The sequence below is a fragment of the Saccostrea echinata genome, unplaced genomic scaffold, assembly GCF_033153115.1.
Source record: "Saccostrea echinata isolate AGI-Se365-2 ecotype Australia unplaced genomic scaffold, CSIRO_AGI_Sech_v1 ptg000043l, whole genome shotgun sequence".
Lineage (NCBI taxonomy): Eukaryota > Metazoa > Mollusca > Bivalvia > Ostreida > Ostreidae > Saccostrea > Saccostrea echinata.
In genome coordinates, this window is record NW_026889792.1 from 276371 (window position 1) to 337509 (window position 61139).

Here is a 61139-nt window from a genome sequence, read left to right on the forward strand (position 1 = left end):
GAGATGTTAATTAGCACTTTGACATCCTAGACAAATATTTCATCGATAAAAATGGAAAAAGTGAAAAAAACATATAACTGATCATAGTACATGTATTTTGTTAAAAGCCATTCTAATTATACATACAAGTACTCCGAAATTGATATTAAAAAGATGCTTGAGTTTCTCATTGACAATATATATGTAAGTTTTGAGGACCAGGTCTTCCGACAAGCTGTTGGAATTCCACTGTGTACTTATGGCGCCTTGGTATTAACAGACTTGTTTTTTTTTAAATATTCACACAAAGTATGATTTATTTAAAAAATAATAAAAAAGAAATAAATAAATAAAAAAAACATGGAATGAAGTTTTTTTTCTGTGGCCTTAAATTCGATATTTAGATATTCGACAATGTTTTGTAAATTAGCAATATTCATTTTCATTCATATGTTGATTGAATATATCCCTATGAACTCGAAATAAAATACACCACCGAGTCTTACATATGTGTTTCATATCTTGATAAGAGTCACCATTTCGGAAATTCTATCTTTGATACATTGACTTTGTTTTTAAATCCAATCTATTGCTAAGCCGAATGTTGACTGACATCTATCATACATTGTTAGGCTATTTTTTACTGCACCCGCCTCTGTTTTCAGAGGAAAGTGTTCGCTCTGCTAATAATGTGTATTATTGGAGAACGGCTACCGTTCGTTATCTTCAAATTTCATTAAATGTCCCTGAAAGTTTGTAAGTTTTGAAGAAGCTGAAGCACGTCCATATTTGGATCCAACAACAGCAGAATACGAACTGGTGTTTGTTATTATGGATGTTGTCCTGCGAAGGCTCTTAAAGCTGCCACCTGTGATGGAATATAATAGTTCCAAACCAACTTGTCGGTTCTTAGATATAGATACCATAAACTTTATAATTAGTGACATTCTTTATCATAAAATGTTTAGTCTTAAGTTGAAGACAACACCCTACATTTACTCCATTTATTTCAGATAATCCCCTCGTTGATTCCTTTTTTCATTGATATGAATAACCTAACAGTACCTAAACATTGAAAATCTAAAACAATATCCTCCTCAGTGCTCTCACTCTTCTTCCACTGAACACGTTATTAGATGTAAATATAGTTGAAAACAAAGATCTGAAAGCAATCATTTTAAAATGTCCTTAACAAAGGTCGCCACATTTTTTTAAATGGCGGAAGAACTTCAAATATATTGTGAACTTTGTGAAAGAAGAGCCCTTGAAACTTTTTAAAAATGAAACAAGTTTTTTTAAAACATATATCTAAAAATGTTTTAAGGAGGCTGGGGGGGGGGGGGGGGTCAACAGATTAACCATCAGATATAACTTATTTTTTAGATATGATATCTTAAGCTGTCAACTATCATTTGGCAAAGAAAAAATTCATACATTTTAGTTTTAAAATTTGATCATTTTTGTATATCTTTATACGGACCTTTTCTTCTAAACGAGATCAATATAGTCTAAAAATGGCCACGACCACCCAGCCCTCTTAACAAATTTAAAAAGCCAATGTAAACAATCTATCATTCCATTTTCTGTAAATCGAAATTGATGAAATGATTACAAATGAAAATACGTTATGCTTCTAGCTGACAAGGCTAAGTTTGTAAAACTAATTGCAGTAACTGTATTTTAGAGGAACTTGGTTTGCAGGTTTGGGCAAATGTTCTACCAAGTCTTTATCTTTACTCCTCACAAAGTAATTAATTTCTATGATTTCTGATGGAAAATATGTTATGTAGTATTTAGAGATCAAGTCTTCCAACAATCTTTCCCATTGGTACTAATTGCGCCAGGTATTTACAGACCCATTTTTGTATTCATATGAAGCAGATCTAGAATTTCTTTAAAATAAACTCCTAAATGAAAAACTAAAGTCTCTTGCTGTGGTATACTACACAACATTTAGATATATCGACGACGTTTATCAATTAACAATATTCGTTTTTATTCCTATGTTTTTTTATTCCTTTGAGCTCGAAATAGAAGAAACCTCAGGGCCTGACACATCTGTTTCATATATTTTGACACTTGGATATTTTACTAAAAGACGTTAATGGTAACCGAAAAACAAAACTTTAACAATAAAATGCTTTCTTTGGTTGTTAGTATGGGAATTAATGTCGCAGCCGTTGCAGAAAAAATACATAACCCGCGTAAATCATGTAATATGTATATACAGAGGTAATGAGACGCTCATGAAGCATATAATGAAATCGAAAAAAATATCACCTTTTTTAGTTTCCATTTTACAAATCATAAATATATATGAAACTCACTGTTAATAGCCGGAAAAAATAATAATGAATTGTAAACGCCAACGGATAATATAAGAACCGCATACATTGTTGTACAATAATCATAAATGAGATCATTGACTCCTCCAAATAATAATATTAGACTGTATCATAAAACTCTCTATTATCTGGGTGTAAATGTTAGTAAAATTGAAGGGGATTTGAGGATTTTGCTTCTAGATGGATATGGAATCTTTAATTACGGATGATTTATTTTTCAGACTAAACATAAAAACGCTTTGTCTCAAAAGTAAAATAAATTCCTTACCCAACTACAAAAAGTATTATTCGTTTTATTACATTTTTCTGCTTTTTACTTTCTTTTTGCTAGGGTTCAAGCTAGAGGATTGTAAAAATTTGTAGATAGAATATTATTTATTAATTACATCGGTTGCCATAAGCTTCAAAACTTGACAATTGTAATAGTTAACTTAAAAAATTATGATTGTAACGATTCTTTTACTTTACACGTACATGAAGTTATTTAAAAGAAATAGTTGCATTTATGCAAAAATATTTTTCTTTATATTTCCTTGATAAAAAAAATCTGCATCATTTATCTGTCTTTCCTAATATATGCCAAAATTGTTTTATCATGATTTTATTTTGCTATGAAAAGTAATATATCAATTAATCACCTTTGGATACACAACAACATCGATTTGCACATCATGCAATATCCATTTTTCAGATACGACTTTCAATTAAGCAAAGAAAATGTTGTTTCTTTGTAATTTTATTCATATTAAATAGTATGCTTCTAGCACCTTAAAACCATTTGATTTGTATTGATCTTTTGAGTGTAATTGTATTCAAGAAATAAATAATAAATTCTGTCAATTGATTAACATTTCTGTGCAGCCTTTCCTTTTTTATTATAAAATGTTCATTATATAGTGATATTTATTGCCCTTCAATAAATCAATATGCTTTATTGTGACTGGCAATTTTAAGAGGGTATTGTGACTTTCTTTTTAATCAGAATCAATTAGGACGAATTCCTCATTAGAACATATGGTGTAGGACATGTTTTATTCCATTAAGTAATGTTGCGTCATTCTTTATTTCAAAACTTGTTATTTTTCAAAATTGGGTTTATTTTTTCTCATTTAAAGGAGTTCTATAAGATATCAATATTTGGGCATAAAACTACTGGGCTTAACTGTTAACACTAGTTATAAGTAGCAATCCTGAAGTATAGTACTAGAATACCTTAACAGACCATCTTTTTAGCATGGTTGGGGGGGGGGGGGTTCTCAGCCAGCGAATATACACTAAAAAGTACCTGTAAAAATATTGATTACCGAAAAACCTTTTCCGTAGGTAAGGAGAGTAGTAGGTATTAAATAGTATAACAGTAGTTTGGAAGGAATTTAGTCCACTTCATAATAAAGTGTGTGTTGGGGAGGGGGGAGGCAGTCTATCAGTGTACATTTTCACATTAAAATAACAGGAAATAATTATTCTTGGAAAAAAGGGATAACCATGCCACGTGCTTGTTAGATAACCTGTGAAAATTCTACATGATCAATAGGTATTTATGCAATTATCTTGATCTCAAAGTTACATGATCGTTGTATATCTTTTCTTCGACTGTGCTAACATTTTTTTTACTATAATATTTTATATTTTGATTTTTTTTTTATTACCTTGATCTAGATATGTGGTAATTAAGAGGAAATTCCATTGTTATGTTGCAGTGTCGTCGGCATAATTTGAAAATTGCTTTTGTGAGTTTTCAGGAATTCAATTAGATCAATCAATATCTATTCACAATTGTATTCCAGTTCCATTGGGATTGACAATTCTAAAGGGCAACAAAACTATAAGGAAATGAAGATAATGGACTTGAAGTAATTGGCATTACAAGGAATATCCCTGTATTTCATTTTATTTATGTCGAGTTCATTAAAACATTTTGTTGAATATATAAAATATAAAATTTGATATCATGTTTTTAAGAATGCGTTTATCTTATTATTACTACACTAGACAAAATAAAAAAATTATATAGAAGTAAAAATAAATTTATCAAATATGTTTTTGTGCATTTGATATGTGACCACAGTAAAAAGATAGACATTTAAACTGCACAATATTAATAGTACTGTAAATTTGCGGTGACCAAATCGGTGGTGGATCGGGTATGGATTCCAAATCACTGGTTGACAACAAATCCAGAATAGCTGTGGGTTTATCGTCTGATGTTCTTTTTTATGTCAGTAGGATACGTGAATATTTCAAATACCTTACCTTAATTTTCTTATAATTGAAATCAGTAAGAGCCTTGCATGAATTTACGATCTCGACAATAATTACTCAAAATACATTATATTCAAAAAAGAAAAGAACATTATCGTGCTTATCGAGTCTATAATAAAACTTGCGGAACATTTGTTACAACTTTAATGCAGTAAATTTCTCTATTATAGAACTTAGTTATTACAAAACAATTTCTGTTAAACAGAAAACTACTAAATTCCCTAGCCATTTCCTTCATTTGTCTTTGCTAAAAGGTTATTGGTTATAGAAAATTCCAATAAAGGGATGGTACAGTTAATTAACAGATAAATTGATGTTGCTACCAAAGGCACAAGGTCGTCCCCTAGTAATTTTTATTGGCAATATTTTTATTCGTAGATAAAAATCCAAAATTCATATTTTTAAAGACTTTTTTTCATTCAAACTCTGGGACAAAAATAAAAGGGGTACTTGAGAATACAAATATAATTATTCCAATAAGAGCGCATACATTAGACGCAAAAGACGTTTCTGAATTCATTTTCATGCATTGACCTGACATTGAACAAGCAGTTTGGTGACATAAATGTTATAATTAAATGCTTTGGCTATTCTAAATTTAAAAAATAAAATAAAAACAAATGATTAGCAATATTTCAAAAGTAAATAAAATTTTGAAATACTTAGATGACTAGAATTTTCTTGTGGTCTCGATTTCCGATCTAGAAGTGTTATTATTGACATTTTTGATTAATTTAGAATAAATTGATGAACATATATGTAATAAGAAATTATTAGCATCATTGGAGGTAATCTGCAGGTAATGGTCTCCATAAAGCATGATTTTTGTCATCTATCTCACGGAGACTAAATTTATGCATGTTCAAGTAATCATTGCTCACTATTTTCCGCACATCGATGTACCTAGTATAATCTTGAATACAATCAACTGTATTCATAGACACAAAAGATTATTCTATATTTTGTCTTTAATCAGTAGCAAATAAAATTTAGAAAAAAAATGATTTTGGGGCACTTAGCTAAGTTTTACATCAATTAAAAAAACCTTTTGACATTTTGGATTGATTGATTATTATTTAATTCAGAGTTGGCAGTATATCAGCCATATAAAAAACTCTTTAAGAAAATCAATTTTGCAATAGTGAATTATCTACACTGTCACTGCAGAAATCCATCCTAAGACATTTATGCTCTCTGAAATTAAAATTGAGGAGCTGAATATAAAATTTAAATATATTTATGAAAAATACATGTGCTACTTACTGCTTTTTCTCTTCATGATTTGAATGAAAACAAGATTTATTTGAAGAGTGCCTATTACATATCAAACTGTCCCATCTACTTTTGTGATACTAATTTCCTTTAAAAAAAATCTCATACGTTTAAATTCTGATGTATGCAAAAGGATACATCTCGTTGAATTTCTGATAATGGTTCTTTGTCCAAAATTGCAATATTTAAAACATTGTGAATTTTTTATGGAATAGAAATCATGTTATGAGGAAAAGTACATATATACTTTGTATCTACAAATTATTTACAATCGATATGAGATCAATTAAATGTTTTACATTTTCAAAGAAAAAAAAACATGGACAAAACTGAAATTTGAATACCGTAAATAGATTGATTTCGTGTTGTGTTAAGTATCTTGCGAGAATTTTTCACACATATGAGACATCAACATACACTAATAAAGGGCCTCAAATAAAAACACTTCTCAGCACTCAGGGCAATTGAGCAATGAAGGGTCTTTATTGCACTAAAGCCTACCACGGCACAGCATATGTCTTTAAGACCCTGACTTTCACTGCTAATAGTGAGTGCTTGGCGAAAGAACATGCACTACCTGTGTTAACTTCTTAGGTTTGGCGAGGCACAGGAAACGAGAATCTAACTGGTACCTCCCAATCACGAAGCGAGTGCCTTACTACTAGGCTTCTGCAACTGCTTTACCGTAAATCGATTGTAGTTAAGTTTTGCTGCTTTTGAATGCAAAAAAAAAAAACAAAAACAAAAAAACAAAAACAAAAAAAAAAAAAAACTTTAAAACATCTCATAGTTACATTCTAAATTCTGAAAACAAAATAATAAGCAAAACTAGATGCGTTTCTTGTTGCTAGGGCAACAAGTGGTCTTCCGACCGAACTTTTCTCTAGAACGCTATGCCACCTCACTTCATTTAATACCTTATTGAAGGTATTTTTCGTTTAAGTTCATGTAACACAGTCTTTCAACATAGCTCATAATTATTAAAGGATTTCTGTAGAATCTCTGTAAACAAAGCTTTAAAAAATAAGCAAAAACTATCATACATGTCTTCACGGAGAAAAATATTATTTTCAACTGAAAAAAGAGAGAAACAATCTCCCGCCCCAGCAGGATTCGAACGCGCAACATACGAGAAAGTTTGCATCGGTCATATCTTTGCAATAAATGCATCAATCAAAATGATGAAAACATACATAGAACTCTTAAAAGACTCTCTATTAACCCTGTAAATTTCAAAGAAAAATATTGAAAAACAAAAAAGTTGCAAATTTAACATTTTTGAATTCACTTCCGTTCGCGACCGGAAGTACGAACGAAGAAAAATAAAGGTCGATCACCATATCTCCATTTAATGTTCTATCACGTCCGTGAGTTTCAATTTCATATCTTTAGCCGTTGTTGAGAAAATTAACGGACAAAATTCCATTTAAAAAATACAATTTTCCCCAAAAATCGCGAACAGAAGTGAATTTCAAAAAAGTGAGGGACACCCCTGGAGATATATTCATGATGCATCTTCCCTGAAAAAATCTTTCAAATTGATCCACGCATAGCTGAGATATGGCCTGTACTATGAAAAAAAGAATAACTAGATGCGTTTCTTGTTGCTAGGGCAACAAGTGGTCTTCCGACCGAACTTTTCTCTAGAACGCTATGCCACCTCACTTCATTTAATACCTTATTGAAGGTATTTTTCGTTTAAGTTCATGTAACACAGTCTTTCAACATAGCTCATAATTATTAAAGGATTTCTGTAGAATCTCTGTAAACAAAGCTTTAAAAAATAAGCAAAAACTATCATACATGTCTTCACGGAGAAAAATATTATTTTCAACTGAAAAAAGAGAGAAACAATCTCCCGCCCCAGCAGGATTCGAACGCGCAACATACGAGAAAGTTTGCATCGGTCATATCTTTGCAATAAATGCATCAATCAAAATGATGAAAACATACATAGAACTCTTAAAAGACTCTCTATTAACCCTGTAAATTTCAAAGAAAAATATTGAAAAACAAAAAAGTTGCAAATTTAACATTTTTGAATTCACTTCCGTTCGCGACCGGAAGTACGAACGAAGAAAAATAAAGGTCGATCACCATATCTCCATTTAATGTTCTATCACGTCCGTGAGTTTCAATTTCATATCTTTAGCCGTTGTTGAGAAAATTAACGGACAAAATTCCATTTAAAAAATACAATTTTCCCCAAAAATCGCGAACAGAAGTGAATTTCAAAAAAGTGAGGGACACCCCTGGAGATATATTCATGATGCATCTTCCCTGAAAAAATCTTTCAAATTGATCCACGCATAGCTGAGATATGGCCTGTACTATGAAAAAAAGAATAACTAGATGCGTTTCTTGTTGCTAGGGCAACAAGTGGTCTTCCGACCGAACTTTTCTCTAGAACGCTATGCCACCTCACTTCATTTAATACCTTATTGAAGGTATTTTTCGTTTAAGTTCATGTAACACAGTCTTTCAACATAGCTCATAATTATTAAAGGATTTCTGTAGAATCTCTGAAAACAAAGCTTTAAAAAATAAGCAAAAACTATCATACATGTCTTCACGGAGAAAAATATTATTTTCAACTGAAAAAAGAGAGAAACAATCTCCCGCCCCAGCAGGATTCGAACGCGCAACATACGAGAAAGTTTGCATCGGTCATATCTTTGCAATAAATGCATCAATCAAAATGATGAAAACATACATAGAATTCATAGAAGACTCTCTATTAACCCTGTAAATTTCAAAGAAAAATATTGAAAAACAAAAAAGTTGAAAATTTAACATTTTTGAATTCACTTCCGTTCGCGACCGGAAGTACGAACGAAGAAAAATAAAGGTCGATCACCATATCTCCATTTAATGTTCTATCACGTCCGTGAGTTTCAATTTCATATCTTTAGCCGTTGTTGAGAAAATTAACGGACAAAATTCCATTTAAAAAATACAATTTTCCCCAAAAATCGCGAACAGAAGTGAATTTCAAAAAAGTGAGGGACACCCCTGGAGATATATTCATGATGCATCTTCCCTGAAAAAATCTTTCAAATTGATCCACGCATAGCTGAGATATGGCCTGTACTATGAAAAAAAGAATAACTAGATGCGTTTCTTGTTGCTAGGGCAGTAAGTGGTCTTCCGACCGAACTTTTCTCTAGAACGCTATGCTATCTCACTTCATTTAATACTTTATTGAAGGTATTTTTTTGTTTGCGTTTATGTAACACAGTCTTTCAACATAGCTCATAATTATTAAAGGATTTCTGTAGAATCTCTGTTAACAAAGCTTTTTAAACAATAAGCAAAAACTATCATACATGTCTTCACGGAGAAAAATATTATTTTCAACTGAAAAAAGAGAGAAACAATCTCCCGCCCCAGCAGGATTCGAACGCGCAACATACGAGAAAGTTTGCATCGGTCATATCTTTGCAATAAATGCATCAATCAAAATGATGAAAACATACATAGAATTCATAGAAGACTTTCTATTAACCCTGTAAATTTCAAAGAAAAATATTGAAAAACAAAAAAGTTGCAAATTTAACATTTTTGAATTCACTTCCGTTCGCGACCGGAAGTACGAACGAAGAAAAATAAAGGTCGATCAGCATATCTACATGTGATGTTCTATCATGTCCATGAGTTTCACTTTCATATCTTCAATCGTTTTTGAGAAAATTATGGGACAAAATTCCATTTAAAAAATACAAATTTCCCCAAAAAATGCGAACGGAAGTGATATTCGAAAAAATGAAAAACACGTCTGGAGATATTCTCATGATGCATCTTCCCTGAAAAAATCTTTGAAATCCGTCCACTCACAGCTGAGATATCGGCCGTACTATGAAAAAAGAATAATAATAATAACTAGAAACTCATTGCGAGCAATGAGAGGTCTTCCGTCTGATTCTGAAAATAAAAACGAAAATTCAAGCTGAAAAAGAGATAAAAGAAATTCAGACACTCTGGAAATTTAACCCTGGTCGTCAGCGTGAAAATCCAACTTGCTAACGTTAACCATTCATTTTTTACATCACTTCCGGTCACGACCGGAAGTACCGGAAGTAACGGCGATACAAGATTTTCTCACGATTCATATAACTGATGACTGACCATCAGTCCTGAAAGTTTTAGATTTCAGTCGTTTACTGTTGCCGAGCAATATTGTGAGATCAAATTATAATTTTGAGGACAGGTAAACACGAGAAAGGAAGTGAATTTTATAAAAATCTTTGACTTTTCTCTAGACATTTGCAGTATATACAACATACATAAAGTCATTTCAAGTACTTTATCGATGAGCAATATTTATGAGAAAGTTAAATATCAAAGTAAAGTAGTTTATCTCCTAAAACCGGAAGTTGACGTTTTTGTTTCCCGTGGAATCTAACATATTTCCAAACAGCAAAAGAGATGCAATAAAGTGATGCAAGCATTAATTTAAAAAAGAAAAGTTAATTTTTTTTAGATTTCTTTGATCACTTGCTGTGACAAGCGGAAGTGACGACTGACGCGTTTTACCCAAATGGTTTTGCCTACTCCTCAAGGTCTATTACTCATAAAAGTTTGGTGTTTTAATCTTTTACCTGGTTTTGAGATCTCGCTCAGACAACTTCACATTTTGAGGACAGGAAAACATGCGACCGGAAGTGAATTTTTGAAAGATATTTACGATTACTGTAGACATTTACAGTCTGAATAACATATTTAAAATTCATTTCAAATACTTTTTCTAGAAAAAATATTGATGGAAAAGTAAAATACTCAAATTATGTAGTTTTTCTCTTATAACCGGAAGTTGTCACTTTTGTTTCCGGTTAGACCAACATCTTTCGAATCTGCGAAAAAGATGCAATAAAGTGATGCAATTTTTAATTAAAAAAAGAAAAGTTGAAATTTTCGATTTCTTTGATCACTTCCTGTGACGACCGGGAGTGACGGCTGACGCTCTGAACCCAAATGGTTTTGCCTACATCTTAAGGTCTGTTGCTCATACAAGTTTGGTGTCTTAATCTCTCGCCGTTTCCGAGATCTTGCTCAGAGAACTTCTCATTTTGAGGACAGGAAAACACGCGACCGGAAGTGATATTTACAAAGATATTTGATGTTACTCTAGATATCTGCAGTTTGAATAACATATTTAAAATTTATTTCAAATACTTTATCTACAAAGGATATTAATGGGAAAGAAAAATACTTAAATTATGTAGTTTTTCTCTTATAACCGGAAGTTAACGTTTTTGTTTCCGGTGGGACCAACATATTTCGAAACTACAAAAGAGATGCAATCATGTGATGTAAGTATTGATTTAAAAAGAGAAAGTTGAAATTTTATGATTTCTTTGATCACTTCCGTAAACGACCGGAAGTGCCGACGACGAACGAAAATGCGATTCCACAAATTTAGAAGTCACGATCTATGCTCTCCAATAAGTCTCCAGTTCATATCTTTAGTCATTCTTGAGAACACTCGAGGACAAAATTTCATTTTAAAATCAGGAAATTGCCCGTAACTTGGAACCAAAATGGAATTTTCCAAATTTTCCTTGTGATGAAACAAGTTCATACAATGACTAATTTTTCCTGAAAGATTCACGAAAAACCACTGAATAGTTTTCGAGAAAACGCCAGCACAAAATTTGGTCAAAATAATAATAATGATAATAACTAGAGCAAAGCTCGTTGCAAAGCAACGAGTAGGTCTTCCTTCCCATTTACGATCTTGACTGTGATAGATTTACTCCAAAAAAAAAAAAGAAAAAAAAAAAAGAAGGAAGAACAAGTATAATTGAATAAAATAGGCAATTGAATTATTCAAAATATGTTTAGAAACACATGAAAGAGTGATATCTTTTAATTTCAATCCATTTCCGGTTCTTGTAAATTCACTTCCGGTATGACAAGAAGTGCTCAAAACGACTTACAACTCCACAGTGAGTGTGAACAAATGTTTCCTGAAAGTTTGAATAAAAAATATTCATTTTTTGGACAACTTCCGGTTTAAAAGTACAACTTCCGGTGGAAATGAAATGACTTGAACCACTATATATGTCAATGTTATAAATATTTAAAAATAAAAAAAATAAAAAATTGCATATTTTTGAGCTACTTCCGGTGGACAACGGAAGTAACGCCGGAAAAAACAACGCACCGGAGACAAATGTACAGATCATGATCTATTATCCCAGAAAGTTTCATGACTCCATCTTCAACCGTTTTTGAGAAGAGGCACAGACAAAATTTCAATTTGAAAAAAGAAAATCACGTATAACTCGCGACCTGAAGTGACATCATCAAAATAAAAAAAAATGCCTTAAGTTCATGTAATTTGCCATCATTGCTGAAAGTTTCATGAAAATCCATCGATGCATTTACGAGAAATCGCGTGCACAAAATCGGTAAGAATAATAATAATAACTAGAACCTTGTAGCCATGGCAACAAGAAGGTCTTCCGTCCCTTCTTTGTCATAAGAGAAGTTGCTTTCTCACTAAACAATATTTGTTATGTTTTACATTCCCTTTGACACCTTCACACATAAAATATGATTAAACGTTTATATTGTGAAAATTTATTTTTAGTAACCATATAGCAAAACCGTTCATTGAAATCAAGAACCGATAAGCAGAATTATGTCTCTTTGTGTAGTGTACATATTTGCCAAGTTTTACTGAAATCAGACCAAAACTGTAGGAGGAGTAGCGTTTGAAAGTATTTCACAGAAATTTCTATTTTTAGTAACCATGGCAACATCGTTCATGAAAATCGAAAACCGATAAATAGAATTATGTTTCTTAGTGTAGTCTACTTGTGTGCCAAGTTATACCAAAATCAGAGTAAAACTGTAGGAGTAGTGTTTCGGAAGTATATCACAGAAATTTCTATTTTTCGTCACCATGACGACACCGTTCATCGAAATCAAAAACCGTTACACAGAATTATGTATCTTAGTGTAGTCTACTTTGTGCCAAGTTATATTTAAATCAGACGAAAACTGTAGGAGGAGTAGCATTTTGAAAAATCGTTTAGAGACAGACAGACGGACGGACGACTGACACCTTATTATCGCATATGCTCTTCTGTCTCTCCGAGTCAGCACCACTCACACATAAGAAACTGATTGACAATTCACTGATGTATTTCGTGAAAGCATATTTTTTTCACATAATGTTCGAGTAGTTTTATTTTGTAAATACACTGTTTATCATTAATTGACAATACCTTTTATGCTTAGCCGCTTTGAGCTCTTAATTATGATGGATCTTGCTCTAAACTAAATGTCATTAAGTTCTTTATACCTGTCTGCCTCCACTTAATAAAAACAATCACACCCTTTAAAGAATAAAATAGGTCATTTATTACAATAGATAATAAATGACAGTAAAGAGAACACAATCTAAAATTCTAATATAAGAAAAGGTTACATACATATAAAAGTACAAACAGAGTATTATTACAAATTGCCAAATCACAAAATTTGCCCCTGAGACAATAGGTGTGTCATCTGACGTATTATGACTAGTGAAAATAATTATGGCATATTTGGCATATCAAATGTAGACCAAAAACTTTGTACAACTTGGAAAAATCTGAAAAGAGGGCGTTAAAAGCCCTGCACATAAACAAGAGTAAAACATAATTACAAATATAAAAGATACTGCCAAAAGGTACAGAGGAGGTGGGGAGGGTGGTGGTAGACTCGAAGTTGCCTTTGTTTACGAAGTATTAAATTTAGATTGCGCATGCGCATTCAGTAAATATGTAAATTGGGGTGCTATAAATACCACCCGGAGTCACCGCTAAGTGCATCATGAAAGTAAACAGAAGGCAACATATATAAATGATTTATTTGCATAAATCATTTTTATACCTGTCTGCCTCCACTTAATAAAAACAATCACACCCTTTAAAGAATAAAATAGGTCATTTATTACAATAGATAATAAATGACAGTAAAGAGAACACAATCTAAAATTCTAATATAAGAAAAGGTTACATACATATAAAAGTACAAACAGAGTATTATTACAAATTGCCAAATCACAAAATTTGCCCCTGAGACAATAGGTGTGTCATCTGACGTATTATGACTAGTGAAAATAATTATGGCATATTTGGCATATCAAATGTAGACCAAAAACTTTGTACAACTTGGAAAAAATCTGAAAAGGGGGCGTTAAAAGCCCATGTTAACAAGCCAGGCAATATTTGTAGAAATGAATACACAAGTGTACAAATATTGACTTGCTTGTTAACGCCCCCATCATACAACAGAAAACAGTCCATAACTAAATATCTTAGCAGTGATATGTACAATGTTTAAAGAAAAACCAGTGCTAAAAAACTCTCGGACCCTGATTGAGGGTTAGCATATCCTACAAATGCACTACATAAGCTATCAGCCCCCTGGCTGATCGCAGTGTGTTTAATACTGTTAAAGATGGCTATCAGCCCCTGCCTAATAGCAAGTGTCCTTAAACCACATTTCGTTAGCTATCAGCCCCTGACTAATAGCAAAAGTCCTTAAATTAGGTAACGTATATCAGCCCCTGACTGATAATAAACGCCCTTAACCTATTATATTGGCTATCAGCCCCTGACTGATGGCAGATGATTTACTTAATTTGAGCGCCTAGGTGATTCAGAGCTCTAAGGTAGGAATTCGGATATACTTTTTGAAAGCATTCGACTTCCATCTTCCCATGTTTTGGATTTGGAGTTCAGAATATCCTCGAGCAGCTGCCGTGGTCGCGGCACCAATTCGGAAACTGTGAGTTTGGTAATGGTGGAGGTTAAGGTTGCAGAATGATAGAGCTGAGCGCAGTTGTTGGGTGAAAAATTGTCTTGAAACTGGAGCACCATCCATAAAAGAAAATAGGGGCTCGGATGGTGAATCATGCTTCCTAATATCGAGATATTGCATAAGAGACTGGTGTGGGCAAAGGTTGGGATTCGTTCTATTTCTATGGAGTCGTATTATAGAGGTAGGAGACCTTGCATGTTTAAAGTGGGGAATGCTTACTTCTATGTATTGCTCATGTTGGGCGTCTGATTTTAGTGCTACATTTCGAACTAAAATGTAGTGTTGTGTTGCACCCGAGGTTTTAGTAATTTCTCCTATCCGTAAAAATGCACAGAATGCCACCAGGAACATAGCTCTTAAAAGTAGTTTTGTGAAGAATGATGGTGTTGTGTGTTCTAAAGCCAGGAGAAGAGATTTTAAAATATTGGGAGTTATGGGAAGCCTAGTATCTGATGATGGTTTAATCTTTTGGAACCCCTGTAGCATTTTCTTTACAATGAAATGTTCTGTGATATCTGTAAATCCCCCTAGCTGAAATGTGAAACTTAACGCGGATACTAAGGTGCGTACTGTGGAGGCAGCTGATCCCTTGAGATAGCAATGGGCAACAAAAGCCGAGAGGTGTTGTAGGGATGGGGGGAGAGGGTATTCCGTAGGAAAGGACAGCTCAACAAACTGTTTATATGATTGGAAAATTGACTTGTAAGCTGAAGTCGTGGATTTGCTGAGCGAACCACGCAGTAACAGGTCAGCAGCTTGACTTAGATCCTTACTAGAGAAAGAGGGACTGGTGTCTGTTCTTTGTCCATATGGGGAAACCTGGTTCTGAATTCTGAGACCTGTAACCGAGAAAGTAAATCTGCAGCTACATTGGCTACTCCTTGAATGTGTTTTGCATGGAAATGAATATTATGTGTGAGGGACAGAATCATCAAACGTCTCATTAGTTGCATAAGTTTAGAATCCTTTGATGTATTTTTGTTAATGATTTGAACTACTGCTAAGTTATCTGAGTGAAGCACTACAGTAGAGTCTTTCAATGTAGCCCCCCACATTTCCAAAGCAATTACAATGGGTAAAAACTCACGCACGGAGATGTGGTACTGTAACCAATCAGATGTAAAATGATGAGAGAACCATTTTTTCCCAAATGTACCCCCAAAACCTAAATTGCTAGCATCTGTGAAAAGGTGTAGGGAGGAAGATGAGTGTGTGATGCCAGATGGAAAGAATGCCTTTCCATTGAAATGTTCTAAAAACACCGCCCAAGCTTTAAGATCTGCCCTTGCTTCTGAATTAAGTTTCTTGTGGTGATAGGGCTTTTGGAGGCCAATTGTGAGATTAATAAGCCTTCTTAAGAACGTGCGCCCCGGAGGTACTACGTTGCATGCAAAGTTCAGCATACCAATCAATGATTGGAGCTCCCGAAGCATAGCTGATCTTTTGTTTTGATACTTTTTAATCTCTGACTTGAGTTGGTCTAACTTATCCTGTGGTAATCTGACTTCGTAGCGCAATGTGTCAAACTCGAGACCCAAAAATGTTAATTTAGTAGTAGGGTAAACTGTTTTTTCTTTTTTAATTGGAAGGCCTATATCCCTTGCTAAGACATGGAAAGCCAAGAGTGCACTGTAACACTCGGGTGATTGTGGAGGTCCTATGAAGAGAAAATCGTCTAATATATGGACACAGTAGGAAACTGAAAATTTGGAATTTAAAATCCATTGAAGTGCCGTGCTAAATTTTTCAAATAAATTACATGCATAGCTAAGTCCAAACGGTAAAGTCTTGTCATAATAATAGAGATTGCCCACCATAAAACCCAAGAGTTCAAAATCATCGGGATGTATGGGAATCTGCTTATATGCATTTTCAATATCAGTCTTAGCTAAAAGAGCACCTTTTCCTAATTGTTTTATGATTTCTATAGCTGTTTGGACTGACTGGTATTGCACAGTACAAAATTCTTGTGGGATATGATGGTTAATAGACCCTCCCTCGGGGAAAGACAAATGGTGTATTAATCGGTATTCCCCTGGTGATTTTTTAGGGACTAAGCCTAGTGGAGAGACTTGAATGTTAGGGAAAGGAGGTTCCATAAATGGACCTGCTATGCGAGTATTTTGCAATTCTTGTTGAATTCTCTGTTTCAGGATAGATTCTTTCCCTTGAATAGAAGGCAAATTTGAGGAGAGGCGAAAATGCCTAGGCCCTTGATATGGAATTTTAAAACCATATTTAAAACCTTCAATTAAAAAGTTTGCCAAAGTGCAGTCATACCCTTCCAAGTAGGCAGCTAGAATAGTGTGTTTTATAGGAGTTGTTATTTTACTGTTTATTTGAGGTGGAGGGCTTGAAGGAGTTTGTGTTGTTGTCCCTGGTGATTTGTTTGGGTTTGTTTTGTTTGAATTTTGGGCAGAGTTTGCGACAATGTTTACCTGCACAGATTTGACAAACATGTGGGTGGGGGCATGCAGTATCTTTGGGGCATGTGCCATGATTGTTGTATGCGTAACAGTATCTGTGTTTGAGGGGGGCACGAAAGGGCTGTTGCTTTTTAGATTTTAATTTATAATCCAATCCCAAAGCCAGAGCTTCTTGGTAAAGCTCTGCGTGTTTTTGCTGCCAGGGACACGTAGATGGATCCTTCTGTCTCCAACGACGAAACTTTTCGTCGTACTGGAGAGCAGCCTGATCCCCACATGACTCAGCAATTTTTTGGACTGTCTGAGCATACACCATTAGATTGCCAATTTCCTGAGGGTATTTCTCAGATAATACAGCCACAAAAATTTGGTAGGCTTCAGTCCATTTTGAAATTGTTTTGATGGGATCTTTTTCATTTGATTTGAGAAATATCAATTGCCCATCTTGGTCTACTGAAGTATAACTGTTTTTGGTTGATGAGGTTGAGTCCGAGGGCAATAGAGATGAAAGCTTGATATACTCCCCCGCATGAATTTTGGCCCTTGTTTTATCGTCTACACCCAGAGTAAGTAGTGTTGTAGATGTTTTTTTAGGCTCGGGGGTCTTATTTGATTCTAGTGATGGGACGATACCTGTAATGTCTTGGAGTAGTGACTGGGCAGGCTGTAGTTCACTTCCTTCAGGGTTTGTGTCCCTCACTGGTGTGGGTGTAGTGACGGTGGCACTGGCTACAGAACTAGTGGCTTCGGAAGACACCATGATCTGTTGCGAGATAATTTCTCTGCACGTTTTCTCAATTGTCGGGATGATTGTTGCCATACAAGCTTTCACCATGCTTTCCACGTCTGGAGACTGTGGTTGTGTGGGCCCCTGACTAGTACCAGTTGCTATGACTGCTGGCCTCTCTGTGGGAAGGTCGTTTGACCTTTTCTTCCTCTTAGGTCTAGAAGCCATGCTGAATGGAGGAAAAATAAAAATGAGAATGCATAACATAACGTAAACTGTATAGGTTGGGGAAATGCTTTGAGCTAATAGATATATGCTTTGAGCTAAGAAGGTCCCCAACCTTCTTATTCTTTACCAACAAAGTTGGCAAACATGCTTTGAGCTAATTATGCTCTAAGCTAAAAGCTTGAGCTAGTATAATGCTTTAAGCTAGTAAAATATGCTTTGAGCTAATGAAATTGCTTGAAGCTATAATTGCTGCCATGACTTAGCAGACAAGCATGAAAATTATTGTGTCATAGCTATTGGGTATATGCAGGGCATATCCATTATACTAGCTACATTAAAAAGTTTGTATGCAATGAGCACAATGTATGTGTGCTCAACATAAATAACTGAGTTAGGCATTACCTGTTTCAAGCCAAATATTCAAATAAAGAATGTTCTAGTAGACAACTACAGCACTTTTTGATGATCAAACGCTGAAAGAGAATGTCAGATAATACAGTTAGTATACATGTACCATCATCAAGTTAAATACATTTTGTCTCCTTGTACAATCATAGTTGTTAAGTAATTTTACAACATATTAATGGTATAACATATAGTATATATACAAGTTATTGTCATACATTTATGAAAATTGATAGCACTAACAAATTATAAATCTATGTTAGAAGCCCCTGACTTCTAACCTTAAAATACAGGAATTAACATTGACTTGAACGATGATGAGAAAGGAGAATTCCCCTTAGTTGTCTTATCAGTTTTTGGTAGCCGTAATTGTTTAGGTGAACTCCATCACAAAGAATCTGTTGTTTGCTCTCAGAGAATCCTCTTAGTTTCCAGAAAGTCAGCTGGTGACTTTTACAAAAATCCTGTAACAAACTGTTGGTTTCAATGACTCTTAACCTATAATTCTCAGGCGGAATAGTCCTAGTTCTTTGTCTCGGGAAATAACTCAGAACCGTGACAGTTTTTAATGAAAATCGGTTCCTTAATTGTGTCAAAAATGTGACAAGCTTCGCAACAACACATTCTGTACTCCAGTCCGAATCAGCTACATCCAAATCGTTACCCCCTAGACAAACTATAAGATGGTGTGGCTTATATTGTCTCACAGCAGAAGTAAACAAAGCCAAGTGGCGATCACACGCTATTAATCCTCCGCTAAGGCCAAAGTAATGAACTGAGCTCAGGCCAGCAATATTGAACGCTGACGCACTCGAATGGTGTGCGCCGAGATGGGATTTCAGTCTCTTCACATGCGAATCGCCTATGCACAATGTTGACATTACGAAACAGAGGCTCCAATTACGTAATACGTACAGGTCGCTCTGTTATGAAATTACATACATGTATGGTATCACTAACCTTGTTCTTTCGATCGAATGAGTCTAGCTTATGTATAGTCCAAAGCAAACGGGTAACGAATTTGGAGCAGCCATGCTATCAATACAGATTCTGTACCTGGGTCAATTCGCCATTATTCTCCGCAGTTACACAAGACGGAATTTTCCCAAGTGACGCTATCGAGTTTACTGTGAAAACACACAACAATAGAACACTTTACCTATATCGGACGGTGCACAAATCGTTGTTACATATTTTGTCGATGGAAAGACTTCTCAAATACAGATTGTTTACCAGTTATCTTCGAAACCCTCTTTTAGACTCGAAGTTGCCTTTGTTTACGAAGTATTAAATTTAGATTGCGCATGCGCATTCAGTAAATATGTAAATTGGGGTGCTATAAATACCACCCGGAGTCACCGCTAAGTGCATCATGAAAGTAAACAGAAGGCAACATATATAAATGATTTATTTGCATAAATCATTTTTTTCTCATTTGAAATTGCTTTATGTAATTCTATTAATAATCATCATGAGAAAATAATAAATTCTACAAAAAACAAGTTGGCAAGTCTTCAATTTGTGATACAATTGCATATGTACCTAGCTACATATACATGTGTACCTCATTTATATATATCACAACTGCATATACATGTATGCATTAGTGCAAATGTCAACTGCAAACACTTTATGAAGGACTAAAAAGACACGCCGTTAATGTGACGTCAAACACCGCTGCTCTGATGTCGAAGGACATAGCCCCCCCCCCCCCCATTTAAGAAAAAAATTATATTTTGGGCCCCCGAAAAGTGAGTAAACACTCGGACATCCTGGGGATTGAATCCTGGTCGCCTGCGTGAAAATTCAACGCACTTACCATTACGCTATCGAAGACCATCGCTTAAAATTGAAAAATGATAAATATTTAGAGTCTGGGTTAATCAATTTTTTAACAAATTACATAATTAGCATTCTGGTAAGACTCTCTGTTAAACCTGTAAATATCATAGAAAAATAATGAAAAACAAAAAAGTTCAAAAAATTGCCTTTTTTAAATCACTTCCTGTGACGACCGGAAGTGGCGACGACACACGAAATGTTTCGATCACACATCTAGAAACGACATTCTATCATACCTGAAAGTTTCAGACTCCTACCTTTAACAGTTTCTGAGAACATTCACGGACTAGATTTTTAGTGGAAAAAGTGAAAAATCGTAATAATTCCTGACCGGAAGTAATTTTTTCCAAACTTTTTCAATATTTCAAAATGGCATGAGATAACACCTCATTCCTGAAAATTTGGCTGAAAATGATTGAGTAGTTTTTGAGATATCGCGATTTGAAAAGGTCAGAAAAATAAAAATGAAAAAAAAAAAAATAATAATAATAATAATAATAATAAGAAACAGTAGAATCACTATAAGGTCTTCCGTGAAGACGGAAGACCTTAAAAAAAGTTGAAAAGAAACAACAGAAAAATAAGAAGGTCTTCCGTTGAGACGGAAGACCTTAATAAGAAACAGTAGAATCACTATAAGGTCTTCCGTGAAAACGGAAGACCTTAACTAGATATCTTGTTGCCATGGCAACAAGAATGTCTTCCGTCCCTTCTCTGTCTTCAGAGAAGTTAATTCCTCACTAAACAACAAGTTATATTGTGCATTCTCTGGAACCCCTTCATACAAAAAATAGTTCCTTTGCCATGCGCTGAGCACTTTGAAGTGAAAGTTGCGGGTCTTTTGGATAAGACCTTAAAAACCGAGGCCCCGTGTCATGGCAGACATTGGCACGATAAAGATCCCTCACTGCTCAATGGCCCTGAGTGCAGAGTAAAGGTCTAAATTTGAGGCCCTTCACCGGTATACAGTCACGTCTCTATATGAGTGAAAAATTCTCGAATGGGACGTAAAACAATATGTAATCAATCAATCAATCAATCATACATAAAATATAATTAAACATTTATATTTTGAAAATATTGCGAAACTGGAGCGGAAAAAATACATCATTTTAAGGAAGGGGGGGGGGGGGACTATGTTCCAAAACATCTTTGTGCGAATTTTTTAAACTTTGAGATTCTCACATTTAATTGTACAAAATATGAAATTATGATAAATAAGATTTTTTTATTTAAGACCTATCTACACTGATTCGTTTTATTTTACCTGATTTTATGCATTTCAGGTTACCCCCCCCCCCTCCCTGAGTCAGCACCACACATGCATAACAAAATGATTGACACTTTACTGATGTATTACGTGAAAGCATATTTTTTTCACATAGTGTTTCGAGTATACAGATTTTTATATGTTTTATTGTGTTAATACACTGTATACCATTAATTAACCATACCTTTATCCTCTAAGTCACTTTGAGCTCTTAATTATGACGGATCTTGCTCTGAACTTGCCCTCTCATTTGAAATTGATATTTGTTATTCAATCAAGATGAGAAAATAATAAATTCTACTTTCAAAATATAATTTGACAAATCTCCAATTTGTGATTCAATTGCATAGGTACCTACCTACATTTACATTTTTTACCTTGTTTTGTCATATCTCATATCACACACATAATTTATGTACATTAATTAGTGCAATATTCAACTGCAAACTCTTTATGAAGGAGTAAAAAGACACAATTCCATTGTGAAGTCAAACACCATTGCTCTGACGTTGAACGACGTAGCCCCCCCCCCCCCCTTTTAAAAATAAAATATTAAATTTTAGTCCAAACAAAAGTGTGAAATAATTCGGACATTCTGGGGATTGAATACGAGTCGCCCGCGTGAAAATTCAACACACTAATTGTTACGCTATCAAAGACCATCGCATCAAAGTAGCAAGTAATAATATCTAGAGTACGGGTTAATCAATTTTTTAACAAATTACATATTTAGCATTCTGATAAGACTCTCTATTTAACCTATAAATATCATAGAAAAATAATGAAAAACAAAAAAGTTTTTAAAAAATACCCATTTTAAATCACTTCCTGTACCGACCGGAAGTGGCGACGACACACGAAATGTTTCCATCACACATCAACAAATCACATTCTACCATACCTGAAAGTTTCAGGCTCCTACCTTTAACAGTTTCCGAGAACATTCACGGACTAGATTTTTAGTGGAAAAAGTGAAAAATCGTAATAATTCCTGACCGGAAGTAACTTTTTCCGAACTTTTTAAATATTTCAAAATGGCATAAGATAACACATCACTCCTGAAAATTTGGCTGAAAATGATTGAGTAGTTTTTGAGATATCGCGATTTGAAAAGGTAAAAAAAATAAAAATGAAAAATAATAATAAGAAGAAGAAACAGTAGAATCACTATAAGGTCTTCCGTGAAGACGTAAGACCTTAATAATAATAGAAAACAGACGGAAAACAATAAGGTCTTCCGAAGGAAGTCGAAAGACCTTAATAATAATAATAGAAAACAGACGAAAATAATAAGGTCTTCCGAAGGAAGTCGGAAGACCTTAATAATACATTGCCAAGTATGAAAATCAATCTTTTTTAACGTTTGTTACCCATATGAGTAAGTTGCTTTGGAATGGATAACCTGAAAATCTCTTAGTAGTTTTTAATTTCCAAATATGTTCTTTATGATTCTCTTATTTAAGGAAAATCTTTTAAAATTCCAAGTAGCTCCATGAATCCAGTAATAAATAAGGCATGAACTTTCTTCTAAGTCTTTTAAATATTTTCGTATTAAATTGAACATAAGTAAAAGATGTTTGTAGAAATCATCAAGGAAATTAGTTTTGTGACCTATTGTCGAGACAAATTATGTATTTCACATAATTATACCTGTCAAAGAATATGAGATATTTCAAATTATTTACATTTGCAAATATTTTTCTTAGATGAAAATATGTTCAATTCTGTATGAACTTATTAGGGGGTCAGAGGTCATGGTGTGACCGAATCACACAGCGAGACGATATCTTGTCTACATATTTCTGTCACAGTGACACTGGTTTCGGAACTTCTAAGCCGTTAAAGCGATGAAAAAGATAAAATTATTGAAAGATATATGTTTATTTTCGTTCAACAAGTGATCATTAGTTCTTTCTCCGGTGTGAAGAATGTTTTTAATTAGCCTAAAATCACGCTTACCTTTTTAACCCGAAATTCCTTTGAAGGTATGTAAACTGAAGACGATCTTCATATATAACGAACTCATACAATAATAGAAAAAAATTATTCCCAGTAGCGATCATGTTTTTTTTTTCATTATGAACAGATATTTTCTGAACTGGACTGCTGAACATCAATGTAAGTATTCAAATGTTGGAGCGAGGCGAACTCTCGAGACCAAACAGCTTGTAGGTCATTGCGCGTCACAACATAGCATGAATACGGCGGGCCGTTCGTGTAATAAATGCAGTTCTATTCAGAATATTCGTCTCAAATGTAAATAAAAGTAATAAACAACAATGTTAAAAAGTTCACTGGGAAATGAACTTGGTTGGTACGAGATCAAATCTTCTGAGAAGCCCTTCGGGCTTCACAGGATTTGATCACGTGACCAACCAAGTTCATTTCCCAGAGAACTTTTTAACATTGTTGTTTATTTCTTAAATAATTATAAAAACCATAGCTAACTACTCTAATTTATATAGGCTCAAAATAGGCACATTAGTGTTATTTATATGTGTCTTGATGAGATTTTCTTTCTGAATATATGCGTAATCCTAGTCATATAACAAAACTAAAGGATTTATATTGCATTTTGTTTCACTATTTTTGAATCAAAAAGCATAGTTCAAAGCATTCATAGGTGTGCAAGCATGATATGAATGTTCATCAAATTACAAAAAAAGATCAACGGAGTAAATCAACTTTCATTACCACGGTAAGAGGATGTTCAAGAAATCCTTTTCTCATGAAAATATATCTTGTTTCGCTGAAAACACTAGTAAGAGTTTAATCTGAAATCATTAATAATCCAACAAAAAGTTAAATTACGACTTGACATTTTTCAGAAAACATAACTTTGCATTTTGACATTCAAAATAATACATTGTAAATTGAAACATTCATGTACACCTTCAATATATGATGCCACCCACGACTTGGACAGAAGTTAAGATACTATAGAGCACAAATTAAAGAAATGGTGATAGATGATTTCCATGTAACTCTTTAGAATTTTGAATAATCAAAGCTTATAAATACGATGAAGATAAATTGTTCTCAATGTGCACTGTAACAAGAAAAGTTTTGAACAAGCTTATTTCGTTTTTTTTTTCCTTCCCATAATTAGTCTTGCTAAGATAACATAGTTAGGACTTCAGCTTTAACAAATTGAATGTCTTATTTAAAATTTCGAACCCAATCTGCATAAACTCTACAATACAAAAAGCACTCATCGACAAAGTTAAAAATCATTCTGTATGCTGTCTACGATTTATTTTTGTAATTGATTGTCCACAGAACATTAACCCTTTAACTACCAGAGATTTTGCATTTTTTTCTGTAAAACTGCCTAAAATTTTCAAATTGAAATTTTAACATTTTCTAGTCACTTTTACATAGAGCAACCTATACATTTTCTGAAAGGTAAAATCTTAAAGTATTTAATTATGCAGAGTAAAATGACGTCGTGGTTGCCATGGCAACGAGTGAGACCCATAATTGCCAAAATATGTGTTTTCCACCTTTTTACATCACAGAAATACAAACAAATTTACAAATAATATTTTCATAACAGAGGATTTAGTGATACTATTAAAACAAAGCATACAAACAATTAGTTTTTAGTTATACTTGTCAATTTTATTTGATAGAAAGAGTTTATACAATTACACAATGTCCGTCATCCTTAAAACTTTGGCTTTACAGCTGTCTGATTGTCGTAATTAAAACAATTTACAAATCGTTTTCCCTCCGACAGTTTTTACCTGACTTCAATAAAATTTGGTACATTTTTAGAGTGTACTAAGATAAACAATTGTTTATTTTAGTTTGTTTTTTTTTAATGAACAGTGTTGCCATGGTTACAAAATAGCAATTTTGAGAACGAGACTTCCTTACAAACACGGGTATACTATATTCAGCAATTTTCAAATCGCTTTCCCTCCTACAGTTTTTGCCTGACTTCAATAAAATTTAGTACACATGTAAAGAACACTAAGATACAAAATTCAGTATTTTAGTATTTTTATTCCAATGAACAGTGTTGCCATGGTTGCAAAAATAGCAATTTTAAGAAGGGAACTTTCTAACAAAAGAAAACCATGGGTATACTATATTCAACACCATGGTACACATTAAAATTACAAATATCAACGTTACAAAAATTGACGTATATTAAACGTTGGTCAAAGGGAGAGGAGGAGGGATAATGCTGAACATTGTCTCTAATTCGTTTATTAGAATTCACAACACCCTGATACGTACTCGAACATAAAATATCACAGTTCATCATTAAGTTTTAAAAGAAGGCCATGGGGAGAGTATGGCAAAGAACTACGCACACTAACTCTCGATTCTAGCCTATATTTTACACCCCTTTATTCAATAAAAATGACAATTTTGCCATTATCTTTTTATTATATTGCAAACAAGAGTTCACCAGTGATTGAATTATATTACTGTCATATTGTAATTTTTGAATTTACCGGATGGAAGTAAATATAAAATTACAATATTACAACTTATCGTTTTGTAATTTTTAGCTCACCTGAGCCGAAGGCTCAAGTGAGCTTTTCTGAACAAAGACTGTGTCCGGCGTCCATTTTTAGTCCATAAACTTTTCACATTTTCGACTTCTTCTCAAGAACCACTGGGCCAATTTCAACAAACTTGCCACATAGCATCCTTGGGTGAATTTAAGTTTGTTCACAGAAAGTTCCATGCCCTCTTTAAAGGGGAGACAATTAAGAATTCGTAAAAATTTGGTGGCTTCTTTTAAATATCTTCTTCTCAAGAACAACTGGGCAAGAAAAGATGAAACTTATTTGAAAGCTTCATGACAAACTTCATGATATGAACCCCGGGGGTAGGGCGGGGCCGCAAGAGGGGCTCGAAGTTTTACATAGGAATAAATAGGAAACGTATTTAAAAATCTTCTTCTGTAGAACAGCATGCGCAATGCCATGATTAGTCATATTATAATAGAAGTATCCTCAGGTAGTGTAGATTCAAGTTTGTTCTAATCATGACCCCTGGGAGTAGGGCAGGGCCACAACAGGGGGTCAAAGTTCACTATAGAAATATATTGGAAATATCTTTAAAAATCTTCATCTCAAGAACAGCTAAGCCATTATTAGTCATATTAATATAGAAGTATCCTCAAGTAGTGTAGATTCAAGTTTGTTCAAATCAAGACCCCCACGGATAGGGCAGGGCCACAACAGTGGGTCAGAGATTTTCATAGGAATATTTAGGTGAAATGGTTAAGGGGCATTCGAGTAAAATGCATTGAAGACCTGAAATAATGGAATGACTTAGCAACCCTTGGAATGGACTAGCCAAACAAAAGGGTATATAAGCCAAAGCTTTGGGAAAGTCAGGCATTCAGAAGCTAGCAGAACAAGTTGGATGCTGAATCAGCAATAGAGAAGTTAAGGTATACCATTCCTAATATCAACAGATTCAATAAAATTGAATACACGACAGATATGTAGGTGTTTAATACTCAGTACATAGGCGTCGGAAGCAAATTGAAAGTGCGGGGGCTAATTGAAAGTGGGGGGGGGCTAAACCAACGAAAAAAGGTAAGCCCCAATTTTCAATGCCTATATTATGTCTATCTTTGCAAAAAAAGTGGGGGGGGGGCTAAGCCCCCCCCCCCCCTAGCCCCCCCCCCCCGGTTCTGACGCCTATGCAGTATAGTTAGACATAATTCCCATTTATTACTATTAGCATGTAAGGGTGGGATGTGTCCTAATTTATGACCTTGAGTTTTGGTAAGGGTTATCTCCATCTGTTTTTATTTGAAAAATTCAATTATAAAAAACTTATCTGGTAAAAAAAAAAATCGTTTTCAATTGTCATTCTATTCTTAATGTTTTATGCATCTTTCCACCACAGTATTTATTAATATTCTTTTTATTTGAATATTTATTTTTAAAAGAAAAATCGCTTGTCCCCTTACACAACAATGCAATCTTTGTTAAATAATTACTGCTTAGTTAATTACATTTTTTAAACTTTCTCTTGATAAATCCTTTTCTACTATAAAATGCTTTCACATAGGAAATATCTTTAAAATCTTCTTTTCAAGAACCACAAAGCCATTATTAGTCATATTTATAAAGAAGCAACCTTAGGTATTGTAGAATCAAGTATGTTCAAATCATGGGGACACAACAGAGGATCAATTAAGTTTTGCATAAGAAAAAATATAGGAATCATCTTGAAAAAAATCTCCTCAAGAACAGCAAAGCCATGATTAGTCATATTATTATAGAAGCATCCTTTGGTAGTGTAGATTCAAATTTGTTCAAATTTAGGGTGGGTAGTGTGGGGCCACAATGAGAGATCAGAGTTTTACATAGGAAAACATAGGATTGATTGATTGTTGTTTTACGTTCCGAACAAGAATTTTTCACTCATATAGAGACTTCACCTTATACCTGTGAAGGGCTTCAAATTTATACCTATACTCGGCACTCATGGCCATTGAGCAGTGGGGGATCTTTATCGTGTTTACGCCTGCCGTGACACGGGCCTCGGTCATTAAGGTCTCATCTGAAGGACCCGCAACTCTCACTTCAAAGTGCCGAGCGCTTTGCGGGGGAACAGTTGCTACCTATTTTTCATCGAATTAGGTCAGTTGCGGCCGGGGCTCGAACCCCTTACCTTCCGATCACGGAGCGAGCATTCTACAGAATGAGCTACCATGACGGTGGAAGTCTTTAAAATTCTTCTTTTAAGAACAGCAAAGCCATGATTAGTGATATTGATATGGAAGAATCCTGAGGTAGTTTAAATTAAGGTTTGCCCCCCTCCCCCTTCAATACTGAACTGATTACTGCTTCTTCCTAGCCAATGAGCTCAGGTGAGCGATGTGGCCCAGCCTTTTGTATTTAATACCACCCAGTAAATTAAAAAATTACAGTATAAAATTATTAATACCAGTGTCAAATTGTCCATTGCTCTTAATCACAACTCCTTTTATAAGGGGTCTAGAAGATGTATATCCATTGAAATCAGGCTTTATAACACCAAGAGATTTTGAAATAGTACTCAGATTTTAAAATACTCATAGACATGGATAAATGATCCTTCATTTTTTCCATATGTTTAACTCATGTAATTTATCTGTAAACATACCCCCCACCCCACCCCCAGGAACAACAAGAGTTTTGGTATGAATTTGTTAAATAATAATTCAAAATGCTGTAAAAAGGAGAGGGGGGTGTTTTAAAAATATTTTCCGTTGATTTCTATAGTGAAAAAACACGTTTTTTTTTTTTTTCAAAATCATAGAGCATAGTTTCCGAATACTTCTGATTGTACTTTAATTCATTTTAATTTCTCCACAGCTTTTAAAAAATAGTAAAATGGCGGTTTTTATATTCAATAGCACCTTTTGCTATTTTCGCACGATGTTCTGGCAAATATTTTACATACTTGCTCCGTTTTATTTTTGTTGTAGCAGTAGATTCAGCTTTTCAGTTTCTTCAATACACATACTTGTAACCCCGGCTAATTTGTAAAGGATTAGGCAATGAGGGAGAATTTGTTAGTTTATCCCAAGTTTTCCATTTTATCCAGTTTGATATAGACTTGTTCTTAACTCTGTGAAGACTGAAAAATGAATTTAACACGAACAAAGAAACCTGAGTTTCATGTGTGTTTATTCAGAAATTATTTCTATAAATTTAGCAATCTGATTTCAATCAGCTGTTTGTTTGGCTATGTTTACGACGTACGACGTGGTACTTTTGATATACTTTTTTTCATCTTTTATTAATCATTAAAATAGAATAACTGCGTTATCTATCCTATCGCTTTAATAAAAGTGCAAGTTTCCTTTCAAAATACACCAAGTACTAAAAAAAAGATTTTTTTTTTCATTTTTCAATAATAAATCTGAAGATAAGGAAAATGGCAATGATTGTATTTAATTATTTGATTAATTATTTCTACTACATGTAGGACTGACACAAAATTCGACAGGGATTTCTGATACAATGGGTGCACGCAATCGGGGCGTTGGGTGAAAGACTATTACTGCATGAATATATCTCCCAAAGCTATGGAAAATTCCTTTTATTACATTTTGTTTATGGCTCAAAACGTGTCGTCTATTAACTCTTCTTTACAAATAATTCATTTTTTTTAAATAAATTTGTTCCATATATCAAAAGAGCCAGTTTGTTTTACACTGAGCTCATGAACGGTTTCATTGTGCATGTAAAACGTCAAATGACGTCATAGTGCATTTTGTGTATTTACTCATAAAAAAGTTCCAATATTCAACAACAAATATCTCTGTAAACAGATGCATGTACTTTATAATGTCCGGAATAAAAAATGTAGGGCATATTCCCAGCTTTCAGGTTATGGCATTCATTTTTTATTTTATTGTGTTTGTAATTTAGATAAAGCCAACAGAAGATAGCACAAAATCAGTCATTTATATGGAAAGCCGTAGGGTACCCCCACATTATTATTATTTTTTCCTATATAACTATACCAAAAATAATGATCTCATACAAAAATAAAAATCTTGCTTTTTTACAACATTATTATTTTTCTGCAACAATAATAATTTGGGTACCTCCACATTATTATTATTCCTATATTTTTATAATTGTACCACAAATTAATAAAAAAATAATAATAATAATAAAAAAATAAATTAAAAAAAAAAATAAAAAAAAAATCTTTGCTTTTTTTTTTTTTTACAACATTATTATATTTCCCCGCAAATATTACAATTATCACGTTTCCATACTATACTACCTTATGGAAAGCCGTAGGGTACCCCCACATTATTATTATTTTTTCCTATATAATTATACAAAAAATAATGATCTCATACAAAAACAAAAATCTTGCTTTTTTACAACATTATTATTTTTCTGCAACAATAATAATTTGGGTACCTCCACATTATTATTATTCCTATATATTTATAATTGTACCACAAATTAATAAAAAAAAAAAATAATAATTTTTTTTTTTTTTTTTTTTTTTTTTTTTTTTACAACATATTATTATATTTCCCCGCAAAAATTACAATTATCACGTTTCCATACTATACTACCATAATATGTGTACAAATTATCTTTATTTAGCCCAATAATAATAGTAATTTTATCCTCTGATGTTTTACAACTATAATCTTGCCAACAGCAATAATTATAATCTTGTCGGTCGATGTGTATATTATTTTTTATTTAGCACCTACGGAAAGCCGTAGGGTACCCCCACATTATTATTATTTTTTCCTATATAACTATACCAAAAATAATTATCTCATACAAAAACAAAAATCTTGCTTTTTTACAACATTATTATTTTTCTGCAACAATAATAATTTGGGTACCTCCACATTATTATTATTCCTATATATTTATAATTGTACCACAAATTAATAAAAAAAAAATAATAAAATATATATATATTTTTTTTACAACATATTATTATATTTCCCCGCAAAAATTACAATTATCACGTTTCCATACTATACTACCATAATATGTGTACAAATTATCTTTATTTAGCCCAATAATAATAATAATTTTATCCTCTGATGTTTTACAACTATAATCTTGCCAACAGCAATAATTATAATCTTGTCGGTCGATGTGTACATTATTTTTTATTTAGCACCAAGATTATAGATTCATATTACAGCTGTATTACGTTTACTTCAACGATTTATAAGAATGCATACTTGTAACAACTACTGTTTGAAAATTATTTTAAAAAAAAGCCATTTTCATGGAAATAAAAATGTATGCACGTTAAAAAAAAAAAAAAAAAAACAAACAAACAAAAAAAAAAACACACCATATTTGCAACAATAATAATGTGCGCCTTAATATGTTCGTAGAAACTTTATTTTTATTTCTCATCAGGAAAGATAACTTCTTTTCTAGTGACAGGAACGAAAACTCCCCCTTGTTGAAACAATAATTATGTTGAAACGCTGGGAGACACGATTATTATTGTGACAGACTACACATTATTTGAAGCGTGAAGGAAATATTATCTTGAGCGTGGAGAAATATTATTTCTAGCGTGACGGATACAAGCGTTAATGTGAGAGAGATTTGCACACATTATTTGAAGCGTGAAGGAAATATTATCTTGAGCGTGAAGAAATATTATTTCTAGCGTGACGGATACAAAGCGTCTATTTGAGAGAGATCCTTACATGTGGGTTCAGTTGATTTTACTGTTGAAGTGACAGTCTCATGATCTCAGACTTCGACAACAAAAGTTACAAGCAAGGACAAACACGGTAAGAAGTAAACACCACACCAGCAATGTTTTAAGCTTAAATGTTAAAGTACAGAACTTTCAAACTTAAATGTTAAGGCATACTGGTATAGAACTTTCAAACCTAACTTTCTTCTGCAACGGCCCCTAGTTCGAATTTTCTCGTCAGGGAATGAAACCCTAGCCTAGTTTAGCATGTTAAGTAGTTAGTTATTTAGTACAAGTTCATTATTTAAAGACTAGGTTTTGTATGTATTCGGAATATAACAAAATGAGCTCTGTGTAACTCTTAAGCTGACTATGCAAGAGGGAATATGATTTGATAAATTTTTTATCACACATTATGCAACCTTTTTGTCAAAATCCTGGTGAGTTCCAAATAAGTTGCATGTGTACTGGTATATTTATTCTTTTTCGCGAATTTTTCCTTCGCACTTTTGAAATTCAGACATGTGCGCGTGAATTTCTTTCATGCGGGTGATTTAATTCTCTCACGGTTGCTCCTCACAAAGGTGTTATTGCCCACAAGGTATGACTTTTTACACTTGTCTTTTAAGACTGATATTGCTTGTCTGAAAGTATAGAAGTCATGTAGGATCCTAACTTCACAAGTTTTACTAGCCTGTATTGTTGCTTTGGGGCCCACATTAATGTAACTAAAAGGTTGAAAACAATTATAAAGAAAAGAGAAACAAACTCCTTATGCATACTGCTTTACTTCAAATCAAATTCCATTTTTAATTAATTTCCACAATTTCGATTAGAAAAAGTTTTGGATCCTCTTTTATCATAATCCAAAAAGCTATATGCCCTATTGTTTTTCTGTGGTGTTAGATACCTCTTGTTTGAAATTTCCACTTGGTTTTTGTAATCTAAGATATTTGTAATGATGACACGATTCAGTATGTTTTGAAGTTCCAATAAGATTTTTACTTGCTATGTGGGCAATAATATCCTGAAGAGTTTGAAGCCTTCAGCAGGGGTTGAAATTGGTAGCCAAAGTCTGGGACTAATTGTTTTAAGACTTCAAGGGCTAGCTAATTTAAATGTAAATATAGTCTGCCAGACTAGCAGACCAGAAAATATTCTTGTGACTTTATTTCTGTTTTCTATGTATGTAAACTGGTTTCTTTTGACTGAAAACTAGTTTAATTTGTTTCTGTTACCAAAGCATTTGAAACTTTTACTTTTGTTGTGTTTTAATTTATTTTGCATTAAAAAATTGTTGGGCTAGTTAGTTTGAGGTTTAGGCTAGTTAGTTTGAGGTTTGGGCTAGTTAGTTTGAGGTTTGGGCTAGAAATTTTTAATGATCAGTAACCCTTGTGCTAGTGAATTTTCTAGGAAAATATCAACCCTTACCTTCAGACAAAACACTTAAATTTTGAAAGTGGGCTAATAATTATTTGCAACCCTGAATGACCCTGAGAGTAAAGCATATGGTATAAGGAGTTTTTTATCATTAACATTGTAAACGTATATTTAGTTATATACTGTTGAAGTGAACTGGGTGTTATATGTATTGCATTCCTTATTTGTAGTTTTACAAAGATTATAAGCTGAAGTGAAGATGATTGGGCAAGGTAAGTGACATTTAAAATCAAAGTACTCAGAAGTATAGAGAGCAGAGCTCATTTACAGAATAGTGAACATTGAATTTATCACATGGATCGTTCTGGGGTCTTACACCATGTACAAAAATAAACATTGATGCAGCAAGGACACTGGACAAACGTTTATGCTCAGATGAGTCCTCAGTGGGAAGTTCTGCATCAAAGTGTACCACAGGTCACGTGCTCCCTGCATTAGTGTTATCCTGGTTATGCTACCTTTATTTTTAGTATGTGCTACAGACACTGAGGGGGACCGGATGAAAACCTTTTGCATACATGCAACCATATTAATAAATCGTAGGTACATCATGGCACATGGGAGAAACCAAAGTACATTACCATTAATTTTGTTTGTTAAGAAAATTTATCAGTTTACTTTACTTTGTTTAATTTTAGTGTTGTATTGTCTCAAAAGCGTCTGAGCATATACATACTTTTTTAAAACTTGTAAATTTGATTTGGCAGTGAGGAAGCAGCATATCCAGTTGAACACCCTGACAAAAAGGCAATTATTGCTCTAAGAGTAGAGCAATGAGCCTGGCTCAAAATTACTTTTCTGCTATTGCTTTATCAGAATAAGCTGTTCCTTTTCAGCATTGTCTTTAGTCTGATCAGCAGTGTATATCTTATGAATAATGGACATTTGCAATGTTTTGTTTTGATATACAGTTAAACTTCATTATTCTGGGGAAAATCGGGAAAATCTTCTAGATCATGTTCTTGTATAAGCTGAACTGTAGATTATATAATAAAATGATCAGTACTTTATGCTAAAAGGTTTCTTTTTCTCTTTTAGATATACTTGAAAAGATAAAAGAATTGTTTTATAAGGGTTTTAACTACCGTTTAATCCATTATTTGATCCAGAGAAACCATAACTGTGACATAAGGTATTATAATACAAAATTTAAAAAAATACTTTTGGAAGTCTAGTTATGTATCATGACTTTTAATCAAATACATAAATTGTCATTCGATGATGATGCTTCTATGTGATTAAAATATTTTGCAGTTATAATTGCCTAACAAGGAAAGTTCTACCTAGACTTGGTTTGAAAAGGAGGCTTGCAGACATTGCTTTTGATGAAATATTTGATATTGCACAGGTAATAATTTTATTTCTTAGAAAATTCATAAATATAAAGGTGCACGTGCAGGTTAAATATTTCTGTTCTTTTAACTGCTATTAAGTACCCGGTAATTCTTCAATGAAAGTTTAGAACACAATGATTAACTTATTTGTTGGATGTATATGTATGAAAGATGTGTGGAATTTGACATATTTTAGTGGAATTCATATCCCTGATGTCTTTTCAGCTCTAAATCATCACTGTTGCCAAAATTTAAAATTACATACATTACACATGTACATGTATTTAAGGAGAAAAAGTGTACTATTAAATTCGGAAAATTATGCTAAAACTTGCATATATTAATTAGAATACATATAAAGTTGTATAGAGCAAACCTTATACATGCAATTTACAATATTCTGTAGAGAGAAATACTGAATGGATGTTCAGGTGCTGAAAGTCTAAGAAGAATTATAAAAATGAAACACCAGCTGAATATTACCAGGTAAGTATATAATCAAAGTCAGTCCATTCCTCCATCCATGATTAAATACATCCAAACATGCAAATATTTTGATGTTATACTTTCATGTAAATTAGTTGAATCTGATTCATTGAGAAACATTTGATAAAAAACACTATATTCCAATGACTGATTAAACCATGCCCATCCAATGCAACAGAATGTAGCAACAGTTAGCATTAAAAATGATGAGTCATGTTCCCAAAAATTGCTGACTGCATGGAATCTATAAGCATGTATAATTATATTTCATGAACCATTCAGTAAAATACCCGGGTATAACAAATATTTTGGTCTTTCAGTTGAGAGTTGTATTGAAAAATTTCACCCTTCAAAAACCATTGTTAAGACTGGCTGAGCCTTGGTTGGTAGTGGTTCTCTTGGGCTCAAAAGTCATAATGTTTGCCCTCAAAAATAGACAATAATTGTAAAATTTTAATACATTAAACAAAATAAATGTTTAATGATACAGGTCCATAGCAAGAGATATAGTTCGTCTTTTGGATGAAGATGGGATAAAGAGAAGGAAGCAGAGAAGACTGAGAAGAAGGCAATACTTTAGTAAGGTATAGACCGAAGACTGAAAGAAAAATTATGAAACATTGATCATCTCAGTATTTATTAATGTATTAATTTCATAAATGTGACAAAATTCAACACTTCAAAGCTTGAAAAATAATTATGCAAGAAAAAAAGTGAAATATACCTTGTACATGTACTGTACAGCAGGTTAAAATCGCAATTTTTTAAATTTGTAGTAAATCGGGGTTGTTTGAATTTGCAGAAAGGAAATGTTATTAATTCAGCACTGCAAGTATTTTCCTTGCGTATTATGTCATGTCGTTTCTGAACCCGATTAAATATAACGAAATGTCAGATTAATACCAATTTGATGTCAAAGCGTTGTCACGCATCCTGATGATTTTAATTTTTTCCCTTGTTTTTTTTCCTTTCCCTTCTATTAGTAGTTATGTTGAACTGTTAGTATAACTAAATAAATGTGTAACCTTCGTTTTTACTACGTAAGTGCCTCAATTAAAGGTAATAAGAATAAGTAATAAGCACATGTCAAGGTTAACTCTGTGTGTTTCGTGGATAATTACCTTGCACGTCTTTTGGGTGGCACTATTAAATATAAGTTATAGAATTATATTTATTAATTAATCATTAATTAAATTAAGCTTCAAAATCACGAACAACTACATGTAAGTGATTAAACTGATCCATAAACCTTCATTATTAGCAAGACGGTCTACATCAGTTTCTCCGCTATATTAAATACTGCTTTTATGTTTGCAATGAAACACGGAGAGAATTAAAGAATCTAACCACAGATAATGGTAATATTTCAACTTATCATTATTTTTAAAGAATTATTCACTATATGAAATTGAGGGGTTCTTATTTCTGCAAATATTATTTCCGTGAGCTAATTTCCTGCTGTACAGAATATGAAAGTCAGGGACAATTATTTATACCATATTTGTACAATGTGTATTTATAGGGTCCAAATTTTGTTTGGCATTTGGGTAAGTGTAATATTGCCTTCTTTTGGCTCATGAATGAAGAGTTGAAATCAATCCTGTTATTTATTTATTTATGTAACTTTTACAATTTGATAAGATGAAAAGTAGGTTGTGTAATTTATTTTTAGCTCACCCCGATGATGTCGAGATGAGCTTATGCTATACTGTTGGTGTGGGTGTTAGCGTCACATCCCTGTAAAAGTGTTAGGAGCAAGTCCATTTGGAAACTATAAGCCCTACCTGGACCAAACTTGCAGAAATGATGCATCTAGGGATGGACACTACCACACTTGCTTCAGATGCTGGATTTTACTTACATTTTTCAGATGATTGACCAGGTTAATGTTTTTGAAGCAGCTTCATTCCTATACATGTCCATGTTACTATAAGCCCTACTTGGATCAAACTTGCATGGATGATGCTGGGATGTACACTACCCTTTCTGCTTCAAATGCTGGATTTGCCCTATATTTTCCAGATGAGTGAATTTTAGCCATACTTTAACTAAATTAGCATGGATGATGCTTCTAAGGATGGAGATGGACACTCCAAGGCTTGGTTGAGATTGGGGCATCAGTGTTTTACAAACATATCATTTATTTTATAGTAGATATCTGTCCTAAATGTCAGTAATTTCAAGAAAAGATATTTGAAATAGGTTTGAAATGCTTTAAAATTAAACAAATATATCAAATGTCTAAACTTCTTATGAGACACCTGCAAGCAGAAATTAAACTGTAATTCCAAACATGAAACTGCATTTATAGATGGATATGACAAACTAAAGCCATATGGTATAAGCATTCATGGTTGCATTGATGGGTATGATTTGTTGTTTTGCTTGATTAATTTAAACATTCCACACTAATGATCAATGTATTCAAATACAATATGTTAAGTTATTTTTTTTTTTTTTTTAAAAAGTAATTTCATGTGATTTTCGTAGTTTCATGTCTAAAACTTTTAATATTCTTTTGGACTGTATAATTGTGGACATATTGTTTTTGAAGCATTTTCTTTTCAATTAAAAAGATTTTTTGGCGTGGTTTGATTTTATGTTAGTTCTACATGGATTTCTCATAAAAGTATAATAATTTCTGAAATCAAATATTTTACTTAGATACAAAAGGAAACCATCAAAATTTTAAATATTTTTTTAAAAGCTCAAATGTGGTTTTCTAATTGAATTCTGTCCATCTGTCTGCTTGTCTGTCAGTATGCATTTAGCATTTCATATTTCTCAGAACCCTGGACCAATTTTAACCAGACTTGCCACAAAGCATCCTTGGGTGAGGGTTTTTTTTCTTCCAAATGAAGCATGCTCTTGTACAAGGATCAGTTGAAAATATAGTGAATTAAAAAAAAAACTTCCTCTCAAGAACCACTGGACCAGATGTAAAAGTTTCCTGACATAGTGTATATTCATTTTTTTTTCAATTATTATACCCCCACTCCAAAGGAGAGGGGTATACTGTTTTACCCTTGTGTGTCTGTCCGTCTGTCTGTCTGTCCGTAACAAATTTTGGTCGCAGTTTTCTCAGCAACTACTCATTGCGGATGCTTGAAAATTTAGCACACTCTTTGTTTAGGCATGCCATGTGGTGGGATTCATTTTTATACGAATCTGATGTCAACTTCTTGTTTATCCGTGCGTCTGTCCGTACCATACATAAGAAATTTTGGTCGCAGTTTTCTCAGCAACTACTCATCGCAGATGCTTGAAATTTTAACTCGCTCATTGTTTAGGCATGCTTTATGTTGCGAATCATTTTTGTACAAATCGATGTCAATTTCCAGATTATTACTGTGTCTGTCCATAACTGAACTTGTGTATTCACAACAGAGCGGGGGTATTATTAGTGAGCACTGGCTCACAGACTTCTTGTTATCTCTAGTTGTCTCTAGGGTTATGGTGGGACAACAATAGGGGATCATTCAAAGTTTTACATAGGAAAATATATTACCATAGATAAATATATATAAAAAAAATCTTTTGAAGGAAAGCAGCAGAGCCAATCAGTGGCGGATCCAGGTATCTTGGAAAAGGAGGGGGGTGCTGACCAGTTTGGGGTTGGGGTAGAGGCCCACAGCCACACCCAAAAAAATATGATTTCTTAAATCTTATGGATATTTTGACACAAAAGGGGGGCCCAGGCCCCCTCTAAATCTGCCACTGCCGATGATTAGTCATGTTCAAATAGAAGCATTTCATATCTGACATTTTTATGCCCCACCATGAATATGGCCAAAACATATAATTATCATTTGCCATGTCTGCATTCCGTACTTTGCTCTTTCCAACTTCTGTCTTTCCATCCTTCCATCATGTTCTTCCATCACACTTTTTAATAGGTTAAGGGTTTTAAAAATCTGGTATATTTACTTTCATGAGAAAGGCTTGAATTTATTTGTTTAATCTGCTGTATTGCAGATGTTGTTTTAAATTATTGATGGGATCAACAACATTCACATAAATGGAAAACTTTCAACTACAAAATCTAATTTCTTATTTTGCATATATATAAGAGAAAAATATAGTGTCTTTCTAAGATTGTACCACTTCTGTATTTTCAATTTATTTTGAAAGATTTTCCAGACAGTTGATATGGCTGGAAGCAGATGTGACTAATAAAAGACCGGAGGTTGTAGCAGAATACTTCCTGAATGCAGTTCATACTATGAAAGGTATAGTGACAGAATCACCGGGTACTATGTTTAATGACAAGTTACAATTGCAAGTGTGCTTCAAGAAATGTCAATTGATTTCTGAAATTAAGCCACCAAAATTTCAAAATACTTGTTATGAATTAGAAGGGAAGGCATAATTATATTGATAACATCATAGTTTGTCTTTTAAGGTTGTCCTCAAAAGATAAGAGCTGATCCTGGCACAGAAAATGGGATCATCGCAACATTCCAAACATTTCTTAAGACAGATCCAAGTGCAGTGTCTTTTGGAACTTCGACTGCAAATCAGGTTAGCATTGTACATGTTTTAAATAGCTCCACACACCCAAAACACACACAGATAACATTTTCTGGAAAGAAAATCATATGTCCAAGTTTTAATAACGTTTTTTACAAACATTAATTGTAGAGAATTGAAAGATTTTGGGGCATTTTAAGGCTAATGAAAGCAGATTTCTGGATGGATCATTTCAAAGTAAGTTATTGCCACATCTGAAATATTACAAAAATGTTTCTCTTAATTTATTTTGGAAAACAAGTATTTTACTGACAAAAGTTACATTTTACAGTGTGTTAAAGCTGAACACGACTCGTAAATAGGCATACGCCATTTCCGATATTACTATCTTAGATATCAGCACCAGGGTATACTCTTCGGATTCGTTACACGTGACTGCTTTATTGTCATGGGTATCGGTGTGGAATGGCGACCCATGTTTGTGCTGGTTATCATGCGTTCCCTTTGTTTACATTTTATTGCAGTTACGTATATTTGTGTTTGTTTGTATACTGCGCTGACCTGTGTAACTGTTGTAAATCTCTTTGGTATCTTACTCTCCTGCATTATTTAGAAGAAGCACACAGTTATTTTGTCGCTACCAAGTGCTGTATAGCATACGTCCGTCTACACCGATGACGATTGATTACATTGAACAGTGACCAAGTGAGCGGCTCTATATATAGGGGCCCTCAGATACAGCCCGAGTCCAATCGAATATGTCGGACGCATTCTTTTTACGAAGCGTGTTCAGCTTTAACTATGCATGTACTTCCTTTATGGTAATATGCATGGCCATAGTAAATATAAAAAAATATGAAAATATATCTTGGGAATTTATTATTAGGGATTGGTGTATGAAGAACTGCTGGAAATAGGAAATCCTCTACATAAGTATGTATAGATGAAAAAGGAGTTCAGATGAACCTCGTTGAAAAGAAATATTAGATGTACATGTCTATTTATTTTGTCTTGGATAAGAATGATACCCTGTCATTGATAATAAAGTGTCGTCTATATCTCTGTAAATGGTAACAAAATATAGACTGTAACATGGAGGATAAAAATATTATGTCATTTGTACTTACAAAAGAAATTATGGTAGCATTTTTTATGCTTTGAAAAGAAACTGCTATATTAAAGCATTCATTTATTATTTCTTGAAAGATGTAGTCTCCTAACTGCAATAGTGTGTTTAAACATGGTAAACAAATAGAGTAACTTGTAATTGTGGTAGCACATTATGAAAATTTGTTTGCACACACTGTTGGACTTACGAGACTTCATTTTTTAAAAAATAATGATTCAATTAATGCTTATATTTACATTTTATAACTCCCAGTCTTGCCTGCAAACATGACTCATATTTCAAAACTATTATTCTTTGGGTATTAAGTAACAATTAATGGAAGAGCCATTGCAACAGCTACATTCAATGGGAACATGAAATTTTGATTTTCGCTTATTACATTGTGGGAATGTTAGAAGAACAACACTATAGTTTCTAAAATAACACTCTGACTTAGTGCACCTACATGTACGTTAGCATGTACATGTACCTTGGTATATAGCCTTATAACTGAAATTGATCAAGTGTGGGAGGGAGTCTTTTTGAATATTCATGTGACAGCATGACTCAGATGAGAGGATTTGTCCAGGGCCACTTGCATACCTTATTATTTCAAACAAATGAATTGCAAATAAAGTTGTTGCTACTAACAGTCTAAATACCGGTATATTTACATATATCAACTGCATTTTTTAGATCCTGTATACAATTTGTTTATCTTCCACTGATAAAGAGAGATCTAAAAGGTATAATGGACCAATGGAATACTCATTCCATACGAAGACAGAAGCTGGGAGATACCCTGCATGGAATTCCAGAAGTATTGTTTCAAAATCCTGAAGTTGTTGGTATGAGTAAATTATTAGCTAAACCAGTAAAATTATCTGTGGCATCAGTGTTTCACAAACACTTCTAGTTTATTATGTAAGTGTAGAATTAATTTAGCACATTCCAGGAAATGCTTATTTTAAATATATACATGAAAACATTTAGCTATATACATGATTTAGCAGATGCTACTCTCTGCTAAATGTTATAGAAAAGGAAGCACATACATGACAGGTATTCATTGTATATTCATTGGTTTCTCGTCTTTATGTACCAAAAGCACACAAAAATGATTGAAAATGTATCATATGCATGTGTTATAAAATATTTCACAACTGTTTTAGCTCCAACAATCTTAATTATTTTACTCATTTTTCAGGTGCTTCAAACTACTTACATCCTGTTCAGAGAAACGTTGTGACTGAGTTACAGAGACTTGTCAGAAATAATTTCAAGGAGATTGACGAGGATTTTGCTTCCGTAGCCTCATCTATATTGAGCCATTATAATTTGCCTTTCCCAGTCAACATAACTGACATGACTTGTGCTCGCCATCTGTACATTTTTCTAAGCGAGTTTATGTCTCTTTTATTGACTTGATATATGAAATATCATTATATGTATGAATGTATGTATGAAGGTAGATCATGTAACAATGTAATGTCACAACTGCAGTAAAAATTCCAGTTATGTAATAGTTTCTACTGTCAGATAGTTACATGTACTGGCTTATAGCAGGAAGAAATACTTTGTTCAAAATCCAGAAATACTACAGATATATGCCCCCTTATCTTTTTTTTTTTAACTTTAGAATATCAATTTCATTCATTGATATTTTCTCTTTATGTTAGCAATATTTTTTTGATACCTGATGTATTATGTTATACTTATTGTACTTCAAGGATGCTCTGTTTTCATTTCCATCAAGGATGAAAGAAGTGAATGTGCATAATTAACTGAATTTCTCAGCAATATTTTTTAGAGGGGAGAGTTAAAATAAGCTTTTCACACCTTATCTATAGGCCCACCATAAAACACACTGAAATGTATTGATTAAAGCTTTTAGTATAATGAGGAAATTTAGAATGAACCACTCTTACTTCATATATATTTGAACAATATTGTATTTATTTGACTCTTTATGCCCCCAAAATCAAAAATTTCATATTTCACAGGTGTATTCCTTGTGACAAAATCTTTCTTTGGGTACCACCAAATTTGACCTCATGACCTTGACCTTGTAGTGTGACCCACTTTTACAAAAAATTGCCAAACTTTAACCTTGGCCATAACTTTTGAACAGTTGGTGCTAGGGCTTTCATACTTAATATGTGTTTTGTTATTTAAGTTTATAGTCTTCATCGTGATTCTTTAATAGCCCTGTGTATATACTTGTACATTATATATGTTTAATTAAATATATGAAGTAAATATGTAATGATATTTGTTTGTTTGAATCCTCATTGAAAGACTTGTATATTTGTGTTGCTTGAAAAAAGAGGGCATGCCATTTTAAGCAGTCAGTTGGTCTGATCAGTATCAGGCCCGTAGGAAGCAATTTCACTTTGAAGGGGCACAACCATACATTTTCAGTTGGGGGGCACTATCAACTACCAAAATTCCTTGACAAGCAAAAAAAAAGGTCATCGGACATTATTATTGAGGGGGCACAAGCATATAGTAGCTACATGTATATTTTCTATAGTACAGTGTATTCTATATATTGACAAAATTATTGGGGGTGGGGGGGAACCGGCCCGGTTCTTACAGCCAAGAGTATCTTGAGAATCTTTTGATTGATCGTCATCAAACTTATACACTGGTCCCCCTCTTTGGATAAGTTAAGAGGTTGGAAGATCGAGGGTCAAACTATTAAAGTTATATGTTACTGTTATATGTACTGGCAAAACTTCAAGTAACAGTGAAGGAAAGATTAAAGATAACTAGCTTTTATAAATTTATTGTACAATTGCCTTACATTCATATGAATTTAACATCACTTCTATATGTAATTCATGTACACGTTTTTTTCAGACACATTTGTTAGATCAGGCAATGAATCCTACTTTGTTTGTATGTTCCTATAAACATCTACCGGGTAATCGGTGTATACACATTGTAAGATGAGGCCAAGGTGACTTTCCATTAACCATTGTGACCTAAGCATAGTCATTTTGTCATAATATATGAAGCTATTTCGTATTTCAGACTACACAAATGTCAGTTCTTGGGAGAAAGTTAATACAAGCCTTCAGAGACCAGAGACTTTGTGACGTAAAGTTAAAGCTTCAAGATAATTCCATCATTGAAGCCCATAAAATTGTATTAATTCTTGGATCAAAATGGTTTGAGGCCCGGCTTTGTGGAAAGTGGAATCATCCCAGTGATGAATCAAACATAATTCAGTGTGATGTTCATTCTATTCAACATACAAAGGAAATGTTAGAGTTCTTGTACACTTCTGAAATACACATTACTTTAGATAATGTAGAAGAGATTTACCAGATTGCTGACTATTATAGTGTTACTGAACTTATGGAAAAATGTTGCATATTCTTAGAACAAAACATATCAAAAAATACTGTTCTTAAAATTTTAACTATTTCTCATGAAAACAGCATAACGGATATCAAAAACAAAGGCCTTGAATTTTTAGACAAACACATTGAAGAAGTATTATTAAGTATAACTACTGAAGAATTCCAAGAAATTCCTCTGGAATTACTCTTGAATATTGTTAAAAGAGACAGTCTATGCATACATGAGGAACTTCTATTCAATCACATCAATCTTTGGACTAAAAAAGTTAAAGAAGAAGACATTCCCCACACCTGGCATGACATAAGTCCCTTTCTAAGGTTCGGAATGATGTCAATGGACTTTTTTTTGGAAAATATTGTTAATAAAGGCATAATTGACAATGAATTATCTTTGAAGATCATGGTGTACTTATCAACAGTTGAACAACAACCAGTACCAGAACAGCACTCCAAGATAAGATGTCTAATAACAGACCAGGACATAATTATCAATCGCTTTTTACGTCACAGTTTACATCCTACATGGGTTGTTGATAATTCCCTAAATGGGGACAGGATATCATTCACTATAAACTTAGATACTTTCTATTTAAGAGGAATATTTGTTTACGGTACAGAGACTGTATGTGAAGCAGGTCTTTTGGTTTCCATGTATCTTTATACTGGAAATGGCCAGCTTTTAGGAAAAAGCCAAACTAAGCAGAAAACTCAGAACTACAAAGAAATTCCAGTAATATTTCCAAAACCATTGCTTCTTGTTAAAGACACCGTTTATACAGTAGTTGTGCGGATAAGTGGAGGGCCCACTTATAATGGTGTAGGTGGCTTGTCGACTATAAATGTTCAAATGGGGGAGACAAGCACTCTAAAAATTACTTTCCAAGATGCTTTTGGAGAAACAAATGTACAAACGGGGCAAATTAAGGGGCTCATTTTGAGAAAACGTTAAATTAATGAGTTTACAAGCTAAATCTTGAGGTCAAAGTTATGAGTGGCAATAGAAACATTATTAATTGTTCAATTCATACCTTTCTCTTTATATATTTCATTATTATTCACCATACAAAAATTATAATAAAAGGTCACTTTTATTTCAAATCTTTTTATTTAGTGCACTTGTATATCTGTATAATTATATAGCCTTACTTTGCAATATGTACATGCGTTTGAAAAATCAACTACCCGGTAAAATGTTCTTCCCTCAACACACCTGTAATATTGCCTTGTATACAGGTAACATCAATACATCACTAGACATATATCCACCAAAGGAATTTGGAGGTAATCTACTCCTGGACATTTCTCATACAATGACAAATTAAAGAAAGAGGACCAAGGGCCTTGAATCACTCTTCTGATAAATTGTGACAAATTAAAGAAAGAGGACCAAGGGCCTTGAATCACTCTCCTGATAAATTGTACAACATACCTATCACTTGTATTTGAAGCCTCATAGTATTCTATTTATCTAGATAAAACCTTGAAATTCTAAAAGTAGGTCATTGTTACCTTCATTTTGGTTTACACACTCTGAGAACACAAGATGCATCAACTGACAAAGCTTGATGATTCAAAGCATTATATTAATTGAAATATTTAAATATTACCTTGAAATTCCAAAAGTAGATCACTGTGACCTTCTTTTTAATTGAATCATTTTGAGGACCCAAGATGAAGCAACTGACAAAGTTTGCTGATTTTAAGCCAATTGGTATCTGAAAATATTCAAAAACGTAGGTCACTGTGGCCTACTTTTGAGTCAACTTGATATGTAACCTAAGATGCATCAATTGACAAGACTTGATGACCCTTTGCCTTATAGGAAGCAAAATATCAAAGTTTTGACAAAACATAATCTACAACATATCCTCATTCTTGTACGCAAGTTTTGTGATAATCTGCCCCCTGCTTCTTGAGAAGATTTTTTTTTAGCAACCTGTACTTTTTATATCATTTTCCCAATTATCTTCCCTTGCTTAAGGGTCACAACCCTGTTTTTAGTATAAATGAGAGCCAATTGACCAGAGATACTCTGACAATTTGACAAAAATTGGTCAAGGGGTTCTTGAGTTATGGCCCATATTCCTAAAAGTTGATGGACACTGCACAAATTGCCATAGCATTAGCTCTTTGAAGCCTTCTGCTCAGAAGAGCTAATAATATCATGATCCAATAAACTTAAGATACCACATCTAAGGGCAAATGATGAAAAGTCGAAGAGAATGGTCACTTTAAAGTGCTTAATTGTCTTAAACAATTCATTGAAAAGAATTTGCTTCCATGTGAAATTGATTTCCGTTTTGAAGATTTTTCTTATTTATACCCATGTAAAACTTTGATCAAGCATAGTGGCCACACCCTACCCCAGGGTCATGTTTTAAATCAACTTGAATCCACATTACCTGTGGATGCTGCAATATAAATGACTAATCTTTTGTTGTTCTTGAGAAGATTATTGATGATTTTTTCTATATATACCATGCAAGACTTTGACCACCCATGGAGGCCCCATCCTATCCCAGGGGGTCATGATTCAAACAATTTAGAATTTACACTATCCCAGTATGCTTCCATTTAAGTTTCGGCTTTTCTGGCCAAGTGGTTCTTGAGAATTTTTAATGACCCCACCCTATTTTTGTCTTCTCTTGATTATCTCCCCTTGTAAGGGGGCTTGGCTCTTCATTTTAACGATTTAAACTTCACTTTACCCAAGAATGCTTTGTACCAACTCTGCTTAAAATCAGCCTAGTAGTTCTTGGGAAGTTGAAAATGTGAAATGTTTACAGACAGATGGATGGACAGCTAAATGGTCGGACGGACAATTGGTGATCAGAAAAGCTCAATTGAGCTTTCAGCTGAGATGAACTAAAAACAAAACCATCAAGTCTTTATTTCTCAATCAGCAAAATAAAGACACATATTACAAAGCAACTCATTTGTATACCCAACAAAAAAGCTTACTGTGATGGAATGAAAACAAAATGATATACACTATATGCCTGACCATTTCATGGTTGGGGGCATAAAAATACTGAATAGTCTTCTGATAGAAATAGTTTACGATAGACAGGCATTCTGATTTCAGTAAACTTTGGTTAAGAGTTTAATCAAAAGATGAACACAAATAAACCGGACAGTTATGTAGAACCTGCCAGTCTAGTTTTTCTTTAAAAGCACAGTTCCATAAAATGTCATGGTTTCATCCACCAGATAATTCTGAAATGTATACATATAAAAGAATTAAAATTGTTCATTAACATCAGTAGCTGTCGAACTGTAGATTTATGATTTTACACAACCTTTGACCATGGTCTTTGACCATTACGCTGCAGATCTCAGTGCAATTTATGTCACAAGATTTTCTGCGCATGGTATGGGAGAATTCTCCACTTTCCAGCATTGGTCAACCTTTCATTTCGTAATTCCAGGCACATTCTTTAACCAACCTGTATATTTTATTCATTTTGTAACCCTTGTTACAGTCGTCTCTACCAACGAATAAACTCAATTGTTTTGAATTTTCTGCCATCCTACAAGAAATTCAAAACAATTGAGTATATTTGTCATCCCCCCACCATGCGCAGAAAATCTTGCAATGTAAATTTGACCATATTTGCATCACAGGATCTGTAGTGTTATGGTCAAAGACTAAAATATAAAACCTTAATGCAACAGTTCTGAAGCTATGACATCAGTTATCAGCAAAAAAGCTGATGAAAAATATTTTAGAACCTTTTTGTCTGAGAAAGAAATTAAGTAAAATATATGAAGTAAGTTTTGTTTCACTGCAAGCATCAAGACTCAAGTTTTTCTTTTATGGAAGTACAGAGTAAAGAAACAAAACATGTTTAAAAGATATATGTATAATTTTCTTACCCCCTCTTTCAATACCAACAATGATGGCAATTTATCAATTGGCATTTCAAAACACTCTGTCAGCTCAAAACAATGAATGCATTCTCTTTCTGTACAGGTGGTTGGTGAAATGCATTCCAAATGGAATACAGAAGGGAGAATTTCTGGGTCAATAATCTGACAAATAAATGTGTACACACTCTGAAAAAAAAGAACCATCAATATACAAAGGTGCAAGACCTCTTTCTGGAAAAAAAAATTTCAATTATTATCTTTTATGTGAGATCCATTTTTCTGTTGCTCCACTGTGATGTTAAATAATTGTCCAATTACTGTTGTTTTGTGTGAATAAGACAGCTTAATATGTGCATTAAAAGTACATTAAATTCAGAGGAAAATATATTTCTATTCATTTAATATGCTATGAGATGTATACATTCAAAACACCATTCACTCCAAAATTGCAGATGGTGACCTACATGTACATACCAGAGCTGCTTGAACATTTTTTTTAATGCCATATTATATCCAAAATTTGTAGACATTTTTAAAAATTAAATTCGAATTCTTTCAATTTGAAATTTAGAATTGCCAAAAATTTATTACTCTTCTATCAAATGCTCACTTATAGTGAGAAAATCATTCTCAAATTTGCTGGCTACTAGAGTATCCCATTGATGACTTTTCATCATATAACGTATCATTTCAATTTATTTCTTACATGTAACAACTCATGATGGCCAAGTTAGCATCTATCTTAAAAATTGTTACTTTAAATCCATATCATGTAATAAGAAGAAAATTGATTCAATAGTAATAACTCTTGTTAAATACATATACAAGGATTACTGTCTTCATTATGTTTATGATATGATAATGTGCACTTTTCATGCATCATATGTATCATACCTGTACTGTGTCTGTATGATGAAAGGCCCTAGAAAATGACATTCCCCCATGATTTTCATACACCACAGTCACCATCTTTCCATTGTCTGGGAATGTCAAGGCTATTCCGTCTGCCATCTTGAAGTTGAAAAGCAATTTAAAATTATGATTAATAGGCCTTTCAGTTCCTAAAATGACCTCCAAATACTTTTGAAAACAAGAGCCCATAAGCCATAAAATTCATCCAAGAGACGGTTGCCTTGTTGATCTTTAGAAGATTTTGCATTTTTCCCCTTTCCACTCCCATAAAAATTTTAATCCTATATTTGGCCCAAATCTAGCCCCAAGAGAATGTGATTTACTAAGTTTGATTCAACATGTTGGATGCTTTAATTCCAAAATGACTAACATGGTCTTAATGTTCAGGAGGAGATTTTTTTTTTTACAGATTTCTTTTTTTCTTCTATATCTTCACCTGTGAACCTTTGATCTTCTATTCTGGCATCTCCTTACTTACCCTTGAAGGCCTAATATGAATTTGGTTGAAATTAGCCTATTGGTTTCGGAGATCGAATATAGGTTTAGAGACATACCAGGTACAAAACTTACCCTTCTAGACAGAATTAACAATTCCAAGCATTAACATAATACTTTATGTAAGTCCAATTAATATTTTTCCAATGGCCCTTGATCATTCAAGGGCAAATAAAGTAGTTTACATTGTACTATGTGTGCAAGTACATGTACTGGGAAATAGGGTTTACTAAGAATTACTGAGAAGTAAGTTATGAGCAGTGAACTTCTTCAAGTGAACACTTCAAGACAATATACCGTATAGCGGGGTGCTAATTTTGGCTTATTTTAGTGGTTTGGTAGTAGCCCGCTAAAATTTTAATCACTAAAATATTCAGTATTCTTCTTAGTGTTCTTTTGCAATGTGTTCAAACCCTGTGTCCGCTAAAATTAATTACACCAAAATGATTGGCATACATTTGAACAAGCAAAACGCCAAATTTTACACCCGCCAAGAAATCCCGCTATACGATAACTGTATCATAATGTCAAACCTCCTTTCTCTTTATCTTCTTTTCCAAGACCTACAATAAAGAAACATTTGCTGATGTACCCATACTTGTATAAAAAAGTGTTCTTGGGAAAAACTGCTAAAATCCAATTTGAAAAATAAATAGCACTTTTTAAGATATATAATATGGTATACACTTACATCACAAAATGCTGCTACTTCACTGTCCATTAGCTGAAAATAATCAAAGAATCTGATATACATGTATACATGTACATATATGTCGAGAAACTGCCACTTTTATGATTTCTCATTTGATTGATTACTTTTTGATATTAAGAACAAGATAGCAGTAAACATATATAATACATGTATTCAATATTGACAATTTACTGGCAAATCCTCTAATACCGGTACATCCTCCTTCGAAAGCTGAAAGAAAGAACAGTAAATACTTTTATGCCCTGTTCACACCGAGAATTTACTAGTAATCTGAATGTAAGTTACAGCAAATTAAATTTGAATCCCATTTACACGGAGATTACAAATTAATTTAATTTGAATTAAATTACTGTGCATCAAATTACTCCGCATTAGCTCTTTAGATAATTAGAATTAAAATTCTGACACATGCATAATGGCAAAATCAAGTCGCATGCCACATGTCAGTGGTCAGATATGGGTACTTATGCTATTTTTTTTTTAGTGAAAAACAAAGTGAAATTATGCTTATCACTGAAATGATTACAGACACCATGACATGTCTAATGGATCTGCTCTGCACAATGTGAAGTGATTTGCAAATGACATCATGATAGCATTATACAACATGTGCGAATCTAGGGGGGGGGGGGGGTCGGGTCCCTAAAAGGACCTTGGACGCCTCACTAGCAAAGCGCAGACCCCTGTTAAGTAAAGTGGGTATGAAAAGTCATACATATAAAGATTAAGAAATGAATGAGAACACGCATTATTTCACTTCTCATTAATTTACTGCGAATTAAAACTCTCCGTGTGAACAGGTCATTACATTAACTATCTCATTCCAAATCATTGTTAAGGAAAAACTAGACTAGTGAAGTTTTAAGAAAAAAAGTAGATTGCTTGATGTTAAATTGTTGCTTATTTCAATATCATAATCATTTCTATACACATATGTATAAATGTATTGTTTAAAGATAACAAATATGTGTACTTAGTATACATTATCTTTTACATACAGCATCAGACTTAGGATCTGTATTAATGTCTGAAGAAAGAGAGGGTACCTCAATGTCTGGTAGCTCATCAGAAATCTAAAATATATATAAATATATATATATATATACAATGAAAAAAGTCAAGATTCTCAAGACCTGAAAATTCATTTTATCTGTAAGTGCTTCCTGCCTTTTAACCTTTAATGGCTCTTCAGATCGACAGTTACAAAATGAATCTCAAATTGCTTAGTAACATTCCACAGGCATCGGAAATGGGGGGGGGGGGGGCTTAGCCCCCACCACTTTTTTCAAAAGACGGACATAATATAGGCATTGAAAATTGGGGCTTACCTTTTTCTGTTGGTTTAGCTCCCCATTTCAGTTAGCCCCCCCCCCTTTCAATTTGCTTCTGATGCCTATAGATGTGTTCATAAGCACAACATCAATTATGAAGAAAAAAAAAATACTTCTACCAACAAGATTGATAACTCTTGTGTCTAACAATGCTGCCTATCATTAATAAGGAATACACATAACACATGAAGTTTATGACAAACAGACCCAAAATTATGCACAGACTGAGTAGCCAATTTTAGTCCTTTATTGAATTACAATTTAAAGGCAATGGATTGGTAAAATGTTTGCACAATTAAACTGTTATTTTTCCTGGACTCATAAATAGCCATAAGCTAGTTTTCATCTTTCAAATATCAGCAATAGAATATATATTATTAAACCAGAATGCACACCTGGAACTCTTGATCGATGTTGACTAATTCTAAAGTTTTCTTTGTTTTTACATTTACGTGCATTTGTGTTTGTTTGTAATAAATCATACATGCAATTGATGTTACTTTCCCCCTGACATGCTATAGCTGCATAAACTTGACAATTTTATGGAGACTGAGCATCAATAGCAATATAATTTAGATACTAGTTTATATATATGTCTATACAAGTAAGATCTGTACAGCAAAATCTTCAGACTGTGAAGAAGTCTGCGGTTTATAATAGTGCTAAAGAAAAAGATTAAAATGAGAGAAAAAGGGAGGAAAATTTTTTCTTCTTCAATGAGTCATATTTAGCTTTAAGTTTATGACCATGAACCCATTGAAAGTATTTAAAATACAATTGAAAATATTCACATGGATTCATTAGGAAAGAAGCAATCTACTTGTACTAAAACATACTAACATACCTCATTTTCAACAATGATTGGAGACAACTTTCTTTTTCTTTGTGGTTGTTCCTCTGCATTACTGCCTAGTGGTGACCCTTTCCCATCTAATTCCTTTGATGTTGATGGCTCCAAATCCTGCACATAACCATTATACAGCTTGCTAGAATAATACTAACATAATACAAGTCATATGTGATTACATGTAATTATAAACAAGGGCAGACAACTTACATAACATTCTGTGGATGCTTTCATGTCTCGTTTTCTCTTTTCCTTTTGGGTCTGCAAATGAAATATCTTGTGACTAAGGTGACCAAAAATCATAATGAATCCTGTTACCTTGTGTAATAATAAAATTATGACTAAGTTAAGAGCAAAATGTTTGTTATTTGATAGATTATCCAAATTTACTGAAAGTTTATTTAAATTAATAACTATAATTACCAAAAAAAAAAAAAAAAAAAAAAGAAAATGGAGGAACTGTTGGCAACAGGCTAGCAAAATGACACCTAGTTATTTAATAGAGTTTTCAATAGCAAAAAATTGATTTTGCCATTATACCCATATGGTGGGGGGGGGGGGGGGGGTGTTAAAAAGCTATTGCGAGTCTCCTTAAATTTTATTCAGTGGTATTGTTTTGAATAGGGTATATGGGTATGCCCAACTATTACAAATGTACCAATGTACATTCCAATCACTATTAGGAAAGTTTAAGCTGTAGAATGAAAAAAAACCCAAACAACTAGAAAGTCATGAAAAATAAACACTTACTGATCTTGATAATTCCATTTTAGGGAGTTTACAATCATCATCAGAACCCTACATTTAAAAAAAATGCACAATTTTTAAGTAAGTTCATCACAAAAGTTTCTAAAAATGTTGACTGCTTTATATGGAATTTGTACCCAGTATGATCTTTCTGATCAATTTGTCAGTTTACTGCATGTGGCCATCCCTAATAAAAATCTTCAAATATTATATGTAAGTTCAAATTTAAGAGAAACAATCTCTAGCTTTCATATAATCACTTATATTAAACAGAGCACACTATTAATTGGTACAGTGGTAAATTATATTTTGATGCCTAAAAATACATCCAAATGCATGCAGTTTCTTTCAAATTCTGGTCAATTTTAGAAATTTTGTTGACTTTCCTCAGTGAAGTTTCAGACTAATTTCTTCAATTGTGAAGCCACAAGAAACTTTTAAAATTTTTGTTTAAAAAACTTTCATAAACAACAATGGCAATTTACTTGTACTAAACATACCTCATTTTCAATAATGATTGGAGACAATTTTATTTTTCTATGTGGTTGTTCCTCTACATTACTGCCTAGTGGTGACCCTTTCCCATCTAATTCCTTTCATGTTGATGGCTCCAAATCCTGCACATAACCATTATACAGCTTGCTTGAAAAATAATTAATACAAGTCATGCAAAATTCATTTTAAACAGGGTCAGATCACTTACATAACATTCTGTGGATGCTTTCATTCCATGTTTTCTCTCTTTCTTTGGGGTCTGCAAAGGAAAAATATACATGTATCTGTGTTCTAAATTCCTTGAACTACATGTATTTTAAAATTACTTACTGCATAATCTTTAATTTTTAATTTCAAAATTGCACTTAGGTTCTTAAGGCATATCAGTGATGAAAGCAAGTGGAGCAGGAGTCACAATGCTCACCAAAGTCACATCCTCTCTGCTTATAAGCTAAAGATTTAAATTAAAAAAAAAAAAAACCTTTTTATTCCCTGAACAATTTAACCAACCCAACTTAGCACAAGCGGATCATGATTAAACTGAACTTGAATCCACACGGGGGGGGGGGGGGGGGGGGGTTACTTCATGCTGCCATAACAAAATGATTGAAACAGCCTTGCTGTTCATCAGAAATTTTTAGCATTTTACTTCCATATGCATGCATTTTGTGAAAATTGATACCCTATTTAAGCCAAATTCTATCCCTATGATCAATGTTTTTTGTTTTTGTTTTTTAATTGGAAACTTAAATCCAATGGAAGAGAAGGTTGCATTGCAATGTGAATTAGTGTGGCACTGCAACTATTGAAACCATATTTTTTTTTCATTATTTCTTTGCTTTCACATGTACCGGTAAATGGGTTTTTAACCCCCAATGTGACCCCATCCTACCTCCAGGTACCATTCAGTTCTTTAAATCTGCACTACAAAAGTCTCCATACATGCATATTACTGTCACATCATATTCCTGCTGCACTTGAGGAGGAGATTTCCAAACATTTTTTTTTTCTATTTATTCAAATTCATGTAAAATTTGGATCCCATATTTTAATTCACCACAACCAATCCTGGGGAAAAGGGGGTGGGGATTTGAACAAATATTTTGATGACATCCATCATATTTCTGTTTATTTTATACTCTCCCCTTCCAAGAGGGTGTGGTTCTTTAGATAAATAAATTTTCTCTTCATCAAAGTATGCTTTGTGCCAAGTTTGGTTGATATTGATCCAATGCTTTTGGAGAAGTCAAAATATTAAATGTTTACTTTGACAAAAACAATGAAGATTGACAATGGACATATTCCTATCATAAAAAGCTCACTTTAACCTTAAATTTGGCCCACATGTTAAAAAAATTGATTATTATGATGTAACTACCTCAAGATCCAGCTCTTCAAAGTCTTCAAATTCATCAGATATCTTAATTAAAAAAAAAAATTTGATTTTTAAAAAGCTCATAATTGTACAAAGATGTAAAAAATATTTGCTATGTTCACCTAATCCATTATCTAGACTATCTCCAGTTATTAAATGAGGTGAACTGATCTAAATGCACATGTAAGTCTAAGTAGGATTCTTGTTTGATTTCATAATTAAGGATAAATAATACTAACAAAATTTAAATATCTTTGTTTAAATATGAGCCTCTCCAACTAAAGAAGTGATATTTGTTTAGTTGAACAACTTTATTTTTGACCAAGCTACAAAATTTGGTGAAAAGTGGGAAAATGTAACTTAGCTAAAAAATTATTTTTGAAAATTTAAGAAATATATGAATTTTTGTTACTGAAAAATTTCTAGGAACATGTTCTGGAGTCTATTTTTACATTTTACATAAATAAAATTTTCTATTTAGATTTTGATTGAAAGAAATAATGAAAAAATAGTAATGTCACTCTTCTGTATGGGAGATAAGAAAATTTGATGTGGTACTGTACCTTTAATTCATTCATATAGACAGATTCCTTACTGTTTACCTTATTCTTTGCATTTAAAGATTCGACAAGTCTATTAATTTAATCATGAACATACATCAAAAAATATCATATATACATGTATAAGCTTTAAGATACAAAGTATGTGTTTAAAAATATCATTTTTTTTCTTTACAGAATATATTTTGTGACAATTTTACATTATTTTTGTGTCAGATCACAGAAATTGCACTTGCATGAATTTATGATCTAACACAACCAACAGTGAGAAATTAAAAAAAACAAATAAAGAGAAAGTTACTATATGCTACATGGAAAGTAAGAAATGCTGTAAAAATTATCTGAGTTTATCTATGGTTATTTATTTAAATCTTAACAAGACTATTTCTTTCTTAATCAATTAAAAAAAATGAAAAATTTACTTCATGCAAGCATATTCAATTCCCTTTATGCCCTAAAGAAGGAAAAAGTTATCTTCCCTCACACAATCTAAAACATCATTGAAAACACAGAATTTGTTGTCCCTTACATAAAATCTTTATTTTTAAGCTAAATTAAAATCATGATAAATCATTTTGTGAAAATAAATAACACTACCACAAAGTAATGCTAACTTTATGACATTCCTTGAAGTCATATCTGCATGTCATTCTGCCCATCATATTATAATTCTTTTGAAAATTACTTTAACTTAAAGATGCTTTTTTAATACAATAGGAAAAAGATTAAAGTTATTATTCTCATCCTATAAGCACTTTACTCTAACATTACTATTTTCAACATTCTTCATTTCTTTGGAACTGTCAATTTACTTTATAAAAGATAAAAGGAAGTACATGTACATGGCACAATTAACTTTGAAAGCATTATATTCTTATTTATACATGTAGGTACAAATATATTAATTTTACAAGGGGAACATGGACTTAGATATGAGCAGACTGACAGAAAAACAAAATCATGAAAAGAAAAGATCAATTAATCAAATCATTACATGCTAGAATTCAAAGATTAAACAAAAAATAAACATAATTGTAAATCACTAAAACCTCTGATAATTTCTGCCCTTTGTATTTTTCTGTAATTTCTCTCCTATCTAAAACATCAAAAAGTGAAGAAAAATACAAAAGAAAACTTGTCAATCATTTACAATAACTTCCTTATCTGTGCAGCAGACATCATCTATATGTATATCAAATCTGTTGGAACTTCCACTTTCCAATTCACTTCAAGCTAACCATGGTATTTAAGATATCAATGTTTGAAATATTGAAGTTCAATAGTATTAATTTCATAACAAAATGTTTATCTTAAATAATGTTGTCCTCCATGCAATAATTTGGCTGCCATTATTTGAATTTCAAACAGGCAGACACAAAAGTACTTCATGATAAATTTCTTTTAAAAACATGCAGTACTGAAATTGGGCCATCCTTAAAAAATTGTTTGTTTGGAATTGCTGCCTATGGGTTTCCAACCAAGGAGGGAGGGAGTGAGTGCAATGGAAATATTGAGTACTCAGAATGTACATAAAAATAATAAATAAGATCTTTGCATTTCAATCAATTGTCTATTAACTATGTACATGTATCTGCAAGCAACTTTGTTTATATTATAAACAACTTCCACTGTAACAAAATAATGTGATTGGTATATCTCTCTGTGCATATTAGTCTACCATGTTGACGACACAATAACAAGTTACTCTTTCCCATAAAAATTAGGCCCCGCCTCCTTATATAAAACTTTCCTTTTGCTGCATTATGAATATTCATGATTTTATTTGGAACATATCGGTACTTTTCACATTGTTTACAGAAATTGATAGGTGTTCCAAATAGGTGTGTATCAGTTCATCAAACTGACGCACCTTAAGTCCTTTTAGCAGGGAATCTGTCTTTTTAGGGTGATTTTCAAGAAATCAGCAAAAAATATCGATTTACTCTTAATTAGTGAAAAATCAGTATGGGTATAATAATGATTTCTATAAATGTGCTATTAGATGTATGTCCTTCTACAATAAAGATAATGAATTGAAATTGATTTTTTTCTACACTGTAGATGTAAATATTAGTGATAATTGCTGCCCATAACCCAGTATATAATTAATTATACAGTTAAAAGAATGTTCAGGCAAACACAAAACAATACCTTTTGACATGATTATAATTAAGTTTGACCTTTAAATATAGAAAAAATCCTTGTAATTACATCAAAGTGTTTCAAAGGTGTTTTGTATTTTTTTTTCTAAGGATTAAGTGTGTGTAAATACAATGAAAGTTAGGTAAGGCTATCTTTAAATTAATATTTGTCTGTCCTTCCCTGACTTAAGGTAAAAACATTCATTCAGTAGTTAAGTAGGGATTTTTTTCCCAGAAAATTTCAACATCAATGCAGAATTTCTAAAATATATTTTAAAAAAAACTTGTTGACAGGATGAGAAAATTCTAGAATGAAAATTTTAAAATTGATCATTTTCTTGAGGTAAAACAAAATTGACATGAGCCATTTTGAGCCAGTCAGTCGGGAGAGGGCAAAATTTTAAAGATGGCTTGAGGTAAATTCTCAAACAGCTCTTAAAGTATTACCTTTCCCTCTGGCCTTTGCATATATCTTTAGTGGTACATATTTCTTATTTGTTTTTAGTTTCTCCAAGTGACCAAGTGTGAATTGTTGGGGGTTCTCTATTGCTTCAATACCACATTTTCCCATTATGTAGGGAAGGAAAATAATCTTCCCTCTGAACATGTCACTAATTTTGGACATCCAATTTTCCGCATTATCGCTGTAGCTGGTTAGGATTTTCAGACAGCCACTAAGTCCATCATCCGTTGGGAAGGCTCTCTTCAAGGCCCTATTTTTACCATCCATTATATGAACAATCAGTTCCTGCAATGTTAAGCAAACACATGTATATACATGTACCATACATGCATGTTAGTGAATTTCTGAATATAAGAAAAAATTAAAATATTTTTAATGTCTTTCAGCTTATACAATTCTTCATTAACAACTCTTGTTGACATGTATATGTATGCAAAAACATGTACATTGTATGTGAGGAATGACCATTTACTTTGTGTCAATTTATGTTTCACACTGTTATTATGACAACAAGTAACTGTAACATAAACTCAATCCATAGTCTCTCACTTTTGAAATGCTCCTATCTGGTTTTGGTTTTGGTTTATGCTTCAGGCTTTGAGGGCCATACTTCTTTTTTAGGAACTCTAGACTTTCTTTGCAACCTTAAAAGATTTACTTTAAAATGACTTCACACTAACAATAGAAACATAACACACATTATCAAAAACTTGTATTGAGACACAAATTCATACTTATCATTTTACTTTATCCTAGCAAAATCATTGTCTCAAGGATGTACTATTTGGGGAAATCCTTGGCCCTATGATCATGTTTGTTTTAAGCTCAAGACAAAAATTTATCTACTAAATTACAGGGTGTTAACAATTTCCATGACCGCTTGCTCAAGAGGACAAGTTTGAATCATAACCACTCATCACCATGATGACTTTCCTTGTCCCGACTACCAAAGCTCACTTGTCGACAAGCAAGCACAGATATTTCAGATTTCTTTTAAATTGATGATATTCATTAATCAGATTCTAAGTCTCCTACCAAATCTGGAAGCACTTTGCTTCATTTTCACACAACATGTCATATAAAGAGAAGCACATAAAAAATAAATTTCATAATGACTATTGTAAGTAAGCAAGTTAATCATTTATTATAGTGACATGCGTGTGTACATATGATAGATATAAATATTTTGAGGTCTGCCTTGGAAAATTTGTTACTGTATTAAGGTGTTTCCTACAGGAAATCATCAATGCTTTTTATAAGTTGTAGAATATACTATACAATCATTAGTAAATTTACCTTTGGATAACTTTTGTTCAACACCTTTTATGTCTGCCATATCTGGGAGCACCTCACAACCTGAAAATTTAGAGAAATACATTATTCTATTGTATTTTCATGCCAAATGAATGTAGTATACATGTAATTATAGCAAAATTTCCATGTCATCAGTGTCAGAAAGCACCTCACTGTGACTACCTGTGAATTTTCATAAATACAGTTAAACCTTGTTATCTTGAACTTGATGGGACTGAACTTTGAGATATCCAAGGATTTGAGATATCAGGGATAACATACTTAAAGAATAAGTGGTTGCAACTTCCAAATCACTTTGACATGTCCATGGCATCTGAAAATATCACCATATGATCAGTGTTCAAGATATCAAAGTTCAACTGAATATTCATTAAATACAGGTAAACTTCCGTATCTCGACATCGCGGATACATCGACAACCTGGGATATGTTGACGTCCGTCCGTGCTCCCGGCAGTATTTACTATATACTTCATTTGCAAACACTCTGATATGTCTACCTCTGTAATGTCGACAACCCTGTTTATCTCGATGTATATTCAGGTATATTCACAGTCCCAAGAGCAACATTTACCTGGTATATGTCGACATCGGCAATTTTCTGCTCTATTAAACCTAACTGTTTGTCAAATGGTCACTCGTCAGGCATGGATGACTCTGTGTATCTCGACATCATAAGAAATTCACACCTTTCACACCCATGTTTTGACTACACACTGCTGAATTCATTCTATAGTCAGACTGTGTTTGTAGAAGAATCCCAAGCCCTTCGGTCTTCTTCGAGACTTTCATTGCTCAATTAAATGTTCAGCTTGGGCAATATCATTGATAAATCTATACAATTTTCGTTAAATGTACCGACGTTTATTAATATCAACATAAAGCACAACTTTTATAATTTGAAAAAGCTTAGTGCATTACAATGAATAATAAATGCATTAAATTTAATTCTAACTAAGGAATTAAATGATGTTTTAAAAGATATTTTGTTTTTAAAATTCATTCAACAGGAACTTGAATAATCAAATTAATGACATGATTAACTGAATCAGCCTTAATTCATGCACAAGTAACATCACATTTTGTTTTTATGAGCTTTCTTTTTGAAATGAGAAAAAAAAAAAAATAATGCATCTAATTTTTTTTCTGTTTCTCGGATGTCGACTTTATACGGTTCGAAGTTTATAGAGCACATTTCATATCCTGTTCTGACCAAAAAAACAAGTTACACGTACACGGAATGGTGGAATTTTGGAAAACTTTGTAAATTTAGAAAGATTTCGATATAGAGAAAGAACTTATTTTATAAACATTATTTTTATTATAATTCCTTAGATTTGGTAATAAAAATAGAGGGATTCCTGAAATAAGATGAACTACCGTATATTGAAGTCATGTACGTAATAAACCTGTCTGTTTTGCTATGCAGTGAAATCTTGGGCGTCTTGGACATGAAGTCTCAACTCTGATACCTCAACATTTTCCGATAGTTCTGCTGATGTCGAGATAGCAAAGTTTACCTGTAATTGATTAATTGTAATTTAAGGCAAAAGGAATTTGCTTCAAATCTAGAACTTCCGCAATCAATAAATTTACCAATGGATGGTTCTTTTTCAACATCTCCAGTGTCCTTGCTACCTATAAAATAGATAAATGCATAAATAACTAGTAATATTCTAATAGTAATGAAAATGGTTACAAATGTTCCTAAAAACAGATACATGTACGTAGTAATGGGGGGAGGGGGGAGAGTTGCCAACTCCCCCAATTCTGTTGTGTTAAACCAGATTTTTTTTTACCCATAACCCAATTATTTTTTATAGCATGGCGAGTCATGCTTTTCACCTGATTTTTGATGAAGAACCCTAAATTTCCAGATCTGGTTTGTAAAATAGTTCATTCTAGTTTGATTTCAGCAAATAATTC

At 33.0% G+C, this 61139-nt stretch overlaps 2 protein-coding genes across 4 annotated transcripts; one reads left to right on the forward strand and one right to left on the reverse strand.

Moving 5' to 3' along the window:
• The first annotated feature begins 31557 nt into the window (after window positions 1-31557).
• On the forward strand, window positions 31558-42335 carry LOC133201238 (uncharacterized). Its single transcript, XM_061337028.1, has 14 exons — window positions 31558-31840; window positions 33357-33398; window positions 34225-34318; window positions 34441-34534; window positions 34927-35006; window positions 35497-35590; window positions 36529-36553; window positions 37318-37372; window positions 39138-39235; window positions 39409-39527; window positions 39648-39713; window positions 40363-40409; window positions 41281-41432; window positions 41792-42335. Exons 2-14 carry the CDS (start codon window positions 33386-33388, stop codon window positions 42010-42012), a joined length of 1158 nt encoding a protein of 385 aa, XP_061193012.1. The 5' UTR covers window positions 31558-31840; window positions 33357-33385; the 3' UTR covers window positions 42013-42335.
• A 4491-nt stretch (window positions 42336-46826) lies between these two features.
• LOC133201239 (uncharacterized) lies at window positions 46827-57997 on the reverse strand. Of its 3 annotated transcripts, XM_061337032.1 has the most exons (13): window positions 54740-54778; window positions 53570-53620; window positions 53367-53483; window positions 52870-52917; window positions 52330-52380; window positions 52117-52233; window positions 50940-51014; window positions 50113-50151; window positions 49921-49953; window positions 49763-49792; window positions 48717-48833; window positions 47829-48008; window positions 46827-47168 (listed from the first exon to the last, which is right to left on the reverse strand). In XM_061337032.1, exons 4-13 carry the CDS (start codon window positions 52885-52887, stop codon window positions 47109-47111), a joined length of 720 nt encoding a protein of 239 aa, XP_061193016.1. In that variant the 5' UTR covers window positions 52888-52917; window positions 53367-53483; window positions 53570-53620; window positions 54740-54778; the 3' UTR covers window positions 46827-47108. The 3 variants fall into 3 exon arrangements, with proteins under 3 accessions (XP_061193016.1, XP_061193014.1, XP_061193015.1); XM_061337030.1 differs by lacking the exons at window positions 52330-52380; window positions 52870-52917; window positions 53367-53483 and adding an exon at window positions 57885-57997 and having other exon boundaries at window positions 54740-54781; XM_061337031.1 differs by lacking the exons at window positions 49921-49953; window positions 52330-52380; window positions 52870-52917; window positions 53367-53483 and adding an exon at window positions 57885-57997 and having other exon boundaries at window positions 54740-54781.
• Between the last annotated feature and the right edge of the window lie 3142 nt (window positions 57998-61139).

Excerpts from the sequence above, each read along its gene's own strand:
- LOC133201239 (XM_061337030.1), bottom strand. The coding sequence starts at position 57,905 with ATGCAAAGGCCAGAGGGAAAG. Across the intron at positions 54,782-57,884 it reads TGCAAAGGCCAGAGGGAAAG|ATATCTGATGAATTTGAAGA; the intron begins GTAATACTTTAA and ends TTTTTAATTAAG. Across the intron at positions 49,793-49,920 it reads AAGTAGCAGCATTTTGTGAT|GTCTTGGAAAAGAAGATAAA; the intron begins GTAAGTGTATAC and ends TCTTTATTGTAG.
- LOC133201238 (XM_061337028.1), top strand. Across the intron at positions 34,319-34,440 it reads AACCATAACTGTGACATAAG|TTATAATTGCCTAACAAGGA; the intron begins GTATTATAATAC and ends AATATTTTGCAG. Across the intron at positions 34,535-34,926 it reads AAATATTTGATATTGCACAG|AGAGAAATACTGAATGGATG; the intron begins GTAATAATTTTA and ends AATATTCTGTAG.